Source organism: Convolutriloba macropyga, chromosome 1, assembly GCF_964194025.1.
Source record: "Convolutriloba macropyga chromosome 1, txConMacr16.3, whole genome shotgun sequence".
NCBI classification, from domain to species: domain Eukaryota; kingdom Metazoa; phylum Xenacoelomorpha; order Acoela; family Convolutidae; genus Convolutriloba; species Convolutriloba macropyga.
This window is the reverse complement of record NC_134468.1, coordinates 34,107,821-34,168,768: the sequence shown is the minus strand read 5'-3', so window position 1 is coordinate 34,168,768 and position 60,948 is coordinate 34,107,821. Positions and strand designations below refer to the sequence as shown.

Here is a 60,948-nt window from a genome sequence, read left to right as displayed (position 1 = left end):
CGATAAGTTAGAGTTTACAATTGTGTTACGATAAGTGATAGAAAGTTTACTGCGTACAACTGAAATGATAAATGAGTTTCAGACCGAATGGGTTAAGTTAACTGAATGGGTTGGTAGAATAATAGTGTTTGATGATTAACAGTGTTAATAATAATATTTGAGTCTTGGTTTCCGTATGGGTACTTCCGTATCACAATTATCATATTTGCCGGGCTTTTTGATTTGATTTTCATCGAATCTATACGATATAATTTCTCTAAGTATGGCAATTCTTCAGATTGAGGACAATTTAGAGTTCTTTTCAAGCAGCAGCCAACAAGCTACAGCATGCAACACTTAAATGACAGATTAAAAAAAGAAAACTGTCTTATTTTGTCTTTTGAGACTTATAAGATTTTGTGAAAAAAGTTAGTCGATTATCGGAGACTTTTTCTGAAGCGGTGATTATCAAACTAGGCTGACAATTTTTTCTTTCAAAGCGCAGGACTATCTTGAACTGCTAACTTGAGCCATAATACTTAGTTGAGACTAAAAAAAAACTGCCGCTAAAATAGACTCAAGAATCAATTTTTGTTTCATAATTGGTTAATTGACCAATTTTTTTTTAAATTTCATAGGAACTTGACTACGTTATACGGCAATATTGTGATCATTGAAACATGTCTTATCAGATCTTACACGATGGAAATTTTTTCCTACGTAAAATTTTATCGTGTAAGATCTGAATTGTTTCTTATAAGATCTAATAAGATCTTATAAGAAACAATTCAGCAGAAATGAATTATTATCTTATAAAGTTTGATAATATACTTATCACATCATAAAAGATAGAAATTCAGCAAAATTGAATTTCTCTCTTATAAGATCTTATAGGTATCCTATCAGATCGATCTTGCACGATAAATGTTCTCGTACGGCAGAAGTTTTATCGTGTAATACCAGATAAGATCTTACACGATCAAGATTTTTGATCAACATCTTATTAGATCTTACACGATAAAATTCCGAAAGAATCTTTGGGCTAAACCGATTTTCCATTAAAATGGTATATGCTTTGTTATTACGTGTGTTCTAACTCGTCTTGTTACAGTCCACGATTCATAATACAGACATATGCATGAGAAACACCACAATTGAATATGTTCAAACTTGGTGCCGCTTTTGGTAAGTCACATTTTTAGTCGCCAGACGAATCATTTGAGCACTTCTTCTACTTTTGCTCTGCGCATTTAATAAAATTTGAGTTTCACAGCTGGATCAAAAACAGGTAATTTTTCAAAAGTTGTAACGTAATTAACATAATTTAATCTATATAAGTAATAACTAGATGAGCACATGATTTTTATTTTCTACATGCAGAAAGCTGCAAAGCCAACCAGCAATAGCTTCAAACTATTTATCAACTGCATAGAAGAAAAGAGTTCTTATGAAAAACAGTTTTTGTTGTAGTTTAACCAGCTACACAGTTCGTAATAACTTTCACAACGAATAAAGCGTATATTATCTATAAACTACACATCAAACAATTTTGTCTCACGAAGTTCCGAAACAATGACTACCCAAAATTTTTACGTTGAAAATCACATGACTGATTATTTATAATCAATTATCAATTAAAGATGAACATGCAACCTTCAGCATCTGAAACTGCTCAGCAACACATAGCTGAAACCACGATTGATGACATAGAACCAGAAATTATCAACACCACCGACAACCAATCAGGTGACGCAGAACACGAGTACTCGCATGCCGTACCAAAAACCAAGTCGACAGCCAATGATTATACAGCATGCAGTTCCTCGAAGGAACAATTGGAAGTTGACTACGAGGGTACAGGTTATGAGGGTACAGGTTATCAGGGTACAAGTTATGAGGGTGCAGCTTCTGACAGAGAGGACGGTGGTTGCGAATACGAACCTACGGGCAATAACAGACCTTTGAGTACACTCAGCCTTTATGAACAAACTAACACATTCAATGGCAATCAAGATGCATACGCTGATTACGATTCCCTTCCAATGAAAGAGAGGAGAAAGTTGGAAAAGATTGAGCAGAAACGGATCCGAAAGGAGAAACGCGACGCCCTTCCTGTTTATGACTTGCCTCGAATTGTGCCCGTTTCTATGTTTGGATGTCTGGGTGTTGGGTTTATTCTGACTATCTTGGTGGCTGTGCTGTTTGCATATGTGCTGAATGATCTGAATAGTGATTTGGACGAACTGAGAATCGAAAATGGTCAAGTGAAAGAAAACTACCAGAATTTGTCGGATAGCATTAACGAATCTGGGGTTTTGGAGTTACCTAAAAAGGTTACCGTTATTTTTATCTATCATTTATTTTTTTTCCATGAAAGGGAGTTAGGAAATCTAATCTAGTCCAAAAGTTTTCTGTTGAGCCAAATTTGACCGATCGATGACTTTTGATGAGAGATACGTAGAATTCGAAAACTCTTGAAAAAGTGAGCAAAACGTTGAAGATTTTTTTTTACTAAATACGATTTCTCGGAAAAAAACAGGCCCAAAAAACTGATGTTTAAATTTGAAAAAATGTGCACTTCCATTCAAATCGGGTCTGCAGATGCAGTCCACATTAATCAGATTTTTATCCATTTTGTCAAAACCGGCCAGTATAATCTATTTGAGAGCAAGCGGGACAATTTTTATGGCTGTAATTCTGAAAAATGTTTACAATTTGTGAGATGCATGTTAAATGAAAAAAAAAACAATTAAATGGCAGTTTTTAATATCCTTTGAAACACTTCAAATTTTTGATAACCATATTTCCATATCAGTGATTTCAAACACGTTCAGGTTTCAATAACTTCAAGCAATTAACGCAAGCAGTAAAACTATAGTGCGTGTAAAGTACAGATGCAATACATTTGAATCGATTGATTGCAGTAAATGCAGTATACAATTTATTTTAACCAATTTTAAGAAGCATTCGCTTACTGGATTTTCCTTTTTTGGGCTGAAGTGTTGATCCCTGTATTCTCAATCAGAAAACATGTATTTCAATTCTCTCATTATTCATTGAATACCTCATTTTGTACATTTCAGAAGGTTTGTACGGCTGACACTCGTATCATCTGTTCTTCTTTTGATTCTCCGCTTTAAGATGAGCTCAGAAAACGATTAATTATTTTGCTAAAGATATCTTTCAAAGGCAGTTTAAGAATAAACAAATGAAAGTCAAATTGATGCTGAGTGAAACTGTTTTTTTCATTGTCGTATATTCTGTCATTGTCATCTAATGAAAACATTTTCAATCTAATAACGCTTGCGCTTTATAAGTGCAATAACTTGAACTAATTTTTATCTGAATTCGATAGAGGACCCCTTTTTACTGCTCAGCTTTTAATTTGCAGTCTAGGAATGGCGTTCCAATTATAGCTTCAGAGATAGTTCTTAACAATTTTCCCCACTTTGCTCGCAGGTTTAGTTGGCATTTTTCTTTTTGGGCAAAGGGCAATAGTGTAAATATACCCTGTTAAATTTGGCACCAATGGTAAATATTTTTTATATATTTTAAATAAATGCTTTCTTTTCGCTCAATAAATTGCTCTTATATTACACTACCAAATTCTTCCACTTTCTTTTGTGTCCCATAGTTCTAACAAAATTTAGATTTAAACAAGGAGGCTCGGTAATGTGCGTACGCGCATAAGATTCCGACCCCGCTCATCCACATTCTTGATTAATTGTCTACAAAATGATGAAGAGATAGAAAACTTTTAAAAACATTACATCAGCAAACCACCAATGGAATATTAAAAAAACGCCATGCTAGGGGGCCACTGAAACTTGTTCTTAATAGGACTATTAGAAAAAAACTAATAAACTTCAAACAACAAACATTAAATACGGCCAAAAGTCGTCGTCTATAATAAAAAATGATAAAATCAAATTCGCATCAGATAAAACCTAAATAAAACAAATGAACCTATATCTCATTAGAAAAGATATGGTGCCTATCTTCCGTGCGACTGGATGACAGGTCAACCAAAAGAGAAAAGAGTCGCATAGTTCAAAAATACAATTTTAGAAAACAATTAAATTCACAGTTATCTTTGTTATAAATTAAAAAGAAAACAAAAACCCTTTAAAATGTACAAATACATAAAAATCTCAAAGCCAAGAAACAAATGTTTGAAGCTAAAAACTGTTATAAAGAGCAATTATAACTCACTAAAAGGAAAAGGCAGTGACCGGTGTTCATAGAGACTGAGCTACAAATCGACCGACAAAAATAGCAAGGAGGTGCGAAGTTCAGAAAGGCGTTTCTATTTTTAAAAACAAATAATTTCACCGCTATTAATGTCATTAGATATCAACTGATTTCCCTAGAATGTTCATTTACATCTCGATAGGAAGCAATTGAGACATTTCATTATCCATTGTTCAACTGTTCGACATTTCAAAGCCAATGGGACCAACGAATATTGTTATAAATTAAATAGAAAACAAAAGTCCTATAGAAATATACAAAAATAAAAAAAAAATTCTGAAATATTTTATGATCTTAGTAACAGTAGCAACAAAACCGAGAAACAATTGTTTGAAGCTAAAACCGCTAAAAAGATTAAAAAATAGCTCACTGAAAACGGTTTTGACTTGTGTTTACCAAGACTGTGCTACAAATCGACCAAAAAATTCTTCAAAAAAATGACGAAGCTCAAAAACGCAAATTTTTTCAAAAGTCATAGCAGACTTAAGATTTCCTCTAAAAATGAAGAAACTTGCAACACTCCAGCTAGTCAATGGAGCCTGTAAATAATGAGACTTAGTCACAACAATCCCACAAAATAACAACAAAGTTAGGTAGAAGCTAGAACTTTAAACAATTTTACGACACCAGAGTGATCAAGGCTCTAAAATTATAAAATGTTACCTGCAAGAACTGTAAATCATTACTTGCTCCTCATATAAGCATCACTGAGTTTTTCTTATAAAGGACTTATTAAACTAGACAACAAAAATAAATCTAAGAGTTGAATACCCAAAAAAAATTACGCAAATGAAAATTCTTTCTGGAAATTACATGGTCGAAGCAATCAGTCAAAACGAATAACCAAGCGAGAAAAAGTGTTTGAGTCAAAAAAAGTATTGAGACTTTTAATTTTTGAATGTTAGTTACAAGTTGAGTACAAGGAAAGCAAAAAGGAGACAGTTGAAAATATCTTATTTCTTATTCTAATTTAGTTTGAATGTCTTTAAAACAAACAGCTGTAAACTGTAATCTTCAACTATGTTCAATTATAAGTCATGAGAAAATAATTAAGTCATATAAAGGTCAGTTATATGTTGTACGACAACAAAAAGAAAGACAGAAATAAGCAACAATTAAAAATCAAATCAACTAAATTTTGCGAGGGAACTGTGTCTCAGCCCAAAAAAGCACAAACAATTTTAAAAAAAAACAATTAACGTACTCAGATAGGTGTTTTCTCAACGCAGATGGTTTTCCCTACTAAGTTTTTTTTTTCAAATTGATTAGTCAATAATGTGACAATTTGACAAAGAAACAAAACTAACTAATAAAATTTACTCAAAAATTCTCAAATATGCTCAGAAATTAAAAAAAAATTAATGAAAAATTGTAGTATCAAAACCAAAAAACCATTGGCTAAAAAACCGTTCCGTTACAAATAGTAGTCTAAAAATCACCGAAAATAAGTCTTAGTTTATTTTTACTGAGACTGTGTCCGAAGTTGAGAGATTAAAGTAAATTATTAGCGAAGTAAATTATTTATTAAAATTTCACCGACATTTTTTTAAAACAAAATTATTTGAAGTCATAAGAGACACTAGATAAGAACTATAAGCATTGTCTGGGTTCACCTATAACTCTTAAAAAACTAACTGGAGTTTTGATTGGGTAGACGAAGTCATTGGAGTACAAAAACTATAGCAATTGAGAGCAAAAGGCAAGAAGTAGGTTCAATTTTTCAAAGGCGTTTGGTTACAGCCATAAAAACCAAGAGCTTAACTCTGATTATTTATTTTTTATCTCGTCGGGCCATGCTTTTTTTATACAGTATCTCTCAATAATTGATTGTTGATTTGAATTTCTTGTCAGTAATTTACATAAAAAACCATAATTAAGGAAATTTTTTGAAAAAGGCCACGCCCCATTAAAATCTGAAAATTTTATCGTAATGATTCATAGTGAGATAAAGATCAAGCGAGATCTTTTTGCGCAATTACCCAAGCACTCAGTTGTTCAAATTTTTGCAAAATAGATCAATATTTTAAAAAAGTATTTCAGTTTATCAAAAAATAAATAATGCAATTTGTGAAATTATCGAGATTAATTTTGCAGAAAAACAGGCAAAATTATAACTACAGAAGACTTTTAAGGTTATCGGGAGTACAATTAGCTTTCTTTTTGTGCTTACAAAGAATAGGTACAGTTTTAGCTGTCTACAGCCAGAATTTTTTAACGAAAAAAATGCTAAAGAAAGCATATCTGGTCCCATTTTTAACGAAAAAATAATTTAGCATAAATTCTGGCCGAAAAACTCAGATCGAACAATTTAGCAACTCTCCTCTATTTTTAAGATATCATCAATAACACAACCGTTAAGAATTTTAACATATTTTAGCAAAATTGACGAGATTGTGGTCAAAAATACGAAAACTGTAAATAAAATTTTACGGATTATCTTCTACTCTTCACAAAGTTTTAAACCTCGATAACTCACTATGAAAAACCAAATCCAAAAAAATTTCTTTGTTCCAAATCCTACGTTGGCAAGCTTTCTAATGATACTACTCACAACTCTCTACGATGATTATATTGATCGGCCAAAATTGACTGAACAAAAAAACAGTTTGAGTATATAATTGCTCCTCCAGTAAAGTGGGTCGGAACAATGATTTAGAAAACCTTCCGTACTTATTGTAACATAATGGGATGAAGAGAATATAAGACACTAAAGAGATCTCTTATGTAATTGACAAAACTGTATTATATATCAGTTTTTTACTACTATTTTCCATATTTTGAAGAAGTCTGATGGTGAATAAAAATAACTTCAGGCAATCAGCATCTTATTTAAACACATATCTGATATTTAAATCAGAAGCAATGTCTGTTAAAATCATGATATTGAGCTGATGACGTACACACTGATGACGAAAAACTGAAACAGCAAATTACATTGCAATTGGACATCTTTTTAAAAATTTTGAAAATCGCTGTAAGACATGAGCTCCAACTCTATGTGTATTAATCATTGCATCAAAAGTGAACTTTTTTAATGAAATAGTATTGTCATTTCAAAAAATGCTTACGTCTTTAATCGGTCAAGAAATCACAAAAGATGAGATATTTCTCTAATATAGCGCCTCTTCGAAATATTCTGAATGTACTTACCGAATTTGGTCACAATTTTTTTTAGAAAAATAATTGCAAAAATTATAAATGAAGAGTCCAATCGCATAAATTTTGCAATTTCTGTTCCTTTTTGAAACTCAAAAACTGAAGTCTGTAATAATTTGGCCCCAAACAGCTATTCTCCATTTTCTTATCCTAAAGATTGGTGACTTCTTTTTTCAAATCCAAGTAACTTCTAAATGATTTTACCGTTGACAAAAACATTTATGTTTTGGAAGCTAATGTGTTGCCGTGATATTAAAGAAAACAATCTGAAAAAGGGACTGCGATTAGATTGTGGGCGTTCTACTTGACATGTTTGAGGTGGGAACGGGAAGAAACAGATGACCGGAATATGTTGTAAATAATGAATTTTGTTGTTTAATAATTTAAAATGCTCAGATCAAAATGAACTTTTCTTTATTTTGAAATCAATTTTTGTTAGTTTTCTGTATCTTTATCCAACTCAAACTCTTTCTCACCAGATCAATAAACTGAAGTTATTAGTTTTACATTTGGCTCCATTCTGCGTTGATGTAATCAATGAAAATAGTCAGCGACAAATAGAATAAACTCAATCTATTGCAATAACAAAATAATGGAGGAGGGACATAATTTGACAAAATTATTTTCCAATTATCACAAAATTGAAAACAAAGTGAATGCGTATATCAGGGTTGTTAGAAAAAACCGTTTTCGCTGATTTTTATGTTAGTTTTTAGAAAAAAAAACAAAAGATTTTTCTTAAGAAAACACAGACATAAAACGGGTTAAATGTTTGGAGCTTCACGGCTGAAAATATGCTCAATTCAACTCAAAGTTGGAAAAGGAACGCTGAGTTGACGAAAAAATTCATTGTGAAAAACAGAAATCGATCGCCAAAACTTAAAACTCATGCTCTAACATTGGAATAATGAAGTCTTGCTAAGCAAAAAGGTTGAAATTTTAAAAATTTTTATAGCATCTTTGATTGTTTTTCTTTATAAAACTGAAAACAAAAGGTCTCTGCAAAGAATTTTTCCAAAACGAGTGGCTGTGTAAACTGTGGTTTTGCTGTGCAATCATATACTTACTGTTTGAACAATTACGAATGGGGAGACATCCTTGAGAACAATATTTTAAATCTAATTCTCAATAGTAAATGACAGAAAACGCACTGGATGAGTAAGTACTGCTTCTTTACAATTATTTACAATATTGAGCATTCATTTTTCACTGGATCTGTTGGAAGTTCATGAATTAGTCTCTGTTACTGATGTTTTAAACCTGAACTCTTGTTCTCGAAAAACTCACATAAAATCTTTAACGATGTAATTTTGTAGTTAAACGAGCTTATATTCTTTGGAAGGTTCATGGTGTTTTACAAGTGTATGTAGATTTTATTGCTCCCCAGGTTGAGGTGCCATCCGGAAGTGACCTCTGATCAGACCGTGCCAGACGAAAGTAACCTCTTATCAGACCATCCCAGACGAAGATGACCTCTGATCAGACTAATGTGCGCTCAAATCACCCTGTGCGCTGAATGTGCGCTCAAAATGGTCTCTGATCATACCATTCCCATCCGGAAGTGACCTCTGATCAGACCCAATTCAGACCATTGCCAGACGATTGTGCAACCATGGACCAGACGAAACCCAGACCATTGTCCAGACGATTGTGCGCGTCAGATGACCTCTGATCAGACTATCCCCAGACGAAAAATACCATTGATCAGACCATCTTCCCAAGATTTTCTGACCACCTCCAGACCATTGTCCAGACGATTGTGCAACCATGGCCCAGACGATTGTGCGCGTCAGATGACCTCTGATCAGACTATCCCCAGACCAAAAATGCCATTGATCAGACCATCTTCCCAAGATTTTCTGACCACCTCCAGACCATTGTCCAGACGATTGTGCAACCATGGCCCAGACGATTGTGCGCGTCAGATGACCTCTGATCAGACTATCCCCAGACCAAAAGTGCCATTGATCAGACCATCTTCCCAAGATTTTCTGACCACCTCCAGACCATTGTCCAGACGATTTTGCAACCATGGCCCACACTAAACCCAGACCATTTTCCCGACAATTGTTAACTCAGATGATCTCCAATCAGACTATCCCAAAGGAAAAATGCCACTATTCAGACACGTTTCTAGGAGAAATTTGATCGGGTCAAGGGGCAAGTTTAATGTGAACCAAATTGTTAACCCAGACTTACATTAGTATTTAGAGATACGCGGAGAATTCATATATTTTACCTCATTTACCATTTTAAAAAAGGGTTCTGAATGTTCTTTTACATTTATTACTGAATATATTGTGAAAAAAAATTAATGAATGAATATATGTTAAGAAAATCTATGGTTACATGGATTTAAAATGAACTATCATTTTTTCTTTTTATATTCTTTTAACTTCTTCTTCACAAATAGATGTTCTTTATGTGAATTTTGTTGTTTCTTAATGTTTATTTTAATCATCGAAATGCTTATTGGTCAATGTATCTAATTTTAGTGAATTGACAATAGTATTGTAGACAACGTATGGAAAATCAGCTCACTAAAAATAGATACATTGAACAGTAAGCATTACGATGATTAAAATAAACATAAAGAAACAACAAAATTCACATAAAGAACATCTATTTGTGAAGAAGAAGTTGAATGAATTTAAAAAGAAAAAAGGATAATTGATTTTAAACCCATGTAACAATAAATTTTTTTAACATAGATTTTCTCAAGATATATTCAGTAATAAATATAAAAGAGCATTTAGATTCTTATTTTAATGTGGTAAAACAGATAAATTAAATGAATTCTCCAAATATCTCTAAATACTATTGCAAGTCTAAGATAACAATTTGTTTAACTTTAAACTTGCCCCTTGACCTACAGTACTATTGCCCCAGACTTACATTAGTATTTAGAGATATGCGGAGAATTCGTATATTTTACCTGATTTACCTTTTTTAAAATAAGGTTCTTATTGTTTTATATTTATTAATGAATATATTTTGAAAAAATCCATGTTAAAACAATCTATGGTTATATGGATTTAAAATGAATTATCCTCTATTCTTTTTAAATTCTTTTAACTTGTTCTTCACAAATAGATGTTCTTTTTTTGTTAATTTTGTTGTTTCTTCAAGTTTATTTTAATCATCGTAATGCTTATTGTTCAATGTATCTATTTTAGTGAACTGCTTTTTCATACATATGACTGTTTCTTCATGAAAGCTCAAGAAGTATTCAAGTTTATTTTATTTTTACCTAATTTCACTTTCAAAAATGAAAAAAAAACGCGTCAAGGAGTTGCTTAAAGTAAACCGAATTGATTCCCCAGACTACCATAAATATAAAACTTTTTAAACAATCAGAGTGGTCTGCCTAACTGATATATATGAATAATCGTCCCGGAAAGTGAATAAAAAAACAAAAACTACATTCAAGTTTTTAAGCATTTTCGGCTTCCAAATTTTTTCCAACAATATACGTGTTCCCTGTTAACTGATACGCACAAAATGCTAGTTTCAACGCCAAATCAGCATATAACACAAATCAACTAAATTTTAAATCGGAATAACTTTAAAAAGTTAACTAATTTGTTTTGTTAAGTTTAAACATTTTTTAACGTCTTGAGCATCCTTTTGCTATGAATCTTTGACTATCGCAAACTTTTTTGACAAAATATTACTAATTGCACCTTTTTGATAATTCTGCAGAAAGTTTCTATTGTTTCTGCAAATCGAGTTGATGGTCAGATCATAAAAAAGACACATTGTAAAATTTTAGTAAATATTTCTTTTTGGTTTTTGTAGTTCTTCTTTAGACACTAACGCAATCGGACTATATCAAATATAAAGCAAGTTTTTCTCGAAAACAAAATATCTTTTTGCTGACGATTTGATGTAAAAATGCTTCACAAACAGCCCCTGATATTGATCAAAATATTGAAATTTTTTCAAAAATTTTCAAAAAGTAATTTGTTTCAATTACTCCTACTCAATTTTCAGAAAAAGTCTAAGAAGAGAGGACGTACTATCAATCAAAAAGAATTTTATTTGATAGGAAACGAAAAAAAAAATGCAAAAAGAGAATTGAAAAGCTTATGATGCAAATTGTTTTGAATAACGGTAATTAGTAGTCATCTTTTTCTTAAATCGTTCACCAATATTTTCTTAAGTAAGCTTTGTTTATTGGAGTTTTTATAAAGAAAATTTAGCCTTTTGGATAGGTCCCGCGATGAAAAAAAACGTTGTAGTTTTAACAATTTTCCTGTAGTAAGAATCTTCTGTATTGCTAATAACAGCTGCAAAGTTTTCAAAATTTTGGTCATTTATAAAAACTTCTTCCTCTAATAATTTTTCAGTTAGAAAGAGATGAGACGCGTATTATAGCTCATTTTCTTGCATTTTTAACGTTCTTCCTGAACATATATATATACATATGTATATTATTTACTTTTTTTTTAGTTTGAACGTAATATTTTGTAAAGAGTAACTTTTATCAACAAAAAGTACGGTTGTTTCAAGAATCTTTCACTAATAACTTTTTGTTCAGGCAATCTTTTGCAAAGTTTTTATAACCAAAATTTAGCATTTCTATTGTTTCTTACAATGCAACACAAAAATAATGTAGTTCTCGCCATTTTTGTCCCGTAGAAAGCCTCTGTAGTATGCAAATTTTTCGAAATTTTGGTCATATTTAAAAATTCTTCCTTCAATAATTTTTCACTTAGAAAGAGTTGAGACGTGTATTATAGCTCATTTTCTTGCATTTTTAACGTACTTTTTGAATATATGTATATTAAATACTTTTTTTTCAGTTTGTACCAAATATTCTGTAAAAGAGTAACTTTTGTCAACAAAAATTACGGTTTTTTCAAGAATCTTTCACTAATAACTTTTTGTTCAGGCAATGTTTTGCAAAGTTTTTATAACCAAAATTTAGCATTTCTATTGGTTCTCACAATACAAAACAAAAATAATGTAGTTCTCTCCATTTTCGTGCCCTAAGAAGCCTCTGTAGTGCTACAAAGAGCTTCAAATTTTGCTAAATTTTGGTCATTTTCAAAGTTTCTTTCTTTAATAGCTTTTAGGTTTTTGAGAGTTAAGACGCGTACTATAGCTTATTTTCTTGCATTTTTAACGGTCTTTCTGAATATATATATATTCAATATGTTAAAACTAGTTTCAAAGGGAATTTTTAACCTTTTTCAAGGGGTAGTCAATTTGACCAAATTCCGGTGTCTGGGGCTAAAATCGTCAAGATGAAAACCTTGTTAAAGTGCTATATTTTTATATGGCATCCAAGCCCGGTTCATCCTGAGTTCAGAACACTAATTTTTATCAATTTTCGTTCAGTAGTTTCGGAGAAATAGTCTTTTTTGTGAGTTTCACAATTTTGGTAACGTGTCCTTAAATTCGGGCTTATACGTGGACTAATACATATGAAATTGCCAAAACGCAACTATTTATAACAGAAACTTTATAGCTGTTTTTAATGATGTTCCCGGCCTCGAAAATAGATTCCGTTCAGTTAGTTGAACTCGCCTTATCAAGAGCTTTTCAACGATATATATTTGATACCACTTAAAATTTGGTCCTCCTTCGTCCTAGATCACCTGCGTTCGCCTTGTGAAATATTCGAAGCTGTCCGCAGTCTGCCACAGTTCACATGCTCATTAGGTGGACAGCAGAGGGGTATGAAGACAGCGAAGACAGTACACTGGTGACTGCGAACAAAGGAGGTATAAATAAACATGAAATGAAATAAGAAGTTCAGATTGAGTATAGCATCAGTTTATCAGTTTCGGATTAGTGGGGGTGGAGGAAATTAGCATCAGCTAAGGGTAGTTGAGCAGCGAAAGAGCAGTTGAGCAGCCAGAGGGTAGTTGCGCAGCCAGTTAGTGCGCGCAGTAGAAGCAGTGAGGGTAGAAGCATTGGTTCTTGTAGTCAAATACACCTGTTTCAGAGCAGAATGGAGGTTCTATTCGCAGAAGAACGTGAATATGAGTTTGAGGAAACCACCCGAAGTGATGAAGTGATAAGCCCTGGAGGCATAAAGAAGCAATTGATGTTAAAACGCATGAAAGAGCGCGAAGAAGAGAAAGCAACTAGCAAGTTCTTGCGTGCTCCCCCGAAACCCAAAGACGAAAAGTACGCCCTATCTTTCAAGTTTCAAAAGTATGTTGGAAACTGCTTGCCAGGCGAGGCTCAGGACAAAATTTTCAATCTTTTCGAGGGAACAACGGATGTTAAATTGGGTAGATTGAGGCCCAACGATAAGCAAAACGACAAGACAAAGTACCGATATAACGGGTGGATCAATTTTTTTTTCTGTTGGTGATTGTCATAGAGCTATGGAGGCTATACGAAACAACGAAGAAAAAACGAATGGGATGCAGATAGTGAAGATTGGAAAAGTGCGCGAACTGGTATGTGAGTTTTCAAAAAAGAAGAAAGAGCAGAAGAGAGTGCAACCTGCGAGTTGCTATAACGGCGATGGAACCAAACAACTGGTCAGAATGGTTAAATTTTCAAAGAAACCAGCGAAGAATGACAAACCCATTGTCAAGCCGCACCCAAATTTTTAGATTTGATCAGATATTTGTTAGTTTGTTTTGATAGTTGGAATTTGATGATGTTTGGAATTTGTTGATGTTTGGAATTTGATTCATTGAAATTTGCCCTAATTGACAGCTTTCACCACGGTTTATCTTTTTCTAGATTTACGATTTATGATGTTTATATTCAATTTTTGAGGCCAGTCTGCAGGGGAAACCCTAGATTACCAACAGACTGGCCTATAGGAAAATTATCAAATCGTCTTTCTCATATGTTCGTATTTCAATCGGAAATATCCACTTATTCGCTTTTTCTATTTTCAAAAATATAGAAATTTTATCGGGTCAAGGAGTTGTTCAAATCAAACCAAACTTGGTATGCAGTATCCCCTGTGTATGTAGAATCTAGAACAAAAAGAATTTTTGCAATAGCTTGCCTAGGAAAAAAGTTAGTTTTGCAATCGGAAATATCGAGTTATTCGCTTATTTTATTTTCAAAAATATAGAAATTTTATCGGGTCAAGGAGTTGTTCAAATCAAACCAAACTCGGTATGCAGTATCCCCTGTGTATGTAAAATCTAGAACAAAAAGAATTTTTGCTATAGCTTGCCTAGGAAAAAAGTTAGTTTTGCAATCGGAAATATCGAGTTATTCGCTTATTTTATTTTCAAAAATATAGAAATTTTATCGGGTCAAGGAGTTGTTCAAATCAAACCAAAATTGGTATGCAGTATTCCCTATGTACCTAGAGTCTAGAACAAAAAGAATTTTTGCTATAGCTTGCCTAGGAAAAAAGTTAGTTTTGCAATCGGATATTTGCGAATATTTCGAATATTTAATTTCAAAAATAGGTCTTTTTCATCGGGTCAAGGAGTTGTTCAAATCAAACCAAACTCGGTATAGAGTATCCCGTGTGTACCTAGAGTCTAAAGCAAAAAGAATTTTTGCTATAGCTTGTCTAGAAAAAAAGTTCGTATTTCAATCGGAAATATCCAGTTATTCGCTTATTATATTTTCAAAAATATAGAAATTTTATCGGGTCAAGGAGTTGTTCAAATCTAACCAAACTGGGTATGGAGTATACCATGGGCAAGTAGAGTCTAAAACAAAAAGAATTTTGGTTATAGCTTTCCTAGGAAAAAAGTTCGTATTTCAATCGGAAATATCCAGTTATTCGCTTATTATATATTTTCAAAAATATAGAAATTTTATCGGGTCAAATAGTTGTTCAAATCAAACCAAACTTGGTATGCAGTATCCCCTGTGTACCTAGAGTCTAGAACAAAAAGAATTTTTGCTATAGCTTGCCTAGGAAAAAAGTTAGTTTTGCAATCGGAAATTTGCGAATATTTCGAATATTTAATTTCAAAAATAGGTCTTTTTCATCGGGTCAAGGAGTTGTTCAAATCAAACCAAACTCGGTATGGAGTATCCCGTGTGTACCTTGAGTCTAGAACAAAAAGAATTTTTGCTATAGCTTGCCTAGGAAAAAAGTTCGTATTTCAATCGGAAATATCCAGTTATTCGCTTATTTTATTTTAAAAAATTTTAAAAAATAGGTCTTTTTGATTAGGTCTTAGAGTTGTCCAAAGTGAACCAAACTCGGTATGGAGTTTTCCATGGGTATCTAGACGGTAAAACAAAAAGAATTGTTGCTATAGCTTGCCTAGGAAAAAAGTTAGTTTTGCAATCGGAAATATCGAATTATTCGCTTATTTTATTTTCAAAAATATAGAAATTTTATGGGGTCAAGGATTGTTCAAATCAAACCAAACTTGGTATGCAGTATCCCCTCTGTACCTAGAGTCTAGAACAAAAAGAATTTTTGCTATAGCTGGCCTAGGAAAAAAGTTAGTTTTGCAATCAGAAATTTGCGAATATTTCGAATATTTAATTTCAAAAATAGGTCTTTTTCATCGGGTCAAGGAGTTGTTCAAATCAAACCAAACTCGGTATAGAGTATCCGGTGTGAACCTAGAGTCTAAAGCAAAAAGAATTTTTGCTATAGCTTGTCTAGAAAAAAAGTTCGTATTTCAATCGGAAATATCCAGTTATTCGCTTATTATATTTTCAAAAATATAGAAATTTTATCGGGTCAAGGAGTTGTTCAAATCTAACCAAACTGGGTATGGAGTATACCATGGGCAAGTAGAGTCTAAAACAAAAAGAATTTTGGTTATAGCTTGCCTAGGAAAAAAGTTCGTATTTCAATCGGAAATATCCAGTTATTCGCTTATTATATATTTTCAAAAATATAGAAATTTTATCGGGTCAAGGAGTTGTTCAAATCAAACCAAACTTGGTGTGCAGTATCCCCTGTGTACCTAGAGTCTAGAACAAAAAGAATTTTTGCTATAGCTTGCCTAGGAAAAAAGTTAGTTTTGCAATCGGAAATTTGCGAATATTTCGAATATTTAATTTCAAAAATAGGTCTTTTTCATCGGGTCAAGGAGTTGTTCAAATCAAACCAAACTCGGAATGGAGTATCCCGTGTGTACCTAGAGTCTAGAACAAAAAGAATTTTTGCTATAGCTTGCCTAGGAAAAAAGTTCGTATTTCAATCGGAAATATCCAGTTATTCGCTTATTTTATTTTAAATAATTTTAAAAAATAGGTCTTTTTGATTAGGTCTTAGAGTTGTCCAAAGTGAACCAAACTCGGTATGGAGTTTTCCATGGGTATCTAGATGGTAAAACAAAAAGAATTGTTGCTATAGCTTGCCTAGGAAAAAAGTTAGTTTTGCAATCGGAAATATCCAGTTATTCGCCTATTCTATTTTCAAAAATATAGAAATTTTATCGGGTCAAGGAGTTGTTCAAATCTAACCAAACTGGGTATGGAGTATACCATGGGCAAGTAGAGTCTAGAACAAAAAGAATTTTGGCTATAGCTTGCCTAGGAAAAAAGTTCGCATTTCAATCGGAAATATCCAGTTATTCGCTTATTATATATTTTCGAAAATATAGAAATTTTATCGGGTCAAGGAGTTGTTCAAATCATACCAAACTTGGTATGCAGTATCCCCTGTGTACCTAGAGTCTAGAACAAAAAGAATTTTTGCTATAGCTTGCCTAGGAAAAAAGTTCGTCTTTCAATCGGAAATATCCAGTTATTCGCTTATTTTATCTTAAATAATTTTAAAAAATAGGTCTTTTTGATTAGGTCTTAGAGTTGTCCAAAGTGAACCAAACTCAGTATGGAGTTTTCCATGGGTATCTAGATGGTAAAACAAAAAGAATTGTTGCTATAGCTTGCCTAGGAAAAAAGTTAGTTTTGCAATCGGAAATATCCAGTTATTCGCCTATTCTATTTTCAAAAATATAGAAATTTTATCGGGTCAAGGAGTTGTTCAAATCTAACCAAACTGGGTATGGAGTATACCATGGGCAAGTAGAGTCTAGAACAAAAAGAATTTTGGCTATAGCTTGCCTAGGAAAAAAGTTCGTATTTCAATCGGAAATATCGACATATTCGCTTATTATTCGCTTATTCTATTTTCAAAAATATAGAAATTTTATCGGGTCAAGGAGTTGTTCAAATCAAACCAAACTAGGTATGGAGTATCCCATGTGTACCTAGAGACTAGAACAAAAAGAGTTTTTGCTATAGCTTGCCTAGGAAAAAAGTTAGTTTTGCAATCGGAAATATCCAGTTATTCGCCTATTCTATTTTCAAAAATATAGAAATTTTATCGGGTCAAGGAGTTGTTCAAATCTAACCAAACTGGGTATGGAGTATACCATGGGCAAGTAGAGTCTAGATCAAAAAGAATTTTGGCTATAGCTTGCCTATGAAAAAAGTTCGTATTTCAATCGGAAATATCGACATATTCGCTTATTATTCGCTTATTCTATTTTCAAAAATATAGAAATTTTATCGGGTCAAGGAGTTGTTCAAATCAAACCAAACTCGGTATGGGGTATCACATGTGTACCTAGAGTCTAGAACAAAAAGAGTTTTTGCTATAGCTTGTCTAGAAAAAAAGTTCGTATTTCAATCAGAAATATCCAGTTATTCGCTTATTATATTTTCAAAAATATAGAAATTTTATCGGGTCAAGGAGTTGTTCAAATCTAACCAAACTGGGTATGGAGTATTCCGTGTGTACCTAGAGTCTAGAACAAAAAGAATTTTTGCTATAGCTTGCCTAGGAAAAAAGTTCGTATTTCAATCGGAAATATCCAGTTATTCGCTTATTTTATTTTAAATAATTTTAAAAAATAGGTCTTTTTGATTAGGTCTTAGAGTTGTCCAAAGTGAACCAAACTCGGTATGGAGTTTTCCATGGGTATCTAGATGGTAAAACAAAAAGAATTGTTGCTATAGCTTGCCTAGGAAAAAAGTTAGTTTTGCAATCGGAAATATCCAGTTATTCGCCTATTCTATTTTCAAAAAAATAGAAATTTTATCGGGTCAAGGAGTTGTTCAAATCTAACCAAACTGGGTATGGAGTATACCATGGGCAAGTAGAGTCTAAAACAAAAAGAATTTTTGGTATAGCTTGCCTAGCAAAAAAGTTTTACTATTATTCTAAGGTGAGGGCCTCGGGGCCGCTTGAGGTGCACCCCCCCTGCCCCGTTGAGACGCCGGTTAGTCGGTTCCCCCCCGCTGGGATTTTGTGCACCTCATTTGTGGGGACGTGAGTTTTTTTCCAACAGTACGGTTACCAGTGTAATTAGAGTGTAAAACAACAATAATTTTTGCTATAGCTTGCCTAGGAAAAAAGTTTAATATTTCGAATATTTAATTTCAAAAATAGGTCTTTTTCATCGAGTCAAGGAGTTGTTCAAATCAAACCAAACTGGGTATGGAGTATACCATGGGCAAGTAGAGTCTAAAACAAAAAGACATTTTGCTATAGCTTGCCTAGGAAAAAAGTTCGTATTTCAATCGGAAATATCCAGTTATTCGCTTATTCTATTTTAAATAATTTTAAAAAATAGGTCTTTTTGATTAGGTCTTAGAGTTGTCCAAAGTGAACCAAACTCGGTATGGAGTTTTCCATGGGTATCTAGATGATAAAACAAAAAGAATTGTTGCTATAGCTTGCCTAGGAAAAAAGTTAGTTTTGCAATCGGAAATATCCAGTTATTCGCCTATTCTATTTTCAAAAATATAGAAATTTTATCGGGTCAAGGAGTTGTTCAAATCTAACCAAACTGGGTATGGAGTATCCCGTGTGTACCTAGAGTCTAGAACAAAAAGAATTTTTGCTATAGCTTGCCTAGGAAAAAAGTTCGTATTTCAATCGGAAATATCCAGTTATTCGCTTATTCTTTTTTCAAAAATATAGAAATTTTATCGGGTCAAGGAGTTGTTCAAATCTAACCAAACTGGGTATGGAGTATACCATGGGCAAGTAGAGTCTAAAACAAAAAGAATTTTTGCTATAGCTTGCCTAGGAAAAAAGTTAGTTTTGCAATCGGAAATTTGCGAATATTTCGAATATTTAATTTCAAAAATAGGTCTTTTTCATCGGGTCAAGGAGTTGTTCAAATCAAACCAAACTCGGTATGGAGTATACCATGTGTACCTAGAGTCTAGAACAAAAAAAGTTTTTGCTATAGCTTGTCTAGAAAAAAAGTTCGTATTTCAATTGGAAATATCCAGTTATTCGCTTATTCTATTTTCAAAAATATAGAAATTTTATCGGGTCAAGGAGTTGTTCAAATCTAACCAAACTGGGTGTGGAGTATACCATGGGCAAGTAGAGTCTAAAACAAAAAAAATTTTTGCTATAGCTTGCCTAGGAAAAAAGTTAGTTTTTCATACGGAAATTTGCGAATATTTCGAATATTTATTTTCAAAAATAGGTCTTTTTCATCGGGTCAAGGAGTTGTTCAAATCAAACCAAACTCGGTATAGAGTATCCCGTGTGTATCTAGAGTCTAAAACAAAAAGAATTTTTGTCATAGCTTGCCTAGGAAAAAAGTTAGTTTTTCATACGGAAATTTGCGATTAATTCGATTAGTTAATTTTTAATAATTTTAAAAAATAGGTCTTTTTGATTAGGTCTTAGAGTTGTCCAAAGTGAACCAAACTCGGTATGCAGTTTTCCATGTGTATCTAGAGTCTAGAACAAAAAGAGTTTTTGCTATAGCTTGTCTAGAAAAAAAGTTCGTATTTCAATCGGAAATATCCAGTTATTCGCTTATTCTATTTTCAAAAATATAGAAATTTTATCGGGTCAAGGAGTTGTTCAAATCTAACCAAACTGGGTATGGAGTATACAATGGGCAAGTAGAGTCTAAAACAAAAAAAATTGTTGCTATAGCTTGCCTAGAAAAAAGTTAGTTTTGCAATCGGAAATATCGAGTTATTCGGTTATTCTATTTTAAAAAATATAGAAATTTTATCGGGTCAAGGAGTTGTTCAAATCAAACCAAACTTGGTATGCAGTATCCCCTGTGTATGTAGACTCTTGATCAAAAAGAATTTTGGCTCTAGCTTGCCTAGGAAAAAAGTTCGTATTTCAATCGGAAATATCCAGTTATTCGCTTATTATATATTTTCAAAAATATAGAAATTTTATCGGGTCAAGGAGTTGTTCAAATCTAACCAAACTGGGTATTGAGTATACCATGGGAAGGTAGAGTCTAAAACAAAAAGAATTTTTGCTATAGTTTGTCTAGAAAAAAAGTTCGTATTTCAATCGGAAATATCCAGTTATTCGCTTATTCTATTTTAAAAAATATAGAAATTCTATCGCGTCAAGGAGTTGTTCAAATCAAACCAAACTCGTTATGGAGTATCCCATGTGTACCTAGAGTCTAGAACAAAAAGAATTTTTGCTATAGATTGCCTAGGAAAAAAGTTCGTATTTCAATCGGAAATATCCAGTTATTCGCTTATTCTATTTTAAAAAATATAGAAATTTTATCGGGTCAAGGAGTTGTTCAAATCAAACCAAACTCGTTATGGAGTATCCCATGTGTACCTAGAGTCTAGAACAAAAAGAATTTTGGCTATAGCTTGCCTCGGAAAAAAGTTAGTTTTTCATACGCAATTTTGCAAATATTTCGAATAACTTGAGATTATTGAATTTTAAAAATTGGTCTATTTCGTCGGATCAAGAAGTTGTTCAAATCGAATCAAACTCGATATGGAGTTTTCCATGGGTATCTAGATGGTAAAACAAAAAGAATTGTTGCTATAGCTTGCCTAGGAAAAAAGTTAGTTTTGCAATCGGAAATATCGAGTTATTCGCGTATTTTGTTTTCAAAAATATAGAAATTTTATCGGGTCAAGGAGTTGTTCAAATCTAACCAAACTGGGTATGGAGTATCCCGTGTGTACCTAGAGTCTAGAACAAAAAGAATTTTTGCTATAGCTTGCCTAGGAAAAAAGTTCGTATTTCAATCGGAAATATCCAGTTATTCGCTTATTTTATTTTAAATAATTTTAAAAAATAGGTCTTTTTGATTAGGTCTTAGAATTGTCCAAAGTGAACCAAACTCGGTATGGAGTTTTCCATGGGTATCTAGATGGTAAAACAAAAAGAATTGTTGCTCTAGCTTGCCTAGGAAAAAAGTTAGTTTTGCAATCGGAAATATCGAGTTATTCGCTTATTTTATTTTCAAAAATATAGAAATTTTATCGGGTCAAGGAGTTGTTCAAATCTAACCAAACTGGGTATAGAGTATCCCGTGTGTACCTAGAGTCTAGAACAAAAAGAATTTTTGCTATAGCTTGCCTAGGAAAAAAGTTCGTATTTCAATCGGAAATATCCAGTTAATCGCTTATTTTATTTTAAATAATTTTAAAAAATAGGTCCTTTTGATTAGGTCTTAGAGTTGTCCAAAGTGAACCAAACTCGGTATAGAGTATCCCGTGTGTACCTAGAGTGTAAAGCCAAAAGACTTTTTGCTTTTACTTGCCTAGGAAAAAAGTTAGTTTTTCATACGGAATATTGCAATTATTTCGAATAAAGAAGTTTAAAAATAGGTCTTTTTCATCGGGTCAAGGAGTTGTTCAAATCAAACCAAACTCGGTATAGAGTATCCCGTGTGTACCTAGAGTCTAAAGCAAAAAGAATTTTTGCTATAGCTTGCCTAGGAAAAAAGTTCGTATTTCAATCGGAAATATCCAGTTATTCGCTTATTCGATTTTCAAAAATATAGAATTTTTATCGGGTCAATGAGTTGTTCAAATCAAACCAAACTCGGTATAGAGTATTCCGTGTGTACCTAGAGTCTAGAACAAAAAGAATTTTTGCTATAGCTTGCCTAGGAAAAAAGTTCGTATTTTAATCGGAAATATCCAGTTATTCGCTTATTCGATTTTAAAAAATATAGAAATTTTATCGGGTCAAGGAGTTGTTCAAATCTAACCAAACTCGGTATAGAGTATCCCGTGTGTACCTAGAGTCTAAAGCAAAAAGAATTTTTGCTATTACTTGCCTAGGAAAAAAGTTAGTTTTGCAATCGGAAATATCGAGTTATTCGGTTATTCTATTTTAAAAAATATAGAAATTTTATCGGGTCAAGGAGTTGTTCAAATCAAACCAAACTCGTTATGGAGTATTCTCTGTGTATTCAGAGTCTAGAACAAAAAGAGTTTTTGCTATAGCTTGCCTGAGAAAAAAGTTAGTTATTCATACGGAATTTTGCAATTATTTCGAATAACTTGAGATTATTGAATTTTAAAAATAGGCCGTTTTCATTGGGTCAAGGACTTGTCCAAATTGTACCAAACTTGGTATGGAGTATCCACTGTGTATGTAGAGTCTAAAACAAAAAGAACTTTTGGCATAGCTTGCCTAGGAAAAAAGTTAGCCTTTCATACGGAAATTTGCAATTATTTCGAATAAAGAATTTTAAAAATAGGTCTTTTTCATCGGGTCAAGGAGTTGTTCAAATCAAACCAAACTCGGTATAGAGTATCCCGTGTGTACCTAGAGTGTAAACCCAAAAGAATTTTTGCTTTTACTTGCCTAGGAAAAAAGTTAGTTTTTCAATCGGAATATTGCAATTATTTCCAATAAAGAATTTTTAAAATAGGTCTTTTTCATCGGGTCAAGGAGTTGTTCAAATCGGATCAAACTCGGTGTGGAGTATCTTAGGTCTACTTAGAGTGTAAAACAGAAGAAATTTTTGGTATAGCTTGCCTAGGAAAAAGTTAGTTTTTCATACGGAAATTTGCGAATTTCGCAAATAACGAATTTTAAAAATAGGCCGTTTTCATTGGGTCAAGGAGTTGTTCAAATCAAACCAATATCGGTATAGAGTATCCCGTGTGTACCTAGAGTCTAGAACAAAAAGAGTTTTTGCTATAGCTTGTCTAGAAAAAAACTTCGTATTTCAATCGGAAATATCCAGTTATTCGCTTATTATATTTTCAAAAATATAGAAATTTTATCGGGTCAAGGAGTTGTTCAAATCTAACCAAACTGGGTATGGAGTATACCATGGGCAAGCAGAGTCTAAAACAAAAAGAATTTTGGCTATAGCTTGCCTAGGAAAAAAGTTAGTTTTTCATACGGAATTTTGCAATTATTTCGAATAACTTGAGATTATTGAATTTTAAAAATTGGTCTATTTCGTCGGATCAAGGAGTTGTTCAAATCGAATCAAACTCGGTATAGAGTATTCCGTGTGTACCTAGAGTCTAAAGCAAAAAGAATTTTTGTCATAGCTTGCCTAGGAAAAAAGTTAGTTTTTCATACGGAAATTTGCGATTAATTCGAATAGTTAATTTTAAATAATTTTAAAAAATAGGTCTTTTTGATTAGGTCTTAGAGTTGTCCAAAGTGAACAAAACTCGGTATGGGGTATACCATGGGCAAGTAGAGTCTAAAACAAAAAGAATTTTGGCTATAGCTTGCCTAGGAAAAAAGTTAGTTTTGCAATCGGAAATTTGCGAATATTTCGAATAAAGAATTTTAAAAATAGGTCTTTTTCATCGGGTCAAGGAGTTGTTCAAATCAAACCAAACTCAATATAGAGTATCCCGTGTGTACCTAGAGTGTAAAGCCTAAAGAATTTTTGCTTTTACTTGCCTAGGAAAAAAGTTAGTTTTTCATACGGAATATTGCAATTATTTCGAATAAAGAATTTTAAAAATAGGCCGTTTTCATTGGGTCAAGGACTTGTCCAAATTGTACCAAACTTGGTATGGAGTATCCACTGTTTATGTAGAGTCTAAAACAAAAAGAATTTTTGGCATAGCTTGTCTAGGAAAAAAGTTAGCTTTTCATACGGAAATTTGCAATTATTTCGAATAAAGAATTTTAAAAATAGGTCTTTTTCATCGGGTCAAGGAGTTCTTCAAATCAAACCAAACTCGGTATAGAGTATCCCGTGTGTATCTAGAGTGTAAAGCCAAAAGAATTTTTGCTTTTACTTGCCTAGGAAAAAAGTTAGTTTTTCATACGGAATATTGCAATTATTTCGAATAAAGAATTTTAAAAATAGGTCTTTTTCATCGGGTCAAGGAGTTGTTCAAATCAAACCAAACTCGGTATAGAGTATCCCGTGTGTACCTAGAGTCTAAAGCAAAAAAAAATTTTGCTCTTTCTTGCCTAGGAAAAAAGTTAGTTTTTCATACGGAAATTTGCGATTATTTCCATTAAAGAATTTTAAAAATAGGTCTTTTTCATCGGGTCAAGGAGTTGTTCAAATCAAACCAAACTCGTTATGGAGTATCCTCTGTGTATTCAGAGTCTAGAACAAAAAGAGTTTTTGCTATAGCTTGCCTGAGAAAAAAGTTAGTTATTCATACGGAATTTTGCAATTATTTCGAATAACTTGAGATTATTGAATTTTAAAAATAGGCCGTTTTCATTGGGTCAAGGACTTGTCCAAATCGTACCAAACTTGGTATGGAGTATCCACTGGGCATGTAGAGTCTAAAACAAAAAGAATTTATTTTTGGCATAGCTTGCCTAGGAAAAAAGTTAGCTTTTCATACGGAAATTTGCAATTTTTCAAATTAGAATTTTGAATTTCAAAAAATATGTCTTTCGGAAATTTCGACTTCAACTTTTTCGCTTTTATTTTTTCAAAGAGAAACTTTACTGGATCAAAGAGTTGTTGAAAGTGAACCGAATTGCTATCCCAGAATACCAGTAGTGTGTAGTTGTATAATAGAAAGAATGATCCGCCTAGCGTTCCTAGAAGACAGTTATTATTTCACTCATTGCTTATTTTGTTTTCCAAACTAGTTATTTTTTATCTGGTGAAGAGTTTTTACACTTTCGCAAATACTTTTCAGTGAACATGTTGCAACAAACAACTATTGTTGTCAGGCAAAATGAAATTATTGCAGAAAGACCTCGTGCATCAAACTTGCGTCAAATTGAGGGGTTAGTTCAGGACAGTAGTTTGGAAGAGCAAGTGAAAGAACTAAAGGCTAAAGTAGAAGATCTTACGAGGCGCGTAAGACAACTCGAGCAAGCTGCCATTGAAACTGTCGATCTTACTGGAGACGACAGTTTTAACACAACTGTCTCTGTTCATTCCGAAGATATGAGTCCTGTGGAAAATGGCTTTTGAAGGTCAATTTCTCTAAATTCAAGTAGATCAGACATATAGTTTTTGTTTTGTTGTGAACGTGGCTTATTCTTGCCTTGATGTTGTTTGTTATCATTGGTTGATTTAGCTAAAGTCATTAGTCTATGTTAGATTTTTTCAGAAGCACTTACATCCAGACAATTTTCAAATCAATTTTATTTTGATATAAACTCGTTTTTCCTGGCCTCACTTTTCGATATAATCCGCCCTGAAGTTTGTTTTATTCTGTTTAACGCTGATTTTGACTTTTTCAGATCATTGAAATGACTTCTCTGAATTGTTCGTTCGTGTGGTTGGTAATGTCAGCAAACAAAGATGATGCTAGGATAATTGACAAAAATTCGTCGTTGTGGGGCTCACTATCATATTATGAGAAATTGAGGAAATCAGAAGGGACAGTAGTAAACCTTCTCATAGGTGGCGCTGAAGTTCCCTATATAGTAGTAAAGCAAGGGATGGCAAACTTTGATAAGGATTTGGAGAATTTGAAAAAAGATCTGTCTATTCAACCTACCTCAGGGAACGTGAATCTTATTGAATCTAATGATGCCACTTCTCAGAAAGAGAGAGCTAAATTGTTACCGCAACCGCACTCGTCCTCATCGTCATCCCAGCTGCCCCTGAATGATGACACAGTTTCCGTAACGGTAATTTTAATGTCATTTAAAATTATTCTAAAGATTTGGTTATTATCGTCGTAATTTAGTCACTATCGTGTTCTATTGTGGTTTTAAAATGAGCGCAAATGTTTTAATCAGTGCAGGTCTTTCATTTTTTGTTTGTTTTATTTACCATCAATTTCTGATCGATTTAGTGCTGCCAGGATCATCGTGCAATTGCAGAAGTACTCTTACAAAACGAAAAACGTTTTATGAGGTCGTGGATATGATGCAGAAGTCCTCGAACCAGTCATCTGAGGAATTTGTGAACCTGAAGCAAAGTGTGGCCACTATTGTAAGGCAGATTTCAAGTTTTAAGTATGAGTTCGCATTTCTGATTCTCAGTGTTTTTGTTTTCACTAGGTGAACGACGTTTTTCATTCCATTGATGTAACCGAAAGTGTTCCTGACAAAAACGGGGATTCGGATGAAGAAATTGCGGCTGTAGACGCCGATGATACGAATTTGTTTCTTGCTGTACAGAGGAATCCACCGGTTCAGTACGGATTAAATGGTCAAAATTTGGACAAGGTGTACAATGGCCATTTACCCTCACAATATGGAACTGCTCTTAGAAAATGGATTTTCGGAGTTAATGGACTGGCATTTGAAATGATCATGCCTGCAAAACATACTAAAGAAGGTCGAAAATGCGCTTCAAAGGAATCCATGCTAACGTTCTTCCGTGAGATTTTACAAATATTTTAAAATTACTTTTTCCTGATCTTAGGCATCCTAAATATAAGTTATGCAACCTATTAGTCAACATGTCTTTGCACTTATGAATGGAAAATTTGACCACTAGTTTTTTTTATATTTGCCTAATATAACCTGTACAAACCCATAGTTAACATATTTTCTCTATGTTGTTGAAATGCTATTTTAAATTTTAGGAGCTGTTGAAAGAAAGTTCCCAAGAGACAAGTATCCAAAAGCAAAACTGCAAGCAAAGAACGCTGCTAATGGAACAGGGCTCAATGGTAGACAGCGGGTGCTGGGGACGGGCAAATACAGTGAGGCTGGTAAAGCTGAGATAAATAAATCTCAGAAAGCAAAAAGAGCTCAAGGAAAGGATGCAAGTGCAGGGAACCAAGATTAGCTTGCATGTGATGATTTTTGACTTTGCTTGATGCCTGATTGCAGCCTAAATTGTAGCTTCATTATGTGAACGTTTTTGTTTTATATAGCTTTAGATTTTGTATTCATATTGTCACTTGTGAAAGTACTCCATTAGAAGCATGTCTTTGAAATTCCAGTTTTGTTTAAGTTTTGTATCAGATTTTTTTTGAACTTTCTGTAGTTGATTCTTGTGCAGAGTTTTTGTCTCCTTCTTAAACCATTTCATGACAAATCACAGCAAAGGCGTAGTAGTTCCAGATTAACATATTTAGTTCTTGTCAAATGTTTAGTTTTCATGGTGTTAAAATTGTTAACAAAATTAATTTTTTCTCCGATCAAATTAAAACGGAATTTGTTTTTTTTCAGAACCATGTCTCAGACCAGAAAGTCAAATACCGGAAAGTCATCATCTGGCCGTCCTATTAAAGGCACACAATTCGAAACTGATCCTGAGACAGTTGTTGAAATATCTTTGCAAGAAGAGAACAGAGATACGAAGTTCCTCTTCTATTATTCGCAAGCTTTATTCTCTTGCTATCTGAACGCTGATAACTGGCCAGCCAAGACAACCACGGATTTCAAACTGTCTTTGAAGGCCGGAGAAAGGACTGACATGTGGCATCGATCCAAGCCGCAGAATTGTATCTTCTTGGGAAAGGGGCCATCAAAACTCGTGTCTGAGCACCAAAAACAGACATTGGACAGACTGAAAAGAGGGCTTCCCGCAACTCACGTACCAACTCAGGTTCAAAAGAGTGCAGCTGCCTTGCCTTCGAATACCGCAGATGGCACTCGTGAAACGGCCACGGCAACACAAAGTTCGGGAAAACAGAAGGCTTCGAAGCCATGTAGAGCTCTTCTGTTTGACGATTCACCAACTGGTGTCAGCAACGAACCTGAGCCGACTGCAACGCAAGAAGAATCTAGGGCACAGTGCAGTGAAGTGTGCGACAACTTCAAAAAGTTTTTGGTGGGACACGAGCAGAGAATGGTCCGCTCTAGAGCAATTGCTGACGTCCTCAAAAACAACGCAGACAAAAGGAGACGCAAGGCTGTGAAGGAGATAGAAGAACTAGTAAGATAGCTTTTTCTTTCTGATCAGAATTCTTTATGGTGTATATATATGTAGTAACATAAACTAGTTTTGATATGTTTTCATTCTGTGGAATTTGTTCTGATTCGATCTGTTTTTTGAAAGGTTTATTGTTCATTAAGGTAGAAGACCTCCGCGAAGCCAGATCCCTGACTCTGAAAGGATTTCAAAGTGTTGACGAAAACCCAGCCTTGCTGGCATTATACCCTACCAAATCGGTTGAGCATAATGGAGTCGATCTAAACAAAAGCATCAAAGCTGGCGCACATCCCTCGACACTCGGTAGAAATTTGAGGAGGACATTGTTTGGAGAGGACGGACTGACCGAAGATATGATAGAAAGTGAGAATTCCCCCAATCGCAAAGAAGCGAAAACAGAGCTCTGCATGCTTTTCAGAGGTAAAGGATTTGTACCCTTAAATTTTTTTTACAATAATCCAGTTTTCGCGATTAGATGTCCTCCAACCATTGAAAGATTTTTTGCAAATTCTGTCACACAATAATTTTTTTTAGATCTAGTGGAGCAAAAATACCCTCTGACCCCCCGACTGGCATACAAGAAAGCGACAATGGCAGCTAATCAAGCAGGTTTGGAGAGAAAAAGTTTTTTGAATCGAAAAGACAATCTGGTAGCAGATGAATCTGAACAGAGGATGGAAGATGAAGATAATGAATTAGACGTCGTCTGCAGTTAATTACTACGTTATCTACTCCAATTTTTAAAGCAGAAAAACTTTGTCTGTGGACATTTAGCGTTTATGTTCTTACCTTGTTTGCTCCTTTATTTCAAGTATCCTCATTTCTTAAATCCTGTACATTTTGTTTCAATGGTTTTACTCTTCAAATGAATTTTTGATACGATGTGATCTATCTTGCATTATGTTATTTGATCTCGTGTTTGAGTGGAATGAAATAGGGGTTTAAAGTTTCGTTTGATTTAGCCTTCTGGTTGTTTATCTTTTGATTTACTTGTTTAAAGTTTTTATGTGTTTTGGATATTAGCTGTACTTTTTCAGTTGATGTGCAAATTTTTTGATAGAGAAATCAGAGAGTTGTTTATATAGATTTACTTGTTTAAACTGTTCATGTCTTTCGGATATTAGATGTATCTGTTCAGGCGATGTGCTATTTTTCTGGATAGAGAAATCAGAGAGTTGTTTATTGATATACCTGTTCAAAGTATTTATGAATTTGTGATATTAGATTTACTTTTTCAGTTGATGTGCTGATTTTTTGATAGAGAAATCAGAGTTGTATATATTGAGTTAATTGTTTAAAGTATATGTGTTTCGGATATTAGATGTTATTCTACAGGTGATGTGCTAATCTTTTGGATAAAGAAATCAGAGAGCTGTTTATATTTATATACCTGTTCAAAGTATTTATGAATTTTGGATATTAGATTTACTTTTTCAGTTGATGTGCTGATTTTTTGATAGGAGAAATCAACGAGTATCTAATTGAGAGTTTTATCGACTGTTTTTCTAGCAGTTTTCAATCATAATGTGTTCTTCTTTTGGTTTTGTCGCCAGTTACTCAGCTGAAATGTTTCTCTTATAACGGTTCCTATTAAGGGTGACTCAACGCAAATTTTAATTTTAGTGTTTTTAAGATATGGACTTTTGTGAAAAATTTTGCCTAGTCGAAGACGCTGTGTCAAAGCGCTTTATCAGTGATACTGTTGTGGTTCCACATGCATTAACATCAATGATTTCCGATGAAGACTTCTGCCGTCTCCAAGCATCTGACCGTCAGTTCTTGAAACTATACAACGATATGATAAGTATTTATACGGCAGCATACGAGGCTGGCTTTCGTATTGAACCAGATAGCTTTGGTGGGTTCTGCCTGGTTAATAGAAGTGGTCGCACTATCAAATCTGGAGTTATTGATAGCACTGTAGGACTACTTGCCAAAAAACCACCGAATCGTGAAATTGATGAATGGTCGATAATGGAAGGGGAAAGACTTATGGTTGGAGTTGCTAGGTGGGTAAACCATTCCTGTCGACCAAATTGCGACTATTACATGAGTGGAGGTTTTAATGGAAGGCCTTGTGTTCGACTTCGAGCACTTCAGGAAATTCCAGACGGTTCCCAGTTGATGGCAATTTACAGTGCAAACTATATTGGTGAAGATAATGTTGACTGCCTCTGTGGACATAACGATTTGCATGGCCTGAAAGTCAATGATGTTGAAACTGATACTTTGTGTTGCAGTCAAATCTCGGAAAGCAAGAAACGAAGACGCGTCCTACCACGAATCAAATTTCAAGAGCGTTCTACTGTTTTAGAGGGTTTCATCAACTTTTATGACGAATGTTCAAATTTAAGCACTACCTCCTTGGAAAGCAGCCTTGAAATAAATTTTCCTGTCAATATTGGGGAACAAATACCAGGAATTGTCGTTTCTGAACCTGAGTTTGAACAACTCTCAGATATTGATGTGTGTGATACGGATTTGTTTGAAAGTGAGGTTGACGCGAGTGCTGCTCTCATCAGGAACAGCAGCTCATCCTCTGGTTCAAGCGAAAAATATAGCTTTAATTTTAATCAACGAAGCTCTCAACCGTTAAATCACGTGAATGACGTCTTTCCAGTTAATTTAGCAGCGTCGTTGGTTGCTTTGGTGGCAAAACATAATGCGTCAGATGCTCTGCTTAATGATTTGCTGAAGCGCGATCAAGCCCTTTTTGGCGATTCTGCTCTTACGCCATGGTCAGTTAGGAGCCAATTTCAAGAAGTATGTCAGCAATACCAATCGAGCAAGAAGGTTTCTCCAAATGGTGAACTAATTTTATTGAATTTTTGATCCTTGTTGATGGACATAGTTATTAAGTCTCTTCCCGATATGTTATTGTACGCAAGGAGCAAAGATGTTAATGAAGATATTCTGTTACCTGAGTTGAAAATTACTGATGGAAAATTGTCAATAAGGCTGCTTGTAAATACAGACGGTGCTGTTGTTTCTAAGTCACCGGTGTTATCCGCTTGGCCACTATTTTTAGCTATTGCTGACCTTCCACCGAGAAAAAGACAAGCTTTCGAGAACATAATGCTCGGTTCTCTCTTTGTTGGCTCAGGGTATCCTGATTTTGATTGTATTTTTGCTCACATTAAAAAAGAGTTGTCTGTGAGTGAGTATATTGACTTTGAAGGACAAAAGTTAGCCGTTTCTTTTAAACCGATCCTGTTGATTGCTGACTTGATAGCAAAAGCAAAGGTGCTGAAAATGAAGCAATGTAACGGCTACTACGGTTGCACTCTCTGTACGCAAAGGGGAACCCACTATGCTGGTGCCCATCAATACCCTCATGACCAACCAATTGTTATGAGGTCGGCTGATTCGCATTTGATCAATATTCGTGAATTAGAAAGCAGAAGCATAGAGAAAATGAAATCTAAGCATGGTCCTGAAAATGATTGCGAGATTCGAACGCAAGGTGTGAAAGGAAGGAGCGAAATTCTTTCACTCATTCCAAATCAGCCGCTGAGCTCGCCAGTTGACCCGATGCATCAACTGTTTTTAGGTGTCTCGAAAGAATTGTTTCTTTTTTTCTACGATAAGATGCATTCTGCTGAAAAACGTGAACTGAACGAATTTATTTCATCGCTCAAGCTCCCACATGAGTTTAAAAACTCTGTGCGATCTTTAGATGCGCTGCATACCTTCAAAGCTAAAGAACTCAAGTTTGTACTCTTTTATTTGTCACCGGTTGCTTTTCCTCCCTTCTTTCATGGTGAAGACAGAGTTAGTGACGAAATTGAACTTAAAAAGCTGGTCTTTGCAACCCGCAGCTTGTTCGATACAATCGCAAACGCCGACTTTTGCGACAGGCTTTTGAATGAGTTCTGCCGTAGCATGGCTGAAAAAACGGAGAAAATGGAATCAATAAACTTCCATCTCTTAAGGCACTTGGTATGGCAGGCCAAGAATATCGGACCTCTGTTCACCACATCGGCCTCAATGATTGAATCGGGAAACCGCCTGTTAATTGCACCGTTGACAGGAACTGTGAATCAGTGCCAATTGATGACTTCGAGATTTATCCGTGCAAAGTTTGTTTTGAAAATGGAGTTGAGGGAGGACTGTTTGAGCTCAGCGATAAAAGATTTCCGGGGAAATAAGAAGATCGACGAAGTCTTTGCTTTTGTTGACAGCCCAGAAACTAAAAAATTTCAGGAAGTTCATCCAGATGCAGAGCTCTTTTGCCGAACATTTCACAAGTTTTACCTCGGTTCCGCATCATATGGTCGCGGCTCAGATGCCGACAACTACGTTGCTGCCAAATTGGGAGATGTTTTTATTGGCGAAATACTTTTCTTTTACAAAAAAGACAGCTCAACACATTGCGTTCTTCAGAAATTTGAGATAGTCAGGAGAATTAAATTGGTGAAAACTAATTTTGAGACAGATCTTCCATTCGGATTTGTTGTTGGTGACCCGAAGGAGACCATTGAAATTCCTATAAATGCTATAAAGAGCAAATTGTTTCGTTTTCAGTTCAAAAATACAGTGTATATGATTACAATGTTGAAACATTACGAGCACAATTAATTCATCCGCTTGAAAAAGGTTGACTTTGACTGCTTGCATTTGTTATAGCCTTTTTCTTAATTTTTGTACGGTTTTTGATGTTCATATAAAGCATTCGAATTTGTTTACATTAATTACTATAGTTTTCCTAAAGATTTAGTCTGAAATTTGAAACTTATCGATAAAGTTTTTTTACATTCGAGTTACATAACATAAACATATACAATTTTGTATACAATTTAGACAATTTCTATACAATTTTTTTAAGCTGTTCTGCAGATGTTAGAAAACTTAACAATGGTTTCTTTTTGTCTGTATGTATGTATGTATGTATGTATGTATATGTATGTGTATGTATGTATGTATGTATGTATCTAAAACAAAAAGAATTTTCGCTATAGCTTGCCTAGGAAAAAAGTTAGTATTTCATACGGAAATTTGCAATTATTTCGAATAACTTGAGATTATTAAATTTTAAAAATAGGCCGTTTTCATTGGGTCAAGGACTTGTCCAAATTGTACCAAACTCGGTATGGATTATCCCCTGTCTAATTAGAGTGTAAAAAAAAAAAGAATTTTTGCAATAACTTGCCTAGGAAAAAAGTTAGCTTTTTATATGGAAGTTTTCAAATATTTCGAATATTTAATTTCATAAATAGGCCGTTTTCATCGGGTCAAGGACTTGTCCAAATTGTACCAAACTCTGTATGGAGTATCCCCAGTGTAATTAGTGTGTAAAGCTTAAAAAATTTTTGCTATAGCTTGCCTAGGAAAAAATTTAGTTTTGCAATCGGAAATATCGAGTTATTCGCTTATTCTATTTTCAAAAATATAGAAATTTTATCGGGTCAAGGAGTTGTTCAAATCGAATCAAACTCGGTGTGGAGTATCTTAGGTCTACTTAGAGTGTAAAACAGAAGAAATTTTTGGTATAGCTTGCCGAGGAAAAAGTTAGTTTTTCATACGGAATTTTGCAATTATTTCGAATAACTTGAGATTATTGAATTTTAAAAATTGGTCTATTTCGTCGGGTCAAGGAGTTGTTCAAATCAAACCAAACTCGGTATAGAGTATTCCGTGTGTACCTAGAGTCTAAAGCAAAAAGAATTTTTGTCATAGCTTGCCTAGGAAAAAAGTTCGTATTTCAATCGGAAATATCGACATATTCGCTTATTATTCGCTTATTCTATTTTCAAAAATATAGAAATTTTATCGGGTCAAGGAGTTGTTCAAATCAAACCAAACTCGGTATAGAGTATACCGTGTGTACCTAGAGTCTAGAACAAAAAGAATTTTGCTATAGCTTGCCTAGGAAAAAAGTTCGTATTTCAATCGGAAATATCCAGTTATTCGCTTATTTTATTTTAAATAATTTTAAAAAATAGGTCTTTTTGATTAGGTCTTAGAGTTGTCCAAAGTGAACCAAACTCGGTATGGAGTTTTCCATGGGTATCTAGATGGTAAAACAAAAAGAATTGTTGCTATAGCTTGCCTAGGAAAAAAGTTAGTTTTGCAATCGGAAATATCCAGTTATTCGCCTATTCTATTTTCAAAAATATAGAAATTTTATCGGGTCAAGGAGTTGTTCAAATCTAACCAAACTGGGTATGGAGTATCCCGTGTGTACCTAGAGTCTAAAGCAAAAAGAATTTTTGTCATAGCTTGCCTAGGAAAAAAGTTGGTTTTTCATACGGAAATTTGCGATTAATTCGAATAGTTAATTTTAAATAATTTTAAAAAATAGGTCTTTTTGATTAGGTCTTAGAGTTGTCCAAAGTGAACCAATCTCGGTATGGAGTATACCATGGGCAAGTAGAGTCTAAAACAAAAAGAATTTTGGCTATAGCTTGCCTAGCAAAAAAAGTTAGTTTTGCAATCGGAAATTTGCGAATATTTCGAATATTTAATTTCAAAAATAGGTCTTTTTCATCGAGTCAAGGAGTTGTTCAAATCTAACCAAACTGGGTATGGAGTATACCATGGGAAGGTAGAGTCTAAAACAAAAAGAATTTTTGCTATAGCTTGCCTAGGAAAAAAGTTCGTATTTCAATCGGAAATATCCAGTTATTCGCTTATTCGATTTTCAAAAATATAGAAATTTTATCGGGTCAAGGAGTTGTTCAAATCAAACCAAACTCAGCATAGAGTATTCCATGTGTACCTAGAGTCTAGAACAAAAAGAGTTTTTGCTATAGCTTGCCTAGGAAAAAAGTTCGTATTTCAATCGGAAATATCCAGTTATTCGCTTATTCTATTTTAAAAAATATAGAAATTTTATCGGGTCAAGGAGTTGTTCAAATCAAACCCAACTCGTTATGGAGTATCCCATGTGTACCTAGAGTCTAGAACAAAAAGAATTTTTGCTATAGCTTGCCTAGAAAAAAAGTTCTTATTTCAATCGGAAATATCCAGTTATTCGCTTATTCGATTTTCAAAAATATAGAAATTTTATCGGGTCAAGGAGTTGTTCAAATCAAACCAAACTCGGTATAGAGTATTCCGTGTGTATCTAGAGTCTAGAACAAAAAGAATTTTTGCTATAGCTTGCCTAGGAAAAAAGTTCGTATTTCAATCGGAAATATCCAGTTATTCGCTTATTCTATTTTAAAAAATATAGAAATTTTATCGGGTCAAGGAGTTGTTCAAATCAAACCAAACTCGGTATGGAGTATCCCATGTGTACCTAGAGTCTAGAACAAAAAGAATTTTTGCTATAGCTTGCCTAGAAAAAAAGTTCGTATTTCAATCGGAAATATCCAGTTATTCGCTTATTCGATTTTCAAAAATATAGAAATTTTATCGGGTCAAGGAGTTGTTCAAATCAAACCAAACTCGGTATAGAGTATTCCGTGTGTACCTAGAGTCTAGAACAAAAAGAATTTTTGCTATAGCTTGCCTAGAAAAAAATTTCGTATTTCAATCGGAAATATCCAGTTATTCGCTTATTCTATTTTAAAAAATATAGAAATTTTATCGGGTCAAGGAGTTGTTCAAATCAAACCAAACTCGTTATGGAGTATCCCATGTGTACCTAGAGTCTAGAACAAAAAGAATTTTTGCTATAGCTTGCCTAGAAAAAAGTTCGTATTTCAATCGGAAATATCCAGTTTTTCGCTTATTCTATTTTAAAAAATATAGAAATTTTATCGGGTCAAGGAGTTGTTCAAATCAAACCAAACTCGTTATGGAGTATCCCATGTGTACCTAGAGTCTAGAACAAAAAAAATTTTTGCTATAGCTTGCCTAGGAAAAAAGTTAGTTTTGCAATCGGAAATATCCAGTTATTCGCCTATTCTATTTTCAAAAATATAGAAATTTTATCGGGTCAAGGAGTTGTTCAAATCTAACCAAACTGGGTATGGAGTATACCATGGGCAGGTAGAGTCTAGAACAAAAAGAATTTAGGCTATAGCTTGCTTAGGAAAAAAGTTCGTATTTCAATCGGAAATATCGACATATTCGCTTATTATTCGCTTATTCGATTTTAAAAAATATAGAAATTTTATCGGGTCAAGGAGTTGTTCAAATCTAACCAAACTGGGTATGGAGTATCCCGTGTGTACCTAGAGTCTAGAACAAAAAAAATTTTTGCTATAGCTTGCCTAGGAAAAAAGTTCGTATTTCAATCGGAAATATCCAGTTATTCGCTTATTCGATTTTAAAAAATATAGAAATTTTATCGGGTCAAGGAGTTGTTCAAATCTAACCAAACTGGGTATAGAGTATTCCATTTGTACCTAGAGTCTAAAACAAAAAGAATTTTTGTCATAGCTTGCCTAGGAAAAAAGTTAGTTTTTCATACGGAAATTTGCGATTAATTCGAATAGTTAATTTTAAATAATTTTAAAAAATAGGTCTTTTTGATTAGGTCTTAGAGTTGTCCAAAGTGAACCAAACTCGGTATGGAGTATTCCATGGGTATTTAGATGGTAAAACAAAAAGAATTTTTGGTATAGCTTGTCTAGCAAAAAAGTCTATTTCAGTCTTACTATTATTCTAAGGTGAGGGCCTCGGGCCCGCTTGAGGTGCACCCCCCCCCTGCCCTGTTGAGACGCCGGTTAGTCGGTTTCCCCCCCGCTGGGATTTTGTGCACCTCATTTGTGGGGACGTGAGTTTTTTTCCGACAGTACGGTTACCAGCATCAGACGGTTATCATCCAGAACAGACCCCTGATCATACCATTCCCATCCGCAAGTGACCCCTGATCATACTATTCCCATCCAGAAGCGACCTCTGATCATACTATTGTGCGCTCGAAAGGGGCCTATGATCATACCATTCCCATCCGGAAGTGACCCCTGATCATACTATTCCCATCCGCAAGCGACCTCTGATCATACAATTCCCATCCGGAAGTGACCTCTGATCATACCATCCCCATCCGGAAGTGACCTCTGATCATACCATCCCCATCCGGAAGCGACCTCTGATCATACAATTCCCATCCGGAAGTGACCTCTGATCATACCATTCCCATCCGGAAGTGACCTCTGATCATACCATCCCCATCCGGAAGTGACCTCTGATCATACCATCCCCATCCGGAAGTGACCCCTGATCATACTATTCCCATCCGCAAGCGACCTCTGATCATACCATTCCCATCCGGAAGTGACCTCTGATCATACCATTCCCATCCGGAAGTGACCTCTGATCATACCATTCCAATCCGCAATTGACCCCTGATCAGACTATTCCCATCCGGAACCAAAACCCAGACCCTGTAATTATGGTCTGGGAACACACCGTGTGCGTTGAACTTCGGATGATCAGAGGTCACTTCCGGATGGCACCTCAACCTGGGTCTTTACAATACTGATACTGATGTCAAGGATTATCAAAATTTTCTTTCATATTTTATGTGAAAATACACAACAGTAAACAAACAATTAACCGCTGTACTTCGAATTAAAAAATTAGATAGTTTGGATTATCTTATTAGTAGCAGATTGGGAGAAATTGATATAGAGATGAGTTTGAATAATTAACATTTTAGAAAACGTGAAATGAAGCCCTTAATTTTTTTACGTGTTAGGCAAAACCAAACACTTGAAACCAACAAATGTGCTGCAACAATGAGCCAGAAAAACAGGTCAAGCAAAAAAAGAAGCTGTAGTGTTCAGCCTGCGGGAAGAACTGGGAATTTGGTTAGGTCAAAATTTCAAGACCGATTATTGATCTAAAAAAAATCCAATTTAAAATTGACACTGGCATTTGCAAATTTCAAAACGTGATGTCTACCAAAGCCAAATTCTAGGGTTCCACATTTTTTTAAATATAAAATGCCAGATTTTAACGCTTGCAAAGTGCGAGTTTCAAAGAAAACTACGTTCCTCTGCTCATGTGTCTTTGATTTTCTGGCTTCAATGTTGAAATACTTCGCGGTTCTTGTCAAATGCCAAATGTTCTCAGTGATTTCATCACTGTTACCTAACATATACTTCTGCTTTTTTGCTAATTGCTTCAGTTTCGCAGAAGATCCTTAAAGAGAAGATTCATACTCCAGACATCGCAATTTTGTTCCATAACCGGGAATATAACCATATTAAATCATGATGTTTTTGATTTTACTGGGACATCTAAAGTTCTCCATTGGTTATTCATTTCAGGTTGAGGAACTGCAAAATAATCTTAACGCTACGAACAATTCCTTAATTGAGCTACAAGAAAGCTTAGATGAAACGAACGATCAGATCACGGTGTTGAATGAAGACTTGACCAAACTGAATGCCTCTCTTCCTGGAATTGAGGACAATATTAACAAAGTGACAATTGATGTTGATAAAAATGCAGAAAACATAAAGAAGTTGCAAGAGAGACTAGATATTGTGAATGGGTCTATGGTAGAAATCGAAGCAAACATTGACACACTTGAGGACAGACTAGCTCCTACTACCGCTCCATAGACTACGCAATTTTTCGCCAGTTAATTACTAATTGAGTTGCTGAATATGTCTTTAGATCTTTTTTTAATACTACTTGAGTTTCTGAACATATATATTTAGATTTTTTTAAAATAATCATTACTCTTTTCACCTGATTGCTAGATCACCAAAAAATCCCAGTTTTTATGATATCAGTTATAAAATTAGATCGAATACGCATTTTCATCGTTAAATCTAAAAATACAAAGGGTTGCTTGAACATTAGGGTGTCAATTTTATCATCCTGCTACAAATCAAGGTTGATTAACTGATCCATGAAAAACTCTCAGAGAGTTGGAATTGAAAAAGGCAACAAATTAACCTTTGGCGTGGGGATTTTCCATTAAACCATTAAAGGATGCAGAAAAAAAACAACCAAGGCAGCCAATTTTGCTGAAAAGTTTTTCTTATTTTTTTATTTGACAACAATTCTATTTTCTATGAAATCTTGAACTGCGTCACTTGGAGAAAACTTACGTGGAGTAAATTTACTGCCATATCTTTTAAAATTCCAGAGGGTATATCTGACAAATTGAAAAACTAATAGCGTGTCGCTAGTTATGACTGTCCCGTTGGCGCTTAAAGAGATACGATAATGTGCTGTTTGTTGCTACGTAACAAAAAGCTTTCGTAAATTTTTATTAGTTAAGCTTCCTGTCGAAACCATACGAAACAGTTAGAAATTCTGAAGACAACGGATATTCAAGTTGATCAATTTAAGGTTGGAAGGAAAATATGCAACTAATGTATTGAGAACAACCAAAACTAACTGAGTTTTTGAAGAGAAAACATTTTTGGTAAAGTCAGAACAACATTCCAACTTTTTAAAATCAAATACTCTGTTATGTTGTTTACTCAATTCTAAAAACCAATGTGTTCTGTGATATTAAAAAAAGACTCATTGATGTATACAGAAAAGATTGAAAACTTCCAAATTGAGTGAACTAAAATAAGAGTCTTGTTTCCAAAGAACATGTTGTAGAAGGTTAAAAATTTAAAATTGTGCCAGAGGAAAACTTTTTCATTTCATCACGTAATTACCTCATTGAAAAAAAATTCCGTATTGATTCTTGTTTGATGTTCTGATGAAATCATCCGCTAAAATTGATATCGAAATTGATCTGCTAATTAAAACTCGAAAACCATGAATTGACAGAAAGGGGAAATTATTTCCAATCGCCGCAGTTTTCATGAATGAATGTCTACATACATTTATATTTGCCTTTGACTGGGTTTAGCAAAGTGAAAAAAAAATCACACTAGGTCATGTATGATTTATGGTTTCTTATATATTATACCAAGAACATCAAAAAAGTCAGTTAGAAACGTTCTAAATTTCACACTGTAGATCAAAGAAAAAGACATAATAGTTTTAGTCAAAAAGTATAGCTTTTTGTTCTTAGTAATAAAACTAAGACATTAATTTGATCAATGATTTTTTATAGCCGTATCACAGTTGCTATAACTATCGTAAATAGAGGCTAATCCGACTTCTCAGAAGGCCTTGGCATAAAGCTTTTAATATTTTTCGAGCATACATTCGTGAGTTCAACTCAAAACAGTCGAAAACAGTCCAGTAGATCGGTTAATAACGTGTCAGACTCAAGACAACTATAATTGACTAAATAAAACAACATTGCTAGTTTAAAACTAACAAATGATAGCTTTTTTGAATTACGCGAACTTTTTAAATATATTAGGCGCTCTGCTTTTCAAACAAGATTTTCCACTTGTTTGCTTTCAACTCTTTTGGTAAATACAACTCTTTTGGTAAAATCTTGTGGCAACTAAGATTTTAGCTGGGAACACCGCCATTACTTTCACCAGCTCTGAATGAAAGTATAATGTAAACAGTATGAAGAAAAGTCTAGAGCAAATGCGCTAAAAGCATTCAAGTGGAAGACGCCAATAAAGCGAAGGAACTTTTTATTCAAAAAATGACATATTTGTCTCCTCTTGAATACTGTTGCAGTCTGCCAAAACTCTTTTCATCTTTCACAAAAACTCTCTATTAAACGCCATCTAAGCCTCTCTATCCGGAATTGCTGGTAGTAATTTACATGCTTATTTTTCTGAAGCCGGATCAAAAACTGTTCAGTGGAACTTGTTTTAACTTGAATGAGAAGAAAAAAACGTTTTGCGAAGTAAAAAAAGTTGCAGATTAAATATTTAAAAAAAACAAGTTTTCTCTTTATGCGAACCGTTTTGATTTAATATAGTTCTTAATATTATCAGGGTAAATAAAAGCATCAACCGGTGTCATTTTAATTGTTGAACGTTATTGCTGTAGGTAATTACTGCATCTTTTAATATATTTACACAATTACCATCGCCGTTGATCAACATTGGTTTATTAGTTATGTTAAATAAGGTTCCATTAAACCTCTCTATAAAGACAGCCTTTAAATCACTATTAGTGGAATATAGTTCGGTTTCATATTTTTCTAGTAAAGATTTAAATGTTTTATTGTAAAATCACTACTTTTATTTACCCATAGCTTTTCTGGTTTTCTATGTTCACCTAATACAATTTTAAAACCATTAGTTATAGGTAATCCAGATTTGTTTTTCAATGGAATAGCCCATGCATATTTTGTAAATTTATCTATAACGTTTAAATTAAACTTATAAATATTATTGTATTCACTTAGGGATGATTTATCAATTAAATCAGCAGACCATGTTTCATCCTTATATAGTGGTATTATTCTTTCTCTTCTAAATTTTGATATTTGATGACTGAAGACTTCTTTAGCTAGTAGTTGTTGATTTTCCACCATTATTTTTTTAACAAAATTAAAAACAAATCTGTCTTGTTGTTCTTGATCAATAAATTTTATAGATAATAGTTGTTTATATATATTTAACGTTGTATCATATAATCCATCATGCCCAGCTTTTGTTTCTAGTATATGTATTCCTAATCTTTCTATTAGACTATCTGCGAAGTTACGGCTATGATTGTGGGGTTTATCTTTAGTTAAGCCCCTGCCATAGTTTTTCTCTTCATCGATATCACTATAAGATACTTTTTGGTTAGTAAGAAAGTTAATAAACCCATCTGAAAATTCATATATAGGTCTTCGGTTTTTATAATATGAATTCTTCTATCTCTCTACTTCAAAGATCATGTTTGACTTTACCTGGAATTTAATATTAGTTTTGATTGGGGTATCAAGGTTGCTTAAATCCATGTATTTATCATCAACATTACCTTCGCTAAAGCTGTATAAAAAACTATCAGTATCCATATAATGCAGCATTAGATCTTTGAGTGACGGTTGTGATACATCATAAAAGAATTCATACTTGCAGAGTTTGCTAAGTTCTAATACTGTTGAGCCTAATTATATTGGTTTATCATATTGTATTTCTTTTTTATTATTCCAATTTTTAGAAGTGCAATTATTCCAACTAAAAGTGTATCCTTCAGAAAAGATATTACGTTTATCAGCATTCCTGACATAATCGCCGAATTTAAGTTTCGGTGTTGCTTTGGTAGATTTAACATAGTTCTTAATATTATCGGGGTTAATAAAAGCATCAACCGGTGTCATATTAATTGTTGAACGTTATTGCTGTAGGTAATTACTGCATCTTTTAATATATTTACACAATTACCATCGCCGTTGATCAACATTGGTTTATTAGTTATGTTAAATGAGGTTCCATTAAACCTCTCTATAAAGACAGCCTTTAAATCACTATTAGTAGAATATAGTTCGGTTTCGTATTTTTCTAGTAAAGATTTAAATGTTTTATTGTAAAATCACTACTTTTATTTACCCATAGCTTTTCTGGTTTTCTATGTTCACCTAATACTATTTTAAAACCATTAGTTATAGGTAATCCAGATTTGTTCTTCAATGGAATAGCCCATGCATATTTTGTAAATTTATCTATAACGTTTAAATTAAACATATAAATATTATTGTATTCACTTAGGGATGATTTATCAATTAAATCAGCAGACCATGTTTCATCCTTATATAGTGGTATTATTCTTTCTCTTCTAAATTTTGATATTTGATGACTGAAGACTACTTTAGCTAGTAGTTGTTGATTTTCCACCATTATTTTTTTAACAAAATTAAAAACAAATCTGTCTTGTTGTTCTTGATCAATAAATTTTATAGATAATAGTTGTTTATATATATTTAACGTTGTATCATATAATCCATCATGCCCAGCTTTTGTTTCTAGTATATGTATTCCTAATCTTTCTATTAGACTATCTGCGAAGTTACGGCTATGATTGTGGGGTTTATCTTTAGTTAAGCCCCTGCCATAGTTTTTCTCTTCATCGATATCACTATAAGATACTTTTTGGTTAGTAAGAAAGTTAATAAACCCATCTGAAAATTCATATATAGGTCTTCGGTTTTTATAATATGAATTCTTCTATCTCTCTACTTCAAAGATCATGTTTGACTTTACCTGGAATTTAATATTAGTTTTGATTGGGGTATCAAGGTTGCTTAAATCCATGTATTTATCATCAACATTACCTTCGCTAAAGCTGAATAAAAAACTATCAGTATCCATATAATGCAGCATTAGATCTTTGAGTGACGGTTGTGATACATCATAAAAGAATTCATACTTGCAGAGTTTGCTAAGTTCTAATACTGCTGAGCCCAATTATATTGGTTTATCATATTGTATTTCTTTTTTATTATTCCAATTTTTAGAAGTGCAATTATTCCAATTAAAAGTGTATCCTTCAGAAAAGATATTACGTTTATCAGCATTCCTGACATAATCGCCGAATTTAAGTTTCGGTGTTGCTTTGGTAGATTTAACATAGTTCTTAATATTATCAGGATTATTAGAAGCATCAACCGGTGTCATTTTAAATGTTTGAACGTTATTGCTGTAGGTAATTACTGCATCTTTTAATATAATTACACAATTACCATCGCCGTTGATCAACATTGGTTTATTAGTTATGTTAAATAAGGTTCTATTAAACCTCTCTATAAAGACAGCCTTTAAATCACTATTAGTAGAATATAGTTCGGTTTCATATTTTTCTAGTAAAGATTTAAGTGTTTTATTGTAAAATCACTACTTTTATTTACCCATAGCTTTTCTGGTTTTCTATGTTCACCTAATACAATTTTAAAACCATTAGTTATAGGTAATCCAGATTTGTTTTTCAATGGAATAGCCCATGCATATTTTGTAAATTTATCTATAACGTTTAAATTAAACTTATAACTATTATTGCATTCACTTAGAGATGATTTATCAATTAAATCAGCAGACCATGTTTCATCTTTATATAATGGTTTTATTCTTTCTCTTCTAAATTTTGTTATTTGAGGACTGAATGCTCCTTAAGCTAGTAGTTGTTGATTATCCAACATTATTTATTTAACATAATTAAAAACAAAATTGTCCTGTTGGTCTTGATTAATAAAATTCATAGATAATAGTTGTTGAGATATATTTAACGTTTCATCATATAATCCACCATGCCCAGCTTTTGTTTCTAGTATATTTATTTCTAATCTTTCTATTAGACTAACTGCGAAGTTACAGCTATGATTGTCGGGTTTATCTTTAGTTATACCCCTGCCATTGTTTTTCTCTTATCATCTAATATACGTTTTGTTGTCCTATATCTACTGCATCTCTTATAACTATTTCCTATATCGTATCCAATATAAAATAAAAACCTTTTAATTTTTTTCTTCTTCATCGATATCACTATATGTTACATTTGGTTTAGTAAGAAAGTTAATAAACTCATCTGAAAATTTATATATAGGTCTTCGGTTTTTATAATATGAATTCTTCTATCTCTCTACTTCAAAGATCATGAAAATTCAGATATATTATGCTTAACTATAAGCAAATTTTCTTGATAAATTACTTTAACACCATTCATTTCAAAATCAACAAAATCTAAATTTCCCAACAATGACTTTAATTGAGGTTTAAATTGAATTGTCATTAAATTATTATTATCAGCTGCGTCTTTATCTACTATTATTCTTGGCTTATCTCGGGCTTCCTCTACAGCTTCATTGGACTTCCTTAATGCTTCATTAGACTTTATTAAAGCTTCATTAAACTGGGAAGGGGCTCCCTGGATAGCTTTAGTCTGTTTATATAACTCTTCATTTTGCCAATCTATTGCTCTTAATGTTTGTTCCTTGTTTGTATTTAAAGTTTTAGTTATAGGATCAAATAACTCTTCTATTTCGCCATAATATTCTTGTTGTCCTAATTTGTCTTCTAATCTAATCTTTCTGTTTTCTTTTTCTAGTTTATTTATTTCTGTAAGTTTATCTAGCTTAGTCATTTTTCATTTGTTAAGATAAAAATTAAGTTAAATCATTATAAAGCTTAATAGCAGCTTCAATTAACTCCCTAAGATCACTACTGGTTAGTTCTAGAAAATTATTAACCAGTTGGTTTTTATCTAAATCTAATGATGTGGCATTAAGGGTGTTTATTAGATCTCTTTTCAATAGATATATAATCTCATCATGAGGATGGCATTTATCATTATTTACATAGAATATTCCATCATCAAAGTTATTCAGACTTCTTTTACTAGGTTTAATTGTTGACATATTATCCCCGACTTTTTATATTCTACATTCTTCTACAAATTTTTCTTTATTATCCATTAATGCATTATAGTAGTCTTCGTGTTTGACTTTGTCTTCTTTCTTTATTTCTTTCTCTTTTGCTGTTCCATTCCCAGAGGGGCTGTGCCCGTGGGTAACCAAGCTATAGGTCTTCGGTTTTAATACTATGAATTCTTCTATCTCTCTACTTCCAAGTTCATGGTTGAATTTAGCTGGACTTTATTATTAGTTTTGATTGGGGTATCAAAAATGCTTAAGTCCATGTATTTATCATCAAAATTACTTTCGCTAAAGCATTTTACAAAACTATCAGTATCCATATAATGCAGCATTAGATCTTTGAGCGATGATTGTGATACATCATAAAAGAATTCATACATGCAGAGTTTGCTAAGTTCTAATACTGTTGAGCCCAAGTATATTGGTTTATCATTTTGTATTTCTTTTTTATAAAATTCTATTAGAGTGTAATTATCATATCTAATTACATCTTTAAATGTTGGTTTACATACAGCGTTTAGTATTTCATAATCATCGGTTAGAATCTTAGCTTCTAAATACATTAATTGGTTCTCACAACTTTTACCAAATATGGAATTATTCGTTAACTTGAATATATCCTTCTCATCCTCAGTTTTAGCTTCTGCTCTCATTTTATTATTAAGTTCAATATAATCTCTAATAATGTAATCTTGTTTGAATTTATTTATTCTAAGAACTTTAGTAACCTTTTTACCCATTTTAACAACAAACTTTAACATTCGATAGTGTATTGGATATTGATATTTATTATTCTGATCTAATATTAGTTTCTCACTTTATGAAGAAGTTGGAGGTCTTTTTTGTATCCTAGTTCATTATTCTCTACTTTTCTTCTACAAAGCAGTAATTGCAAGTTTCCAGTTCTTTCTTCACATTCATTAGTATGTTCTAAATCACAGATAACCCAATAGCCATAATAATTATCATATGAAGTACTTAATACCTCGTCTAGAGTTGTATCAGTGAAGCTGAAGTCTTTATATGGTAGTTTTTGCTTTAATGCTTAACCGTATAAGTTATTAGCATCAATGTACCGTATACATCTTTGACTTTGACTTTGACTTTGATTTTGACTTTGACTTCGACTATAGGGCTTCGCCCACGTTTCACCATGACTATGACCTTGATTCTTGCTTTGGCTATTAATATATCTATTGCCCAAAGCACCACATATATCACCTCTCATTCCACTAATGAAATCTTTTAGCTTTTGTTCATCTTGTATTGTTATTAATTCAACTTAACTTAGTTATAGGAAACAATGAAAGCTGAAACCAGGTAGATTGATATAATGCAGAGGATTGAGTTATATATGTCTATGTTTAACTGAACAAATAGATTGAAGCAAGGTTCTAAGATTCTGACATCATTCTTCATATACTCTAGTGTTAATTGTTTACCTGTTTTCATACTATTACTTCTATTAAACTCATCAAATTCAGATTGAGGCGGCAACTTATTTGTTAGCGATGATCTAAAGTCTTCTATTGATAGATTGTTCATTTTATTTTTATAGCTTTTCTCATCCTTAAAGTACTTATATGGATACAATGTTTTACTTTTAACCTGATAGTTATTTGCCATTTTATCTAGAGACATTGTCATAAAATTGTAACTGTCTATAAACTTGAGTATGCTCACTCTAAACATTCTAGCTTTACCATTGGTACTAGGTAATACATCAACTCTTCTCTTGTTACTATTGATTAAATAACTCATTAAATATTAGATTAAACTCGTAGCCTTTACCATTATGAAATTCAAATTGAATGAAGTTTTGTTGTTTATAGTTTAAGTTACAAATATTACTTGCAGTGCCTCTATTTTTGCCAGATTGATGGCAGTGATCTCTAACTATATTAATGCAAGTTTTATTACAAATATGACAAGTGTTATTGGTATCATGATATAATTTATCTTCTTTATTAAATATCATGGGGTTTTTTAACTTGAAATTTTTTGAGTTTCCATTTTCAGTAGATCTTTGACATAATCTTTGATACAGTCTGGACCAAAATATGATTTGTAGTTTCCATTATTACTAAAACCAACGGCAATAAGTACATGGTCAGATATTTTATTTGTATTATTACCAATCTTTTTATTAATGCTATCCATATAACATTCAAAATCGCTATAGATGACATTCTTCATTTCTTGTTGCTTGTAATAGTTCTTGAATTTGACTTGTTTTAATTTTGGGCATATAATCGTTGTTTTGTTTGTGTTCAGCATTCATGGGTTCCATAATTTTGTTGAGTAGTAAACCAATAGGTACAATAATCACAAACACCAATACTTTACTCGTTTAGTATTAGGTCTTTCCAATAATACTTCTATGTTTTTAATTAAAGCACAGTGTTCATCCCATGCTAGTATTCTTACATTCCTACAACCTTTGACGAAATTTGAACATTTCTGTAATATGTCTACTTTAGTATTATCTTCAGTTGAGGGTTGGTAAAACCATATATTGATGTTATGTTTATTCTGTATTCTTGTTAATTAATCATAAGTGTTTTCATTGTCGTCCCAGTCATCAAAAAGGTTATCAATATATTTACTTTCTCTAGTTGTATGAGCGCAATCAGTTAAATTTATTGTGTCTAATACTTAATATCGCTTTTGTTTTACTTCTTACTCTGGTTGGTAGTTCAGTATAAGATCCTAATGATGGCTTAGTTCTTTCTATGCTTAATTGCACCTCTGATATTCCAATAAATTCGTAAAAGTAACCATAGCCTTCATCTGTTTCTTTAACATGATCAAGCCATTGGTTTAGAGTCAGTCGATTATCTTTAGTCATATATTCATTAGTTCTAAATTTTGTTATAACGGCCTTTGGGACCCCTTCTTCACCATCGGGAGTTCTCTTTCTATATACGCAATTAACAGTGACCTTATAGTTATAGGATTTAAATGGTTTTAACCCGTCTAATATGTAATCTATTGGCTCATTAATTTCTTTGATAAAACTGTCATCAGATTTAGTAATATACAACTGCCTTTGATTGAGGCTTGATTTAATATTAAAATTATTCTCTTGGGCTACGTTTTCCCTCCAGTGTTTATTCATGTGGGTTTGCAGACCTATATCATTTTTAAAAGTTTGGCCACAGACCCAACATGGGACTACAGTTTGGGGTTTAGCCCCAGTTTCAAGTTCAATTTTAGACCTAGTTATAGTTTGGGGGCTGGGGGTGAAGCCGTTTTAAATTATGGTAAAACCTTTTTAAGAGCGAGAATGTATTCATCTTCTTCAGGGTCACACACTCCCTCCACGTTTTCAGGTATGGGTTAGGTTTAGGTTTGTGAAGGGAAAGCATTGTTTCACCAACTGGTGGTGGGCACTTTTAGGCTTGGGTTATGTTAGCCGTCTCAGCTTCATCAAATCCATAACCATATCCCTGGTCCTTTTCTGGTTACCACTCGATAAAGTATGTTTGAGAAAATCCATCATCGAATTGAAAGATAAATATCACTAGTTACACTGAAAAAAAAACACTAATCACTGTGTTTCCACCAATCTCAGTGTTTTTGACTGTATACCCATCACCGTGTGTCCCATATACAGTCTCACAGCAGGGATCATCCTTTTTAAGAACTGTGAATTTGGTTTTTTTACCTCACTTAGTTTCATAGTAATTCATCAAAATCCGGGGACGTTCACTGGAGACAGTGAGGAAGGAACCCTAAACCTTCCGTTTGCTAAAGCAACTCAACTAGACTCGATAATTTAACCACTACGCCAAGTGAGACAGAAAGTTTTAGTTTTAGATTGATTAAATATTGGTTGAAAAACATATGAAAAACTTTTTTATTTGATATTTTTTCAATTTTTTCATTCAAGTTTTTTCGCAAGTTGGTTTTTGTGCTTTTTACAAGGTCTCTCTAATTACACTAGCACCTGTGATACGTCCACCGGAGTCGTTGGGGATAGAACCCGAACAATCCGTCTGATAATGGATATTTACTAGCTTAACTCTGTACTAGCGAATTGCACTAAGTGAGACAACAAATGATAGTTTTTGAGGAAATTAAAAGGGGAAATCTAGTGGATAAAACAAAGGGAAATGAAGTGGTTTTTATATTTAGTAGTGGGGAAAAGGTGGATTTATCCAGACAAAAACGAATACCCGTCAGGGTTGAGTTTTTGGTCTGGATAGCACCTTTTTCCAACTACGTTTGAAGCCAAAAGTGCTTGAAGCCATTACAATTGTTCAAAATTAATTTTCAGATTATAAAAGCAACGTTTTTTGCAAACATTTCTTTTTAATTCTGGTGCATAAAATCTAACACAATCATCAATTGAAGTGTCGTTATTTCAAAACTTTCCAAAAATCGATGTAAACGTATATAATTTGCATAATCAAATACAATATATATCTTACAAAAATCAATCACAATCCAATAACTCCTAAAATGAACGCTCTTGAAAATGCCGAAGGAGATTATAATAAAGTTTAAGCCAATTATAGCCCCGGTTGAGGTCCAGACCCAAATTTGCTTCTGATCAGACTTTCCAGACCAAAATTATCTCTGATCAGAATTTCCAGACGGAAATTCACCCTGATCAGACTTTCCAGACCCAAGTGACCTCTGATCAGACTTTCCAGACACAGAAGGTCTCTGACCAGACTTTTCAGACCGAAGGTGTTCTGATCAGACCATCTTCAGACAATGGTTCAGACTCAAATTCAGACCATTGCCCAGACCTTAATCAGACTATGATCAGACTGAAGTGCGCTCCAAACGGTTCTGATCAGAGTCAAGTGCGCTCGAAATAGTCTGATCAGAGATAGATTTTTTAAATGAAAAAATCTCCGAATTTTGCTATAATATATTCATTTCATTAAAATGGATGTTTGCAGTATTTAATTCATCTAAGGAAAAATCAATTTTAAAAGTATTGCTAAAGAAAACAAAACCCAACTGTTGAGAACAAATTTTATTTAGTGTACCGATTAGTTTATAATTCTGAATCAATGGATGAGTTAAGACAGCTTTCCATATGCAACGTCGTGGTCTCCAGTTGATCAAAATTTCTTCTAAAGGGGACCGGCCTCAGCTATCTGCTGGACTCTTTTTTTCTGATCAGAGCTATCGGACTTTAGATGAGTCTCTGATCAGAAAGCTGCTTTTTGTCTGCCTCTTGCAGAGCTAACATCTTTCAGTAAAAAAACAAAAAAAAAATGAAACAAATAATGCGCTCGAAATGGTCCCTGGTCAGACCCAATTGCGTTTGAAGACATTTATGATCAGATCCAATTGCGCTCGAAATCGCCTCTGATCAGACCCAAGTGCGCTCGAATCCGCCTATGATCAGACTTTTCAGACCAAAATGACCTCTGATCAGACCATCTCCAGACCCTGATCAGACCGTAGTGCGCTCGAACTTCCGAAAAGACCCTGTAATTTCGGTCTGGGAACACACGGGTGTGCGCTCGACTGGGTCTGATCAGAAGTCAATTTGGGTCTGGACCTCAACCTGGGAGAGAAACTGAGAATCAGGAAAAATCCAAATCTTCCTTGAATTCCGATGACCCAAACATAATCGATTCTGGAAGTCATTATGACAATATTGGGATCTCTGAAGTTGTCTATGAGAATTAAGTCACCTGATGAATATCGCAATCAAAAGGACACGGAGTACCCAGTTTACACGGAGTATACTGACGTCAAGTATGTTGAGGCTACTGACGTCAAAATAGAAGTCGAAAACAAAAAGGATCGTGAAAACACAGCGAAATGAGAGGCAAATCCGGGTCGAGGTTTAGTTGTGAATTTTCGTAAGAAATGTGGTGAAAAAAATGAACTTCACCGCATATTTTTTACATATTTTTGCGGTGAATCGCCGTGAATTATTTATTTTCACCGCGTATTAATTATTATTACAAAATGAAGCTTCCTTGCACGGTTTCGAACCTCTCACCTCCTATTTGACATCAATTTCTTAGTCCACTGCGCCACCCAGGTTGAGGTGCCATCCGGAAGTGACCCCTGATCAGACCGTGCCAGACGAAAGTAATCTCTGATCAGACCATCCCAGGCGAAAGTAACCTCTGATCAGACTAATGTGCGGTCAAAACACCGTGTGCGCTGAATGTGCGCTCAAAATGGTCTCTGATCATACCATTCCCATCCGGAAATGATCTCTGATCAGACCCAAATCAGACCATTGCCAGACGATTGTGCAACCAAGGCCCAGACGAAACCCAGGAATTGTCCAGACAATTGTGCGCGTCAGATGATCTCTGGTCAGACTATCCCCAGACCAAAAATGCCATTGATCAGACCATCTTCTAAACATTTTCCGACCACCTCCAGACCATTGTCCGGAAGATTGTGCGACCAAGGCCCAGACGATTGTGCGCTTCAGATGACCTCTGATCAGACTATCCCCAGACCAAAAATGCCATTGATCAGACCATCTTCTAAACATTTTCCGACCACCTCCAGACCATTGTCCAGACGATTTTGCGACCAAGGCCCAGACGATTGTGCGCTTCAGATGACCTCTGATCAGACTATCCCCAGACCAAAAATGCCATTGATCAGACCATCTTCTAAACATTTTCCGACCACCTCCAGACCATTGTCCAGACGATTGTGCGACCAAGGCCCAGACGATTGTGCGCTTCAGATGACCTCTTATCAGACTATCTCCTGACCAAAAATGCCATTGATCAGACCATCGTCTGAACATTTTCCGACCAATTCCAGACCATTGTCCACACGATTTTGCAACCATGGCCCAGACGATTGTGCGCTCCAGATGACCTCTGATCATACTATTCCCATCCAGAAGCGACCTCTGATCAGACTATCCCCAGACCAAAAATGCCATTGATCAGACAATCTTCTAAACAATTACCGACCTCCTCCAGACCATTGTCCAGACGATTGTGCGACCATGGCCCAGACGATTGTGCGCTTCTGATGACCTATGATCAGACTATTCCCATCCAGAAGTGACCTCTGATCATACTATTCCCATTCGGACGCGACCTCTGATCATACTAATACCATCCGGACGCGACCTCTGTTCAGACTATCCCCAGACCAAAAATGCCATTGATCAGACCATCTTCTAAACATTTTCCGACCACATCCAGACCATTATCCAGACGATTTTGCGACCAAGGCCCAGACGATTGTGCGCTTCAGATGACCTCTGATCAGACTATCCCCAGACCAAAAATGCCATTGATCAGACCATCTTTTAAACATTTTCCGGCAACCTCCAGACCATTGTCCAGACGATTATGCGACCATGGCCCAGACGATTGTGCGCTTCAGACGACCTCTGATCAGACTATTCCCATCCGGAAGCGACCTCTGATCATACTAATACCATCCGGACGCGACCTCTGTTCGGACTATCCCCAGACCAAAAATGCCATTGATCAGACCATCTTCTAAACATTTTCCGACCACCTCCAGACCATTGTCCAGACGATTGTGCGACCAAGGCCCAGGCGATTGTGCGTTTCAGATGACCTCTGATCAGGCTATCCCCAGACCAAAAATGCCAATGATCAGACCATCTTCAAAACATTTTCCGACCACCTCCAGACCATTGTCCAGACGATTTTGCGATCAAGGCCCAGACGATTGTGCGCTTCAGATGACCTCTGATCAGACTATTCCCATCCGGAAGCGACCTTTGATCATACTATTCCCCTCCGGAAGCGACCTCTGATCAGACTATCCCCAGACCAAAAATGCCATTGATCGGACCATCTTCTAAACATTTTCCGACCACCTCCAGACCATTATTAAGACGATTGTGCGACCTTGGCCCAGACGATTGTGCGCTTCAGATGACCTCTGATCAGACTATTCCCATCCAGAAGCGACCTCTGATCATACTATTCCCATCCGGAAGCGACCTCTGATCGGACTATCCCCAGACCAAAAATGCCATTGATCAGACCATCTTCTAAGCATTTTCCGACCACCTCCAGACCATTGTCCAGACGATTGTGCGACCAAGGCCCAGACGATTGCGCGCTTCAGATGACCTCTGATCAGACTATCCCCAGACCAAAAATGCCATTGATCAGACCATCTTCTAAACATTTTCCGACCTCCTCCAGACCAGTGTCCAGACGATTTTGCGACCAAGGCCCACACGATTGTGCGCTTCAGATGACCTCTGATCAGAATATCCCCAGACCAAAAATGCCACTGGTCAGACCATCTTCTAAACACTTTTCGGCAACCTCCAGACCATTGTCCAGACGATTGTGCGACCATGGCCCAGACGATTGTGCGCTTCACATGACCTCTGATCAGACTATCCCCAGACCAAAAATGCCACTGGTCAGACCATCTTCTAAAAATTTTCCGGCAACCTCCAGACCATTGTCCAGACGATTGTGCGACCATGGCCCAGACGATTGTGCGCTTCAGATGACCTCTGATCAGACTATCCCAAGACCAAAAATGCCATTAATCAGACCATCTTCAAAACATTTTCCGACCACCTCCAGACTATTGTCCAGACGATTTTGCGATCAATGCCCAGACGATTGTGCGCTTCAGATGACCTCTGATCAGACTATTCCCATCCGGAAGCGACCTCTGATCAGACTATCCCCAGACCAAAAACGCCATTGATCAGACCATCTTCTAAACATTTTTCGACCACCTCCAGACCATTGTCCAGACGATTGTGCGACCAAGGACCAGACGATTGCGCGCTTCAGATGACCTCTGATCAGACTATCCCCAGTCCAAAAATGCCATTGATCAGACCATCTTCTGAACATTTTCCGACCACCTCCAGACCATTGTCCAGACGACTTTGCGACCAAGGCCCAGACGATTGTGCGCTTCAGATGACCTCTGATCAGACTATCCCCAGACCAAAAAGGCCATTGATCAGACCATCTTCTAAACATTTTCCGACCACCTCCAGACCATTGTCCAGACGACTGTGCGACCAAGGCCCAGACGATTGCGCGCTTCAGATGACCTCTGATCAGACTATCCCCAGATCAAAAATGCCATTGATCAGACCATCTTCTGAACATTTTCCGACCACCTCCAGACCATTGTCCAGACGATTGTGCGACCATGGCCCAGACGATTGTGCGCTTCAGATGACCTCTGATCAGACTATTCCCATCCTGAAGCAACCTCTGATCATACTATTACCATCCGGACGCGACCTCTGATCAGACTATCCCCAGACCAAAAATGCCATTGATCAGACCATCTTCTAAACATTTTCCGACCACCTCCAGACCATTGTCCAGACGATTGTGCGACCAAGGCCCAGATGATTGTGCGCTTCAGATGACCTCTGATCAGACTATCCCCAGACCAAAAATGCCATTGATCAGACTGTCTTCAAAACATTTTCCGACCACCTCCAGACCATTGTGCAGACGATTTTGCGATCAAGACCCCGACGACTGTGCGCTTCAGATGACCACTGATCAGACTATTCCCATCCGGAAGCGACCTTTGATCATACTATTCCCATCCGGAAGCGACCTCTGATCAGAGTATCCCCAGACCAAAAATGTCATTGATCAGACCATCTTCTAAACATTTTCCGACCACCTCCAGACCCTTGTCCAGACGATTGTGCGACCAAGGCCCAGACGGTTGTGCGCTTCAGATGACCTCTGATCAGTCTATCCCCAGACCAGAAATGCCATTGATCAGACCATCTTCTGAACATTTTCCGACCATCTCCAGACCATTGTCCAGACGATTGTGCGACCATGGCCCAGACGATTGTGCGCTTCAGATGATCTCTGATCAGACTATTCCCATCCGGAAGCGACCTCTGATAATACTATTCCCATCCGGAAGCGACCTCTGATCAGACTATCTCCAGAGCAAAAATGCCATTGATCAGACCATCTTCTAAACATTTTCCGGCAACCCCCAGACCATTGTCCAGACGATTGTGCGACCATGGCCCAGACGATTGTGCGCTTCAGATGATCTCAGATCAGACTATTCCCATCCGGAAGCGACCTCTGATAATACTATTCCCATCCCGAAGCGACCTCTGATCAGACTATCCCCAGACCAAAAATGCCATTGATCAGACCATCTTCTGAACATTTTCCGACCACCTCCAGACCATTGTCCAGACGATTGTGCGACCATGGCCCAGACGATTGTGCGCTTCAGATGATCTCTGATCAGACTATTCCCATCCGGAAGCGACCTCTGATAATACTATTCCCATCCGGAAGCGACCTCTGATCAGACTATCTCCAGAGCAAAAATGCCATTGATCAGATCATCTTCTAAACATTTTCCGGCAACCTCCAGACCATTGTCCAGACGATTGTGCGACCAAGGCCCAGACGATTGTGCGCTTCAGATGACCTCTGATCAGACTATCCCCAGACCAAAAATGCCATTGAGCAGACCATCTTCTAAACATTTTCCGGCAACCTCCAGACCATTGTCGAGACGATTGTGAAACCATGGCCCAGACGATTGTGCGCTTCAGATGATCTCTGATCAGACTATTCCCATCCGGAAGCGACCTCTGATAATACTATTCCCATCCGGAAGCGACCTCTGATCAGACTATCCCCGGACCAAAAATGCCATTGATCAGACCATCTTCTAAACATTTTCCGACCACCTCCACACCATTGTCCAGACGATTGTGCAACCAAGGCCCAGACGATTGTGCGCTTCAGATTACCTCTGATCAGACTATCCCAAGACCAAAAATGCCATTGATAAGACCATCTTCTAAACATTTTCCGACCACCTCCAGACCATTGTCCAGACGATTGTGGGACCATGACCCAGACAATTGTGCGCTTCAGATGACCTCTGATCAGACTATTCCCATCCGGAGGCGACCTCTGATCATACTATTCCCATCCGGAAGCAACCTCTGATCAGACTATCCCCAGACCAAAAATGCCATTGATCAGACCATCTTCTAAACATTTTCCGACCACCTCCAGACCATTGTCCAGACGATTGTGCGACCAAGGCCCAGACCTTTGTGCGCTTCAGATGACCACTGATCAGACCATCACCAGACCAAAAATGCCATTGATCAGACCATCTTCTAAACATTTTCCGACCACCTCCAGACCATTGTCCAGACGATTGTGCGACCATGGCCCAGACGATTGTGCGCTTCAGATGAGCTCTGATCAGACTATTCCCATCCGGACGCGACCTCTGATCAGACTATCCCCAGACCAAAAATGCCATTGATCAGACCATCTTCTAAACATTTTCCGACCACCTCCAGACCATTGTCCAGACGATTGTGCGACCAAGGCCCAGACGATTGTGCGCTTCAGATGACCTCCGATCAGACTATTCCCATCCGCAAGCGACCTTTGATCATACTATTCCCATCCGGAAGCGACCTCTGATCAGACTATCCCCAGACCAAAAATGCCATTGATCAGACCATCTTCTAAACATTTTCCGACCACCTCCAGACCATTGTCCAGACGATTGTGCGACCAAGGCCCAGACGATTGTGCGCTTCAGATGACCTCCGATCAGACTATTCCCATCCGGAAGCGACCTTTGATCATACTATTCCCATCCGGAAGCGACCTCTGATCAGACTATCCCCAGAACAAAAATGCCATTGATCAGACCATCTTCTAAACATTTTCCGACCACCTCCAGACCCTTGTCCAGACGATTGTGCGACCAAGGCCCAGACAATTGTGCGCTTCAGATGACCTCTGATCAGTCTATCCCCAGACCAAAAATGCCATTGATCAGACCATCTTCTGAACATTTTCCGACCATCTCCAGACCATTGTCCAGACGATTGTGCGACCATGGCCCAGACGATTGTGCGCTTCAGATGACCTCCGATCAGACTATTCCCATCCGGAAGCGACCTTTGATCATACTATTCCCATCCGGAAGCGACCTCTGATCAGACTATCCCCAGACCAAAAATGCCATTGATCAGACCATCTTCTAAACATTTTCCGACCACCTCCAGACCATTGTCCAGACGATTGTGCGACCATGGCCCAGACGATTGTGCGCTTCAGATGACCTCTGATCAGACTATTCCCATCCGGAAGCAACCTCTGATCATACTATTACCATCCGGACGCGACCTCTGATCAGACTATCCCCAGACCAAAAATGCCATTGATCAGACCATCTTCTAAACATTTTCCGACCACCTCCAGACCATTGTCCAGACGATTGTGCGACCAAGGCCCAGACGATTGTGCGCATCAGATGACCTCCGATCAGACTATTCCCATCCGGAAGCGACCTTTGATCATACTATTCCCATCCGGAAGCGACCTCTGATCAGACTATCCCCAGACCAAAAATGCCATTGATCAGACCATCTTCTAAACATTTTCCGACCACCTCCAGACCCTTGTCCAGACGATTGTGCGACCAAGGCCCAGACAATTGTGCGCTTCAGATGACCTCTGATCAGTCTATCCCCAGACCAAAAATGCCATTGATCAGACCATCTTCTGAACATTTTCCGACCATCTCCAGACCATTGTCCAGACGATTGTGCGACCATGGCACAGACGATTGTGCGCTTCAGATGATCTCTGGTCAGACTATTCCCATCCGGAAGCGACCTCTGATAATACTATTTCCATCCGGAAGCGACCTCTGATCAGACTATCTCCGGAGCAAAAATGCCATTGATCAGACCATCTTCTAAACATTTTCCGGCAACCCCCAGACCATTGTCCAGACGATTGTGCGACCATGGCCCAGACGATTGTGCGCTTCAGAGGATCTCTGATCAGACTATTCCCATCCGGAAGCGACCTCTGATAATACTATTCCCATCCCGAAGCGACCTCTGATCAAACTATCCCCAGACCAAAAATGCCATTGATCAGACCATCTTCTGAACATTTTCCGACCACCTCCAGACCATTGTCCAGACGATTGTGCGACCATGGCCCAGACGATTGTGCGCTTCAGATGATCTCTGATCAGACTATTCCCATCCGGAAGCGACCTCTGATAATACTATTCCCATCCGGAAGCGACCTCTGATCAGACTATCTCCAGAGCAAAAATGCCATTGATCAGACCATCTTCTAAACATTTTCCGGCAACCTCCAGACCATTGTCCAGACGATTGTGCGACCAAGGCCCAGACGATTGTGCGCTTCAGATGACTTCTGATCAGACTATCCCCAGACCAAAAATGCCATTGAGCAGACCATCTTCTAAACATTTTCCGGCAACCTCCAGACCATTGTCGAGACGATTGTGCGACCATGGCCCAGACGATTGTGCGCTTCAGATGATCTCTGATCAGACTATTCCCATGCGGAAGCGACCTCTGATAATACTATTCCCATCCGGAAGCGACCTCTGATCAGACTATCCCCGGACCAAAAATGCCATTGATCAGACCATCTTCTAAACATTTTCCGACCACCTCCACACCATTGTCCAGACGATTGTGCAACCAAGGCCCAGACGATTGTGCGCTTCAGATTACCTCTGATCAGACTATCCCAAGACCAAAAATGCCATTGATCAGACCATCTTCTAAACATTTTCCGACTACCTCCAGACCATTGTCCAGACGATTGTGCGACCATGGCCCGAACGATTGTGCGCTTCAGATGACCTCTGATCAGACTATTCCCATCCGGAAGCGACCTCTGATCATACTATTCCCATCCGGAAGCGACCTCTGATCAGACTATCCCCAAACCAAAAATGCCATTGATCAGACCTTCTTCTAAGCAATTGCCGACCACCTCCAGACCATTGTCCAGACGATTGTGCGACCAAAGCCCAGACGATTGTGCGCTTCAGATGACCTCTGATCAGACTATCACAAGACCAAAAATGCCATTGATAAGACCATCTTCTAAACATTTTCCGACCACCTCCAGACCATTGTCCATACGATTGTGGGACCATGACCCAGACAATTGTGCGCTTCAGATGACCTCTGATCAGACTATTCCCATCCGGAGGCGACCTCTGATCATACTATTCCCATCCGGAAGCAACCTCTGATCAGACTATCCCCAGACCAAAAATGCCATTGATCAGACCATCTTCTAAACGTTTTCCGACCACCTCCAGACCATTGTCCAGACGATTGTGCGACCAAGGCCCAGACCTTTGTGCGCTTCAGATGACCTCTGATCAGACTATCCCCAGACCAAAAATGCCATTGATCAGACCATCTTCTAAACATTTTCCGACCACCTCCAGACCATTGTCCAGACGATTTTGCTACCAAGGCCCATACGATTGTGAGCTTCAGATGACCTCTGATCAGACTATCCCCAGACCAAAAATGCCATTGATCAGACCATCTTCTAAACATTTTCCGACCACCTCCAGACCATTGTCCAGACGATTGCGCGACCAAGGCCCAGACGATTGTGCGCTTCAGATGACCTCTGATCAGACTATCCCCAGACCAAAAATGTCATTGATCAGACCATCTTCTAAACATTTTCCGACCACCTCCAGACGATTGTCCAGACGATTTTGCGACCAAGGCCCAGACGATTGTGCGCTTCAGATGACCTCTGATCAGACTATCCCAAGACCAAAAATGCTATTGATCAGACCATCTTCTAAACATTTTCCGACCACCTCCACACCATTGTCCAGACGATTGTGCAACCAAGGCCCAGACGATTGTGCGCTTCAGATTACCTCTGATCAGACTATCCCAAGACCAAAAATGCCATTGATCAGACCATCTTCTAAACATTTTCCGACCACCTCCAGAACATTGTCCAGACGATTGTGCGACCATGGCCCGAACGATTGTGCGCTTCAGATGACCTCTGATCAGACTATTCCCATCCGGAAGCGACCTCTGATCATACTATTCCCATCCGGAAGCGACCTCTGATCAGACTATCCCCAGAACAAAAATGCCATTGATCAGATCATCTTCTAACCATTTTCCGACTACCTCCAGACCATTGTCCAGACGGTTGTGCGACCAAGGCCCAGACCTTTGTGCGCTTCAGATGACCTCTGATCAGACTATCCCCAGACCAAAAATGCCATTGATCAGACCATCTTCTAAACATTTTCCGACCACCTCCAGACCATTGTCCAGACGATTTTGCGACCAAGGCCCAGACGATTATGAGCTTCAGATGACCTCTGATCAGACTATCCCCAGACCAAAAACGCCATTGATCAGACCATCTTCTAAACATTTTCCGACCACCTCCAGACCATTGTCCAGACGATTTTGCGACCAAGGCCCAGACGATTGTGCGTTTCAGATGACCTCTGATCAGACTATTCCCATCCGGAAGCGACCTCTGATCATACTATTCCCATCCGGAAGCGACCTCTGATCAGACTATCCCCAGACCAAAAATGCCATTGTTCAGACCATCTTCTAAACATTTTCCGACCACCTCCAGACAATTGTCCAGACGATTATGCGACCATGGCCCAGACAATTGTGCGCTTTAGGTGACCTCTGATCAGACTATTCCCATCCGGCAGCGACCTCTGATCATACTATTCCCATCCGGAAGCAACCTCTGATCAGACTATCCCCAGACCAAA

General features: G+C 36.0%; 1 protein-coding gene across 1 annotated transcript; it reads left to right on the top strand.

Moving 5' to 3' along the window:
- Window positions 1-1,338: 1,338 nt before the first annotated feature.
- Window positions 1,339-38,869, top strand: LOC142348375 (uncharacterized). The gene is made up of 2 exons (XM_075399703.1): window positions 1,339-2,312; window positions 38,459-38,869. Exons 1-2 carry the CDS (start codon window positions 1,620-1,622, stop codon window positions 38,753-38,755), a joined length of 990 nt encoding a protein of 329 aa, XP_075255818.1. The 5' UTR covers window positions 1,339-1,619; the 3' UTR covers window positions 38,756-38,869.
- Window positions 38,870-60,948: the final 22,079 nt, after the last annotated feature.

Coding starts and splice junctions, on each gene's coding strand:
- LOC142348375 (XM_075399703.1), top strand. CDS start 1,620: ATGAACATGCAACCTTCAGCATCTGAAACTGCTCAGCAACACATAGCT. Junction 2,313..38,458: donor TTTTGGAGTTACCTAAAAAG/GTTACCGTTATT, acceptor TATTCATTTCAG/GTTGAGGAACTGCAAAATAA.